The sequence below is a fragment of the Gopherus evgoodei genome, chromosome 8 (genome assembly GCF_007399415.2).
Source record: "Gopherus evgoodei ecotype Sinaloan lineage chromosome 8, rGopEvg1_v1.p, whole genome shotgun sequence".
Taxonomy (NCBI): domain Eukaryota; kingdom Metazoa; phylum Chordata; order Testudines; family Testudinidae; genus Gopherus; species Gopherus evgoodei.
This window is the reverse complement of record NC_044329.1, coordinates 98,006,130-98,078,218: the sequence shown is the minus strand read 5'-3', so window position 1 is coordinate 98,078,218 and position 72,089 is coordinate 98,006,130. Positions and strand designations below refer to the sequence as shown.

The following is a 72,089-nucleotide window of genomic DNA, read 5'->3' as shown; positions in this document are numbered from 1 at the left end:
GTTCACTAGCTCTTTCCTGTCCCGACCCCCCAGGGGCTGCTGTTCTCCTTCCACCACCCCTTCTTGACTCTGAGAGCGGGGCGGGTCGTGTGGCGTCGGTCCATCTGCTGCCACGTTGGGGATCTGCCCCCTGCCTGCCCGCCTTGGTGGGCCACGGGGCTGTGACGGGGGCCCCACTGGGGGCCAGTCCTCGATCAGTGACCCCACCCCCCCATGTGCTGAGGGAGGAGCTGCGGGAGTTCCTTGAGGACGTCCGTGGCTCCCGGAACAAAGTCCATCTTGCGCTCCAGCGGTGGGGGGATTTCCATCAGGTCCTCCGGGCCGCAAGGGCCCTCATGGGGGAGGGTAGGAGGACCGGGAAGCAGGCCGCCGTGGTCTACCGGCGGGTCCGTGCCTTCCGTGACTCCTTGCTTACCTTCGGGGTTGGTCACGGATTGCTGCGCGGCCTGCCGGAAGCCGTGGGCGTGTCTGCCAGCGAGGATCCCCCCCAGCCCTCCTCATGGCGCCGATCGTCCTTGCCACCTTGAACACCCGAGGCTGTAGGATGGGTCTCCGCAGGAGCCAGGTGCTCTCCTTCCTCCGGGAGGGGGGGTACTCTGTGGTTTTCCTGCAGGAGACCCATACGGATCCGGCCGCTGAAGCTCGCTGGCGGCTGGAGTGGGGGGATGGGGCCTACTTTAGCCATTTCTCAGTCTGCGCGGCTGGAGTGGCGACCCTGTTCTCCCCCGACCTACGGCACGAGGTGCTAGGGGTCGCCGAGGCTGTGCCGGGTCGCCTGCTGCACCTCCGGGTCCGCATGGAGGGGCTTGTGGTTCATCTCGTCAACGTTTACGCCCCGACATCGGGCCCGGAGAGACTACGTTTTTATCAGCAGGCATCCGCCTTCCTTGGCTCCCTGGACCCTCGTGAGTGCCTGGTCCTGGGAGGGGATTTTAACACCACCCTCGAGGAACGGGACCGCTCGGGGACCGAGCAGTGCCCGGCAGCTGCGGACGTCCTCCGGGAGATTGTCGACCGCCACTCCCTGGTGGACGTCTGGCGCGACCACCACCCAGACGACGTCTCGACGTTCACCTTCGTCCGGGTGGAGGCCCATCGGTCGTGCCACTCCCGGCTGGACCGTATTTACCTGTCACGTTTCCACCTTTCACGGGCCCACTCCTCCAGCGTTCGGCCGGCCCCCTTTTCGGATCACCATCTTGCCACCGTGACGGCCTCTCTCTGCGCGGAGAGGCCGGGGCCGGCCTATTGGCACTTTAATAATAGTTTGCTGGAGGATGTGGGCTTTGTGGCGTCCTTCCGGGAGTTCTGGCTGGCCTGGCGAGGGCAGAGGCGCGCCTTTTCCTCGGCGCGGCGGTGGTGGGATCTGGGGAAGGTGCGCGCCCGGCTCTTCTGCCGTGACTACACTCGGGGTGCCAGCCGACGGAGGGATGCGGCGATAGGGCAGTTGGAGCGGGAGGTCTTGGAGCTGGAGAGGCGTCTGGCCGCCAGCCCCGAGGATCCATCCCTCTGCGGAGCGTGCCGGGAGAAGCGGGAGGAGCTCCGGGCTCTCGAAGACCATCGGGCCCGGGGTGCTTTTGTTCGATCCCGCATCCACCTCCTTCGGAAGATGGATCGCGGCTCCCGCTTCTTCTACGCCCTGGAGAAAAGGAGGGGGGCCGAGAAGCACGTCACCTGCCTCCTGGCGGAGGACGGCACCCCCCTCACGGATCCGGCGGAGATGTGCCAGAGGGCCAGGGCCTTCTACGCCACTCTTTTCTCCCCGGATCCGACCGATCCTAACGCTTGCAGAGTGCTCTGGGACGGGCTCCCGACGGTCAGCACGGGCGACCGGGACCGGCTAGAGCTGCCTCTCACTCTGGCCGAGTTCTCGGAGGCCCTCCGTCGCATGCCCACCAATAAATCTCCGGGCTTGGACGGGCTGACCGTGGAGTTCTACCGCGTGTTCTGGGACGTCCTCGGCCCAGATCTGGTCACTGTCTGGGCCGAGGCTTTGCAGAGCGGGGTCCTCCCTCTCTCGTGCAGGCGAGCCGTGCTGGCCTTATTGCCGAAGAGGGGAGACCTCCGCGACTTACGGAATTGGCGTCCCGTCTCGCTCCTCAGCACGGACTACAAAATTGTTGCGAAGGCCATCTCGATGCGGCTAGGGTCCGTGCTGGCGGACGTGGTCCATCCAGACCAGACCTACACCGTCCCGGGCCGCACCATCTTTGATAACTTGTATCTAATCCGGGACCTTCTGGAATTGGGGTGTAGGGATGGTCTGTCGTTCGCCCTCCTGTCCCTGGATCAGGAGAAGGCGTTCGACCGGATGGATCACGGGTATCTCCTGGGCACTCTGCGAGCGTTCGGCTTCGGACCCCTGTTTGTGGGTTTTCTGCAGGTGCTGTACGCTTCCGCGGAGTGTCTGGTCAGGCTCAACTGGACCCTGACCGAGCCGGTCAGCTTCGGGCGGGGAGTGCGGCAGGGGTGCCCCCTCTCGGGCCAGCTGTACGCTCTGGCGATCGAGCCCTTCCTCTGTCTCCTCCGCAAGAGGTTGACGGGGTTGGTGCTTCGGGAGCTGGGGCTGCGGCTGGTCCTGTCGGCATACGCCGACGATGTGCTCCTCGTGGTCCAGGACCCGGGCGACTTGGCGCGGGTGGAGGCTTGCCAGGCTGTGTACTCGGCGGCCTCCTCTGCCCGGGTCAACTGGGTCAAGAGCTCTGGCCTGGTGGTCGGGGACGGGTGGCAGGCGAGCTCCCTCCCACCTGCGCTTCAGGCCATCAGGTGGAGCGCGGGTCCGCTGCTCTATCTCGGCGTTTACCTTTCTGCCACGCATCCGTCTCCGCCGGAGAACTGGCAGGATTTGCAGGGCAGGGTGACGGAGCGGCTCCGGAAATGGACAAGACTACTCCGGTGCCTCTCCCTTCGGGGGAGGGCACTGGTGCTTAATCAACTGGTCCTGTCCATGCTCTGGTACCGACTCAACACCCTGGTCCCGGCCCCGGGTTTCCTGGCCAACCTCCGGACTGTGATTCTGGAGTTCTTTTGGCCAGGGACGCACTGGGTCTCTGCAGGGGTCCTCCACCTGCCCCTGGAGGAGGGGGGGCAGGGCCTGAAGTGCTTACGCGCTCAGGTCCACGTCTTCCGCCTCCAGGCCCTGCAGCGGCTCCTGTTTGGTGCGGGTAGTCCGGCGTGGAGCGTATTGGCGCACGCCTTCCTCCGCCGCTTTCGAGGGCTCCGATACGACCGGCAGCTCTTTTACCTCCATCCGAGAGGTCTTCCGCGAGACCTCTCCGGGCTGCCGGTCTTCTACCAAGACCTCCTCCGGACCTGGAAGCTCTTTTCAACGACCAGGTCCGTGGCGGCCACCGTGGGGGTCGACCTCCTCGCGGAGCCCCTGCTACACAATCCCCAGCTTCGTGTGCAGGTGGCGGAGTCCCCCACGGTGTGCCAGAGGTTGGTCTCGGCGGGAGTCACCAGGGTCGGAGACCTCCTGGACTACGACCGGGGAGACTGGCTGGATCCCCTGACGCTCGCTCAGCGCATGGGGCTCTCCAGACCTCGTACTCCCCAGCGCGTACTTCAGGAGGTGAAGGCCGCTTTACTGCCCGCTGCTCGGGCTTACCTCGACCGGGTCCTGCGAGAGGGCACGCCCCGCCCACCCTCCACCCCAGGCCCCGTGGACATTTTTATCGGGCCCCTGCCCCGTGGACCCGATCGGCCCCCTCACCCTTTCACTGCCAGCCGGCTGCATGATCTGCAGCCGGTTTTGTTCCAGACCGCGCCACGGAAACATCTGTACTCGCTCGTGCTCCATACCCTTCACTACCTCACCCTCGCATCCCGCCCCGATACCAAATGGCGGGACCTCCTGCCGCCTCTCGAGGGTGAGGAGCCCCGGTGGGCCAGCTTGTACTCTGCCCTGGTCCCGAGGCCCGCCGGGGATATCAGTTGGAGGCTCCTTCACGGAGCCGTGAGCACGGGCGTGTACCTGGCGCGGTTCACATCTGTCCCTAGCACCTGCCCTTTCTGTGGTGAGAAGGAGACCTTGGCGCACGTTTATTTGGAGTGCGCCAGGTTGCAGCCCCTGTTCCGGCTCCTCCTGAATATTTTCCTGCGTTTTTGGTTGCACTTTTCCCCTCACCTTTTTATCTACACGCTCCCCATCCGTGGCCCCACGAAGTCGCGGGATCTCCTTCTCAACCTCCTCTTGGCCCTGGCCAAACTGGCCATTTACAACACCAGGGAGAGGAGGTTGGCCGACGGGATTTCCTGCGACTGTGGGGCGTATTTCCGTTCCTCCGTCTGCTCACGCATCCGGGCAGAGTTCCTCTGGGCGGCGTCCACTGGCTCCCTTGACGCCTTCGAGGAGCAGTGGGCGTTGTCCGGGGTTCTCTGCTCGGTGTCCCCATCGGGTTCCCTTCGTTTAGCCCTATGACCTCACTCCCGATCCTGTTTTTTTCATTAGTTGTCCCCCGTAATTATTTGGTGTCCCAGACCTGTGGGTCCTCCCCTTAGGCTAGGGGGAGGCCCTTTAGAAGTGGGCGGGCTTTGCCCGCCCACCCCACTGGATGCCAATAGGCCAGTAGATCTCCCTTCTATTTCTCTGCTGTAGAGGGAAGGAGAGAGAGGGCTGCTGCTGCTGTTCATGCTGAGCACTGGGCCCTTGCTGCTGCTGCTCTTCCTGCTGATCCCTTGGCTGGGCCAGACACCACCACTTCCATCCCCTCCTCCCCGCTTCTCTGCTACCCTCTAGTTGGCTGGCTGCTGATCCCCTCACCACCACCCCTCGACTGCTGCTTTTGCTCCACCTATAGCCCCGGGGGTGGGGGGAGGAAGGCTGCTGGCCTGCTTCCCAGAGAAGAAGGGGAGTGAGGGGCCCTAGCTCTTGTTGCTGAGGACACCATCTGAGCGGGGTACCTCCTGCCTCGACACCAGACCACCACCACCTGGAGCTGCTGGGACTATTGTGGCTGTTGCTAGGGAGCTGTTGGAGCCCGGAGAAGGGGGAGGAGAAGAGGACCACCCGCTGCTGGAAGACGACATGAAGACCACTGTGGAGGGGGTTTTACTGGAATGAGTCTTTTTCGAACTGTGTTCTTGTGGTGGGGGTTTGGACTGTGTCTGTTGGGACACTGGAGGTGTAGCGTGGAGCCTGCCCCCAGTCCATCCATGTTCCCCTTCGCCCCCACCACCATTGTTGCCCCCTCCACCACCCCCACTGGCTGTTTTCCTTCTGCTTCAGACTCCTGCCTCTGGGACTGAGCTGCTCGCCTGACTCACCACGCCTGCTTCCATCATTTGGGCCTGCAGCAGCGGCAGCCAAGCATTGACTTTTGCACAAGTGCCTGTGGGCGCACCACCTCCCCCCGCCCCCTGGACTGACCCCCTTTCCTTTGCTACATTTGTCCACCCCACCTGTTTCCCTCTGTGGCCCTGATAGTCCTGCCCCAGCCCTGCAGCTAGCCCCGTGATCCCTCCACCCCATTTCCAGCTCGCCCTTCCCCCCCACCCTGTGATCACCCAGCCCTGATTGGTCCCTCCCCTCATGCGCCCATGCCCCCTCCCATGCGCTTGTGCCCTTCCCCCGTTTGAGTTTGCCCTTGTTCACTGCACCCTCTTATGCCGTTATCCCCCTGATCCCCTGGTGCAGCTAGAGGAGCTGGAATTCGCCTCTGAGTCAGTGACCTGACACCATCCTGCCCTTAAGTCCTTCGTTGTTCCCCATGCCGCTTAACCTTCCCTTTCTGGCACCCTCCTCCCCTGCCTGCAGCCTAAAGGGGAGGGGTGGTCACCTCCTCTCCTTCTCCTCCCTTCGCTGTTTGTTCCCCTCCCTGCTCTCATTATGGTGAGGGATGCTGCGGGGGAGACCCCTCGCGATGCTCCTACCGCCTCTCCTCCACCTGCCTCGTATCCATTTCCCAAGCCTCTACCTCGACCGCCGTTGCCAATCCACCTACCACCACCCCTGCTGGGGCATCAGCAGCGGCGAGTACCGGGGAGACCTCCACTGCTGCCACGTCCCTTGCCCCTTCCAATTTGGGGGGAGCCCTCCCAGCCGGTGGGAAAGGTCGGGGTGGGAAGAAGGGTAAGGGCCCCGCTAAAAAGGCCAGGTCTTCCATGGCAGAAACTGCCCCCACTGCTGCAGCCCCGCTACCAGCCGCAGCGTCCCTCCCTGCTGCTCCCTCCACCAGCTCCATGGGTGTCCCTCCCCTGGCCCCCAAGGCTCCTCCGACCACTGCTTCTGCTACCATCTATAGCGGCCGGGGCCCCTTCCCCACCTCGACCAGGAAGCACGGTGTCCGTTGCCACCTGGTGTCTGCCTCGCCCCACGTGGAGACCTACGTGCAGGCGTTGGCGAGGGTGGTGGGGCCCACGGCCATCGTGACAGCCTCCAAAATGTATGGGAGGGTGGTCTTCTTCCTGGCATCGGAGGCCGCCTCCCAGGAGGAGGTAGAGACGGGCCTGGCGGTGGGGGGCGTGTTCGTTTCCCTGGAGCCGTTGGAAGACCTGGGGGTCCGCTTGATCCTGACCTCCATCCCTCCCTTCCTGCCCAATGCTGCCTTGCTGCCCGCCCTTTCTGCCCTGGGGCGCCCCATCTCTGTAATCAGCCCTCTCCCATTGGGCTGCAAGGACCCCGCCCTCTGTCACGTCCTCTCGTTCTGCCAGCAAGTGCAGCTTCAACTGCCACCGCCGGTGCGTAGCAGAGAGGCGCTTGCGGGGTCCTTTCTGGTCCCCTACCAGGGAGCCCACTGGGTGCATTATTTGACGGGGAGGCCCGGTGCTACCTCTGCCGGGTGATGGGGCACATCCGGAGGGACTGACCCTTGGCCCGGCACGGAGGAGTGTCCGGGACGCCCGAGCCCCGGCAAGGCACCGGCCCTGTCACCGCCAATACCGCTGGCTGCCTGGCACCCGAAGCTGCCCCTCCTCCTTCTCGGTCCACCACTGTGGAGGAGGGTGCAGCGGAGATACCACCAGGCATGGGAGAGAGCTTGCCCCAGGGGGAATCCTCCCTCATTCCTGCTACTCCACCATTGCCTCCCCGAGTCCCTGAGCCATTGCCCTTGCCCCCCGACCCGACCCCTGTTAGCCAGCCCCTGGATGATGCCATGGAGGTCTGGTCCTTAGTGCAGGGGAAGCGGGGCAAGTGGAAGGCTCGAGCCCTGTTATATCCTTCGGATTCGGAGACCCCCTGGAAGAGCAGGAAGGGGGGCACCAATGACGAGCCTTCCACCTTGCCCCCTGATGACTCCTGTTGTGTGGTACTGGCTGGGAACACTGTGGGAGCACCAGAAGGTGACACCACCCCTCCTCTGGGGTCCCTTCCTGTAGCCCCCGAGGGAGCCCCTCTCGCCCCCTTTCCATCTGAGACCCCTGCGAGCACCGAGGTGGGCGTCGCCTCGGGTGCTGGCAGGGAGGGCCCCGGGGTGGCGGACGGTGATCTCCCTTCCATCTGCGAGGAGAACGAGGCCCTGGGTCTGGCCCCAGTCACCCAGGGGGAGGACGACCCTCTGCCAGCTGGCCTCGATCTGGGCGACCTCACCCCAGTCCCCCTGTTCCCTTCCCCTGACCGCTGCTTCTTCTCCTGCCTCTGAGGGTCCCCTGGAATCTTCCATCAACCCGGCTGCAGGTGACACCCTGCTGACGGCTGCTGAGCCCATTGAGGTGACGGCCGGTGCCCCGCTGCTGGGACCTGGTTCCCAGGGGGTGTCCCTCTTGAGTGTGGAGCACCCAACCTCCTTCCTGGGCAGGGACCCCGTTGACGACCATTCATCTCCTGATGTCGGGGCTACCGCCCAAAACATAGTGGCTGAGCCCGGCATCGTTGGGGGTCTCCTCCTAACTCCCCAGATCTCTGAGCCTAACCAGGAGGGGTCACCTTCCGGCGGCCCAACTATTGAGGCTCAGGAGCCTACTTCTGCCCCCCTTCCCGGTTCCCTTCCTGATCCCCACCCTACTTCTGTCCCCTGCTCTATTCCTGATGCCAGCCCTGTCCTTGTCCCCTCCACCTCCCATGCTGCCAGTGCCGCCCCTGGGAATACCCCTCAGGGAGCGGCTTTAGTTGTTTTTCCCCATCCCGACCCATCGGGGGCTGCTGTTTTCCTTACGCCGCCCCCTGTTGAACCGGGGAGTGGGGCAGGTCATGTGGCGTCAGCCCATCGGACACCACGTTGGGGGTCTGCCCCCTGCCTGCCCGCCTCGGTGGGCCACAGGGCTGTGACAGGGGCCCCACTGGGGGACAGTTGTAGATCAGTGACCCTGCCCCCCATGCGCTGAAGGAGGAGCTGCAGGAGTTCCTTGAGGATGTCTGTGGCTCTCATAACAAAATCCAGCTTGCGCTGCAGCGTTGGGGAGATTTCCGTCAGGTCCTCCGGGCTGCAAGAGCCCTCATGGGGGAGGGTAAGAGGGCCGAGAAGCAGGCCGTCGCGGCCTACCAGCGGGTCCGCCTCTTCTGCGACTCTTTACTCACCTATGGAGTAGGTCACAGATTGCTGCATGGCCCGACGGAGGCCGTGGGCGTGTCTGCCGGCGGGGATCCCCCCCAACCCTCCTCATGGCACCGATCATCTTTGCCACATTAAACACACGGGGCTGTAGGATGGGTCTCCGCAGGAGCCAGGTGCTCTCCTTCCTTCGGGAGGGGGGGTACTCTGTGGTTTTCCTGCAGGAGACCCATACGGATCTGGCCACTGAAGCTAGCTGGCGGCTGGAGTGGAGGGACTTTAGCCACCTTTCAGTCCGCACGGCTGGAGTGGCGACGCTGTTCTCCCCCGACCTACAGCCCAAGGTGCTGGGGGTCGCTGAGGCTGTGCCGGGCCGCCTGCTGCACCTCCGGGTCCATATGGAGGGGCTTGTGGTTAATTTTGTCAACGTTTACCTCCCGACATCGGGCCCAGAGAGGTTGCGTCTTTATCAGCAGGTGTCCGCCTTCCTTGGCTGCCTGGATCCTCGTGAGTGCCTGGTCCTGGGCAGGGACTTTAACACCGCCCTCGAGGAATGAGACCGCTCGGGGACCAAGCAGTGCCCAGCCGCCGCGGACGTCCTCCGGGAGATCGTCAATCGCCACTCCCTGGTGTATGTCTGGTGCGACCACCACCCGGATGACGTCTCGACGTTCACCTTCATCCAGGTGGAGGCCCATCGGTCATGCCACTCCTGGCTGGACTGTATTTACTTTTCGCGTTTCCACCTTTCACAGGCCCACTCCTCCAGCATTCGGCCGGCCCCCTTTTCAGATCACCACCTTGCCACCGTGACGGCCTCTCTTGCGCGGAGAGGCCGGGGCCGGCCTATTGACACTTTAATAATAGTTTGCTGGAGGATGCGGGCTTCGTGGCATCCTTCCGGGAGTTCTGGCTGGCCTGGCGAGGGCAGAGGTGCGCCTTTTCCTCGGCGTGGCCGTGGTGGGATCTGGGGAAGGTGTGTGCCCGGCTCTTCTGCTGTGATCACACCCAGGGCGACAGCCGATGGAGGGATGTGGCAAAAAGGCAGTTGGAACGGGAGGTCTTGGAGCTGGAGAGGCATCTGTCCGCTAGCCCCGAGGATCCATCCCTCTGCGGAGCATGCTAGGAGAAGCAAGAGGAGCTCCGGGCCCTCGAAGACCATCAGGCCCGGGGTGCCTTTGTTCAATCCCGCATCCGCCTCCTTCGGGAGATGGATCGTGGCTCCCGCTTCTTCTATGCCCTGGAGAAAAGGAGGGGGGCCAAGAAGCACGTCACCTGCCTTCTGGCAGAGGACGGCACCCCCCTCACAGATCCGGTGGAAATGTGCGAGGGGGCCAGGGCCTTCTACGCAACTCTTTTCTCCCCGGATCCAACCGATCCTAACGCTTGCAGAGTGCTCTGGGATGGACTCCCGATGGTCAGCACAGGCGACCGGGACTGGCTAGAGCTGCCTCTCACTCTGGCCGAGTTCTCGGAAGCCCTCCATCGCATGCCCACCAATAAATCTCCGGGCTATATGAATCTGATTACCCTGTAAAGTATTTTCCTTCCTGATTTTACAGAGATGATTTTTACTTTTCTTTCTTTAATTAAAAGCTTTCTTTTTAAGAACCTGATTGATTTTTCCTTGTTTTAAGATCCAAGGGGATTGGATCTGGACTCACCAGGGATTGGTTGGGGGAAAGAAGGGGGGATGGTTAATTTCTCTTTGTTTTAAGATCCAAGGGATTTGGATCTGTGTTCACCAGGGAATTGGTGAAGTCCCTCAAGGCAACCCAGGGAGGGGAAAGTTTTGCGGGAACAGAGTGCTCCAGACAGTGGAATTCTGGATGGTGGCAGTGTACCAGATCTAAGCTAGTAATTAAGCTTAGAAGTGTCCATGCAGGTCCCCACATCTGTACCCTAAAGTTCAGAGTGGGGAAGGAACCTTGACAGTTGCGAAGGCCATCTCGATGCGGCTAGGGTCCGTGCTGGCAGACGTGATCCACCCAGACCAGACCTACACCGTCCCGGGCCGCACGATCTTTGATAACCTGTATCTGGTCCGGGACCTTCTGGAATTAGGGGGTAGGGATGGTCTGTCATTCACCCTCTTTTCTCTGGATCAGGAGAAGGCGTTCAACAGGGTGGACCACGGGTATCTCCTGAACACTCTGTGAGTGTTTGGCTTCGGACCCCGGTTTGTGGGTTTTCTCCAGGTGCTGTACGCTTCTGCGGAGTGTCTGGTCAGGCTCAACTGGACCCTGACCGAGCCAGTCAGCTTCGGGTGAGGAGTGCGGCAGGGGTGTCCCCTCTCAGGTCAGCTGTACGCTCTGGTGATCGAGCCCTTCCTCTGTCTCCTCCGTCTGAGACTGACGGGGTTGGTGCTTCGGGAGCCGGAGCTGTGGCTGGTCCTGTTGGTGTATGCCGACGATGTGCTCCTTGTGGTCCAGGACCTGGGCGAGTTGTTGCGGGTGCAGGCTTGCCAGGCCATCTACTCGGTGGCCTCCTCCGCCTGGGTCAACTGGGGCAAGAGCTCTGGCCTGGTTGTTGGGGACGAGTGGCAGGCGAGCTCCCTCCCACTCGCGCTTCAGGCCATCCGGTGGAGCACGGGTCCGCTGCTCTATCTCGGCGTTTACCTTTCTGCCACGCATCCATCTCCGCCGGAGGACTGGCGTGGTTTAGAGGGCAGGGTGACAGAGCGGCTTCGGAAATGCACAGGACTACTCCAGTGCCTGTCCCTTCGAGGGAGGGCACTGGTGCTCAATCAGCTAATCATGTCCATGCTATGGTACCAGCTCAACACCCTGGTCCTGGCCCTGGGTTTCCTGGCCAACCTCCGGATGACGATTCTGGAGTTCTTTTGGCCAGGGATGCACTGCGTCTCTGCAGGGGTCCTCCACCTGCCCCTGGAGGAAGGGGGGCAGGGCCTGAAGTATCTACACACTCAGGTCCATGTCTTCTGCCTCCAGGCCCTGCAGAGGCTCCTGTATGGTGCAAGTAATCCGGCGTGGAGCGTATTGGCGCACGCCTTCCTCCGCCGCTTCCGAGGGCTCCGATACAACCGGCAGCTCTTTTACCTCCATCTGAGAGGTCTTCCGCAAGACCTCTCTGGGCTGCCGGTCTTCTACCAAGACCTCCTCCAGACCTAGAATCTCTTTTCAATGACCAGGTCCGTGGCAGCCACCGTGGAGCCTGATCTCCTCGTGGAGCCCCTTCTACACAACCCCTAGCTTCGTGTGCAGGTGGCGGAGTCCCCCGCAGTGTGCCAGAGGCTGGTCTTGGCGAGAGTCACCAGGGTCAGAGACCTCCTGGACTACGGCCAGGGAGACTGGCTGGATCCCCTGACGCTCACTCAGCGCATGGGGCTCTGCAGCCCTCATACTCCCCGGCGCGTACTTCAGGAGGTGGAGGCCACTTTACTGCCCGCTGCTCGGGCCTACCTCGACCGGGTCCTGCGAGAGGGCATGCCCCACCCACCCTCCACCCCAAGCCCCATGGACCTTTTTATCAGGCCCGCGCCCCTTGGTCCCAATCGGCCCCCTCACCCTTTCACTGCGAACTGGCTGCACGATCTGCTGCCGGTTCTGTTCCAGGCCGCCCCAAGGAAACATCTGTACATGCTCATGCTCCACACTCTCCACTACCTCACCCTCACATCCCGCCCCGATACCAAATGGCGGGACCTCCTGCCACCTCTCGAGGGTGAGAGGCCCCGGTGGGCCAGTTTATACTCTGCCCTGGTCCCGAGGCCTGCCGGGAATGTCAGTTGGCGTGGGATCTCCTTGTCAACCTCCTCTTGGCCCTGGCCAAACTAGCCATTTACAAAACCAGGGAGAGGAAGTTGGCTGATGGGATTTCCTGCGACTGTGAGGCCTATTTCTGCTCCTCCGTCCGTTCACGCATCCGGGCAGAGTTCCTCTGGGCGGCGTCAGCTGGCTCCCTTGATGCCCTCGAGGAGCAGTGGGCGTTGTCCAGGGTTCTCTGCTCGGTGTCCCCATTAGGTTCCCTTCATTTAGCCCTATGATCACACTCCCGATCTTGTTTTTTTCATTAGTTGTGCCACAGAATTAGTTGGTGTCACAGACCTGTGGATCCTCCCCTTAGGCTGGGAGGAGTTCCTTTAGAAGTGGTGGGGCTTTGCCCACCCACCTCCTGGATACCAATAGGACCAGACTCCTGTACCCCACTGGCCTGGGTCTGTCACAACATGCTTAACTTTAAGTATGTGAGTTGTCAGGTGGACTTGTTTGGGATTTTTCATGTGCCTAAAGTTAAATTTGTGCTTAAATGGTTTGCTAAATCAGGGCCTTATTGCTAATGGTGTGTTGTTACTCAAATAAATCCTTTCCAAGAAGTTGAGGGCTAAGCTCTTAATAAGAGGTTTGAGTTATTTATCATATATAATTCAGTGAGACAGTGCTATTTTCAAAGTGGAAAGATAAAAAAGGCAAACAATAACTTTATTTAGAGATGTAGCTACAGCTATTGCAAGGGAATGATTTGAAAGAAAGACATACTGGCTTTGTTGCTCAGAGACATTGTCATATTATATGGGTAAAATAGCTTTGGGAGTGTCTGTTTCACTAGTTGAAAAGAAGCACCCAACAGCTGAAATCAATTTCTAGTTTTCATTTTTAGGGGGGGAACCCACACAGGTTGAATTAGTATGTTGCAGATGGCTCGAATTAAGGTCTGAGTATAATTGAAGGAAACCCAGCGCATGAAATGGCAGTTAATATTTAGGTTCAAGATTAGTATTAAACCTTTGGCCCTGGCCAGTAGACATACAACAGACACATTATATGAATAATCATTCAGAATTCTACTTTTAATTAATGCAGTGAATTCTTTCACATTGATCCACCCTTAGATCAAAATGTGATTTAATATTAGCACCTTTCATATGAAGGGTATCTCAGGGTATGTAAAGATTGATGTATGACAATGAATAGAAATGTGAGATGAGGTTAAATACTTTCATCACTTGAGAACTGTAGTTATAGCCTAACTCTTCTCATATGTTTATACAGCACCTAGCACATTTAGGGAATTAATGCAATACAAATAATAAATACTCATCAGTTGTACATGCTAGAGTGTGTTTTTTCCAGTGGAAATGTTGAATTTTTTTGTTTAGTTTGAAGCTTATCTTGAACTATTAAACACTTCATGAAGTGTAGCCCGGGCCGGCGCAACTCATTAGGCAACCTAAGCGGTCACCTAGGGCGCTAACATTTGGGGGATGGCGACCACGGAGGCCAGATCTTTGGCCGCCCTGTCGTCACTGTCATTTCAGGGGCGGGACCTTCCGCCACTTCTGTCGGGGGTGGCCTTTCAGGGGCGGGACCTTCCACCACCTAGGGCGGCAAAAATGCTGGCGGTGCTCCTGAGTGTAGCTGATAGAATAATTTAGATTAGCCTGTAGATTGAAGGGAGGCCAGACATAGCTTTGCCTTAACAAAAGAGAGGATTTTGTCCAGAATATTATTCCCTGAACAGTGCTATGGAATTTTGAATCACCACCTGGACAGGAATCAGTGATGAGCAGAAGGGAATTCAGTCTCTCATCTGAATGCTGTCCATGGGCTGTTCCCTCAATCTTGCCCTGCTCTGTCAGCAATTTATAGGATCTGAAGTCCTGCACAGAGCTGAAACATGTACCCATTACTTTCTGGCCAGAGGAAAGAGAAGTGCCAGCTGGACCCTACAATTCTACTTTTAGGAATTGAAATATGTTTTAGGACATTAAAACTTTGGGCTCAGTTGTGCTTGGTTCTGCACAGGTGTGCAAGGCAAGGAGAGGATGCAAGGATAGGGTTGCCAGGCATCTGTTTTTTGACCGGAATGGACGATCGAAAAGGGATCCTAGCAGCTCCACAGGCCATGAAAAGTCTGGTCAGTGGTGCAATAGGTCTAAGGCAGGCTCCCTGCCTGCCCTGGCTCTGCACAGCTCCTGCAAGTGGCCGTCATGTCCCTGTGGCCCCTAGGTGGAGGAGCAATCAGGGAAGCTCCTGGCGTGCCTCTGCCCCAGCACTGTCTCTGCAACTCTGATTGGCCAGGAGCTGCGGGGGCCGCGCTTGTGGGCATCGTGCAGAGCCACCAAACCCTCCACCTAGGGGCCACAAGAACATGCCAGCCGCTTCCAGGAGCTGCACAGAGCCAGGGCAAGCAGGAAGCCTGCCTTAGCCCTGCTGCACTGCTGACCGGGAGCTGCCTAACGTAAGTGCCGCCTGGCTGGAGCCCATGGCCCGATCCTCCTCCCACACCCCAACCCCCTGCTTCAGCCCTGCACCATCTCCCACACCCTAACTCCCTCCTAAGGCCCACACTCCTGCCCCAGCCCTGAGCTCCCTCCTGGAGCCTGCACCCCACACCCTTTCCTGCACCCCGACTCTCTGGCTCAGCCTGGAGCCCTCTTTGCACTCTGAACCCCTCATTTCTGGCCCCACCCCAGAGCCTGCACCTCCAGATGGAGCTCTCACCTACTTCTGCATCCCAACCCCCTGTCCCAGCCCAATGCAAGTGAGTGAAGGTGAGGGAGAGCAAGTGATGGCGGGAGGGGGGATAGAGTGAGTGGGGGTGCAGGGCAAGGCCTCAAGGAAGAAGCGGGGCAATTAGAAAGTTGGCAACCCTATGCAAGGAGCCCTCTTTCTCGTCATGCCCTTGTGTGACAAGTGCCAGCATACATGCTAGTCCCCTCCCTGAAAGATGGCGAGAAGATGAGATTGTCAGTACAATGCTTTCCACACAGACCACAGGGCTGGCCCCACTTGGTGGGAGGGCATACTGCACACTCTGAAATGGTGGTACGGTGGCTCTGCTCCCCCTGTTCCTGAAGGCATTAACTTCTGCAGCTCCTCCTCTGGTATTTTACTCCCCCTACTCCCCAGGCCAGACTGTGACCTAAGAACTGACAATTTAGCCCTTGAGATGTAGTATATGATGAAACTGCCAAAACACATAATCCTCAGTCTCGGGAGACAGGAATACCATAGTAGATAGAAATCAGGTAATGCCTTTCTGCAGCTTAAGTGTTGGTGTTGCTAGTGTGTGATGGGATCTGTGCAACTGTGTATAACACAGAAAGGGTAGCTTCAAATGAGCTTACCTTCCTTAAGCTATGAAGTCCCCTTATAATACATCTCAATTTGATCTGAAAAATAACCAGTCCTGTTAATAGTAAATAATTGCTACTTATGTGAACACTTCATCCAACCAAAATAGTAGCTAATAGCCATAACAGAAATAAAAAGTAACAGAAACATTAAAACAGTCCCTTATGACACTGTCACTTTGGTATCTCAAAAAGAAATTACACTAATTTGTTTCAAGAACTTAGCAAGGAGGAGGTTGATGGCTAAAGAGGATCAAAATGAATCCAAGCAAGTAGCGCTGTGAAAAGAGCTTTTAAACTGGATTTCTAATGCAATTACTCTATTGGGCCCTACCTGTTCATTCACCTATTTAATGAGAATCACAGCACAATATACTGACAAAAATATCTGGTTGAGCTAGGCTGGTTGCTAGCTGGTTCCTGATTGGTTCAGTGTTGGTGCTCAGAAATAAAACACACAGAGAAACAGGATTTTGTTGTTCCTAGGCTTTCCTCCCTTAAAGGATGTCAGCGCCTGTTTCAGTTTCGTTAAAGAGAGAGCTCTGAATCAACATCCTTTGGTTGAGAAATTCTATTGAAGTTAGCTGGAGTATTTATCATCTACCATTTGTATGCATTAAGGGCCTGATCCTGTTTGCAGATTTGGGCCCTAAGCCATCTAGAGCCTGATTCAAAGCCCACTGAAATCAATAAGCTTTGGATCAGACCTCAATTCACTATGGTATTTTTAGGGTTAACATGGTGATATTTGACTTCCTGTGAGTTCAGCATTCTAACATTCTTGATTTACAAAATCTAGACAAATTAGTCCCCTCTTTTGTAGTTTGGTATGGACATTTAAGAAATCATTTATAAATTGCATTTTGTGCTTCATGTGCCAAAGAGGCTGTTTCTATTGCACCTTTTTTAAACACACATCCCAGACATAGACGCATGTGATGTGCAGCGGCCTTCTGATCTTTTGCACACATTTTATCAGATAGGCACACACAGAGGAAGTGCTTCAGAACCAGGGAATGGAATAGCTGGTTGAAACACATCTCTGCAGTTCTGCACATAGGAATGAAAGCACACTTACCAGAAAACACCAAGGAAAGTTCTTGAAGATAAATGTTCTGTTTGCTGGTATATTTTGGAAGTAAATTCAAAACAAACATAAATCAGGAGTATGCACAGGGATTTCCATGTGGCAGATTTTGAATAATAAAACCCTCTCTTGCACACTGGTGCTGGAACTGGGTGTGCTGCTGCAACGCATGTCTTGAAGTAGTAATAACAAACACCAAATACATGGTTTCCATTGACCTGGTGGGTGCCTGGGGCAGTCCTCACTGAAAATGCTACAGTCAGGGCAGGCTGCAAAAGGGAGAGCAGATACTCCCGAAACTGGTGGTTAATACTGAAGTTTAAACTCACTCATCAATCACAAACTGTGCTTTTGATCCCCCACAGTGGTTATTAAGAAGCTGAAAAAAAAATCACACAGTCCCCTTTACTGCATTCCAGTTCTCTGGCACCCAGTCAGCACATAGGTCCAGTAAGAAGTTATTTAATAACTCTGCTCACTATACAAAATGTTCTTCTAGCCCCAAAAGGTCAGCTGTGTTACCAAGTCTGTATGGGTTTGGATCTTACCCAAAATACCATGCTGCCAGCCAATGCTTTAGTGTCTAAAACTAAAGGTGTATTATAAAGAAAAAAGAACAAGAAGAGAGTTGTTAAATGGTAAAGCAGTCAGATACATACAGAGACTTTAAAGTCCAGATATCAGGTTCTTAGTAGTATTGGTGAGTTTGCTGGCTTGAAAGTCCTTCTGGAACACATCCACAGCTTGAAGAGGTTATTCAGTCCTTTGTTCAGAGCTTCAGTTTGTAGAAAAGTTGCTCCACAGGTAAGAAGCAGGAATGAAGACACAATGGAGAAGATGCAGCCCCTTTTATATTCTTTTGTCATGCGGCTTGTACTTCCTTTGTCCCAGACACAAGCTTCACAGCACCTGGCATAGAAAAATGTTACTTTTGTCCATAGGCATGCCCCTACGTGTCTTGGTGACTCAAAAGTTGTATCCCCTGGCTCCTTTCCATGGCTTCATTGTACCACATAGCTTCATTGATGGACCATCGAACAGGTTAGGTAATGCTGATGCCAATCTGTCTGTGGGTTATCACCCTACATATCTATAACTCACAATTAGGGTGACCAGATGTCCCGATCTTATAGGGACAGTCCTGATTTTGGGGTCTTTTTCTTATATAGGCTCCTATTACCCTCACTCCCTGTCTCGAATTTTCATTCTTGCTGTTTGGTCACCTTACTCATAATACAAAGGTGGTGCAAACATATAAACAAGATTTTCATACTTGTTAAATCATAACATGTTTACTGACACCTTCCATGGCATATCTGGCACAAAATTCATTGTAATTTTATAATTGTGGTATTAATAATAATATAAAATGTCTCACAATTCTACAAAGCTTCACATCTGTCATCAGCACCCCACTATAAAAATTGTTCTGGCACTCCTGCTCTTGCAAGAAATACTTTTAAAGTTAGGTGCCTAAAGTTGTCACTCAAATAAAACAGCCTCTTTAACATGGACTGAGTGCCACAATTCCACTGAAGTTAATGGGAGTTGAGGGTGCTCAGTATCTGAACAATCAGACCACGGTTTTGCAGACCTCTACTTGGGAAGGTTTCACAGATTTAACCTACACCCTGAATTTAAACTGATTTATTTAAACTGATACACACCAATGTGTGGACACTCACTTCATTTTCAGAGTGACTTTTGTTCAGTTTAGCTGAAGTCAATTGGGATCAGGTTTGAAATAAGCCATTCTAAAAGCAAAATGGAAGTGTCCATACAGCAGCTTTAGCCAGTTTAAATAAATCAGTTTAAAAATCATTTTAAATGGTTGAACTGGTGTAGCTTTCTTGTGGAAAGAAAGACCTTCATTTGAGGCTGTCCAAATTCCTGTTAAGAGACAAAACTACACTCAGCAAAATATTTTGTTCTTGTTTGCATCCTTCTCCCTGCTCTTAAAATGATGTGCTCTCTGCTTCTTGACACAATCAGATGTAAGTATTTTTAAACATGTTTTCTTTCTAATACTTATCAATAGCCTGATTTCCAAAGTGCCCATTCATTTTCATAGGAACTGGAGTTGCTCAGCACCTCATGTTACCTTTATTTAGGTGCCTAATTTTAGGCACCGAGGCTTGAAAATTTGGACCTCATTTAAGGTTGACATTTTCAAAAATAATTAGCATAAAAGTAAAAGGATTCATTGCATGCCAAGTTGGGAGGATGCAGAAAAGTAGTTATGGCTTGTAATCAACCTGCTTTCCTAAATGTAGGTTTCACAAAGTAAAACTATTTCCCCATTCTTATCTTCCCACCCCTACAGTTTCTTGTATCTCCTTGTCAAGTGCTGGAAACGGGCCATTTTCATTGCCACTACAAACAGTTATTTTTCTCTCCTGCTGACAACAGCTCACCTTAACTGATCACTCTCCTTATAATGTGTATGGTAACACCCATTGTTTCATGTTCCCTGTGTATATATCTATCTTCCTACTGTATTTTCCACTACATGCATCCGATGAAGTGAGCTGTAGCCCATGAAAGCTTATGTTACAATAAATTTGTTAGTCTCTAAGGTGCCACAAGTACTCCTATTCTTTTTCCTAAATGTAGGTAACTTTAGGTATGCATTCTGTTGGTTGGGGATCATGTTATTAGAGAAACCCCAAAGTCTCTAGTGTAGCAGAGAGAATCAAACAGTTAGAAGCTGTCTCATCAACTCCCAGAGATCTCCATATCGAGGAAGGGCTCAGTTTTTAACAGGTCATAGCCCTAAAAAGCTGATGTAGTGAGAAGCTGGATATAGATTTTCTACCTCCTTCTCCTCTGATTTAGGGCAGGAAGGTGTAGTATGTAGGGAAATATAATCAACAGACACCTTCTCCAATCTCTGGTTCAGGGAGGGAGGGAACTGTCAAAGTCCACCAAACTCAGCTATATTCTTTCCTCTGAGAAATATGTATTGATTGGAAATCTAATGCTGAGTTTATTGGCTATCAATTGTTACTGACTTTGCTATTACAGACTAGCTGTGAATTCTTGTATCACAGTCATTCTTAATCTACTCTCTTACAGTGATAGTACTTTGAGCAGGGGGTTGGACTAGATGATCTTCTGATGTCCCTTCCAACACTAATAATCTATGATTGATAGTTTTGCACAGCTTTTATGCAATCTTATATGAAGAATACACTTTGATAAATATTTCTAAATATGTTTTCTTTTTACTTTCATCTGCTTGTGTCAGGAAGCAGAGGACAGACAATCAGCAGGATCAGGTGAAGGACGCAAACTAGAAAAAACAAGATATTTTGTCTTAGTTTCTCTCCTCCCCTCTCCTCATCAGCAATTTCAGTTAATTCAGGTTCTTGTTGATTAACCTGAAGTGATAGGGACTGAGTCTTGATTGGCTCCCATAGGCACTATTGAAGTATTAATAATAATTAATAAAATGGGTTTTTAATGCTTTTTTATAAAGAGATTTAAGCAGGCAGTTTGTGGTTTTTACTTCATATTTTTATACACCAGTGGAAGCCATGCTTTCTGTTCATGATTTATCAGAGTAAAATGTTGCATGAATAAATTGGCCCATAAGTAAAATTTACAACATGGCAGACTTTTGCAGGAAGCATTTCTTTTGTCCAGTTAGCTAGTCACTAGGTCAACCCCGTGAAAGTATTAAGCCTTCATTTACATAGAAGCTATTAGTAGCTTTTACTTTCTCATACTAAATATCATGGCCATATTTTCAAATTGGGTGTCTAAAGTTAAGTTCTTAAAGCCACAGTTAGACACCTAAATTGAAGTGGCATGATTTTCACAGGTCTTGAGCTGTTGGGATTTGTGAGTGCTCAGCATCTCTTAAAATCAGGCCACTTTGAGTTGGGTGAATAACATTAGGCACCGATGTTGACAGTAGTGGGACATATTTAAAAAAAAATCTCAGTAGCTTCTGAGATAGTTGGAACTTTTTTGAATCTCCCCTGTTTCTTTTTTGAGTATGTGTCTTGTGGATCCCACTTCAGGTATGCATGTGCTTCATGCACATGAGATTGCAGTCTTTTGAATGACAGTGTCCATTGTGTTCTCATGTCCCCCTTCCTGAGGCCATAAATTGCTGAGTGGCCACAAATGTCCCTCAATTCCCTTGGACATTCAGAATTCTAGATAAGGGAGACTCAGAAAAAGGAGGATTGGAGGACAGGTGGTAGGAGCCACATGAATTACAACATCTCACTGAACGTCGGTTACTATAAGATAAGTAACCAGTCTTTAAGCATTCTGTTCTATTCATTCTTTTTTGAGCTGTTCTGAAAAATGGAATTTCTGTCCCATATGAAATTCTGGTATTTCAACATTTGGTCTCATCCCAAAATAGGATAAAAAATCAAAATATTGAAGATTTTTGCTGAACAAAATTTTGAAAATATTCAGTTCATAACCTTTTGACATGAAAGCTTTGCCATTTTCAATCAAAACAATGTTTCATTTTGAATTTTCCTATTAAAAACATCAGAAAATATAGTCAAACATTTTTAAAAAATAAAACAACATATTTTTTTGGGAAAATTTTTCAGCCAAACCATTTTGAGCAGCTCTACTTACTTCACAGTATTTATGTGACTTGTTTACTTTTTTGAGTTTTAGTTTGTCCAATGAAAGCAGACCAGTTACTTCCACCTTCTGGTTCTCACAGCTTAGCAGGATATTGTTGCAACTGGACTTTCAACACTGCAGAGAACTACAGAAATAAAAATATTTGTCATGGGGTGAGGAAGAACAAATTCACAACAAATTCAGATTTAAATTTTTTAACTCTCCCTTTCCCTACTTAATTTTGTTCTTGTTGTTTGTGCATCTATACCACGGGGCCTGTCCTGGGGGAGGAAGCTTGAAATCCCAGTCCAAATTTTACATCTATTTCCCACCTCTAGTTTAAGGCATGAGTATATGAGGATAATTGGGAATGATGATCCCGATCCTGCAAATGGGTCTGTCTAGGTGAACCCTGGTGCCTGTGTGAAGACCTCTTCCAGTGAGACTTTGTAGGCATAAAGATCTAACCACACAGATCTGATTAGAGGAATGGGTCTTACATACGTAAAATTGGGGACTTAAATGGGCAGAATGAAGACTAGCTGAGAGTTTTACAAATACATCAGAGACAAAAGGAATGTCCAAGGTGGTGCAGGGCTTCTGGTAAAGAGGAGATAATGCAAATAACAGAGGAGGACACGAAAAAGGCTAAAATGCTCTATAGGTATATTGCTGTCTTTGTTACAAAAGATGAAGAAAGTAGGAGGCTCAGGAAGATGTATGATAGTTGGAATCTAGAAATATCAGGAATCAGAATTAAGAAGGGTCAGGACAAAATACTTAGTTCCTGTCAAAACTGACAGGCCCCACTTGTGAATTTGCTTCACAAGCACAGCCAGATCATTCCTTTTAAACAGAGGAGTTTTAAGTGTCAAGTTAAGACACAATTGAAACAAAATCCACTCAGGAACCTTTCAGGTACATAAAATCCTCCCCAGTTTTCCCATGTTTCAAACAGGGCTCGGTGACTAGCTTGTTGAACTTGTTCCATATAGGACTCCTGCTACTAGTCAGAATATTATTAATCTCTTAACATGGCCTAAATTTGTGTTTGTTATTTGAATTATTCACCCAACTCTTTTGAAGGCATGGAAATGTGATGCCCTTTGAAATCTCTGCAGAAACTTCCTGTCCACTGCTGTGGTTGGTTTCAGAATCACAGGGCAGCTTTTGCTTTTTTCAAAAAATATGTATATTTCTACCAGCCACGTGCATTTCCTGGAAAGAATGCTCCCATGCTCCTGATATGTGGTCCCTCCTGTAGATTGACCCTGTTCTTTCCTGACTAACACGTGATCTGAGCAAAATCTGTTTTCAAAGGCATTTATTTTCTTTTAAAACTTGCATCCTTCAATGACAGTAGCTGCTTTTTAGCGCCATCTACTGGAATTGTCTAATCTCAGTAGATACTCTCATCTTCCCTGCTGTCTGAGCATTTCAAAACCCAGGTTACCAGATTAAAGGGAGTAGCATGGCAGGTGTTCCCAGTTTGGAGAAATTTCTGGTAGGAGCAGTTACTGTGTTGTGTCACTTAGCTATGCTATGTATTGTCTGATGAATACAAGACTCAAAATACAATTTTTACAGGAAGTTTAAGAATTTTTCTCCTTCCACTTCACTTTTCTCCATTAAATTAATTTCTACTAGGTTCTTCATATATGTATGGACTACATAAATGCAGGAACTTGCCAGATCCCAACCTATTAGGCTTTGCCTGAAGACTCCAGAGAAGGTTGTAACATCCCCCTTTCTGAATTAGGTTTTTCCCTTCTTTCCTAACTAGCCACTGTTGATGTGTCACAGCTAAGGCAGAAAAAATATGAACATCTAATGTGATCTTCTCAACGGAGACTGTAGTGTATTTCAGTGAAGAAACAATAAACAATGATATGCAAAATCACAAGAGAGGATCGGCTTTGCAAAACCACTTTAAAACTGCTCATGTCTTCGTAGGCATTTAACCATAATTACACGATTACGCGCTACTAATTTTCTTTGTCATAAGCACAAGTTTTGTACACAGGAGTATTGTATAATGTTCATTTCAGCAACAGGACATGGCAAGAGGCATGAGTAGGGCTGAGATATCACCAAGTCTTTGGTGAGTTGTTGAGCACAAGGTCATGTGTTGCAAAGGGCTGCTCTGTGAACCTGCTACCATCATCACGTGTTCGACTCAACCATTAAATGTCCATCCAAGTACAGGAGATGGAATCTGTGGTCAAATCTCTCTTGCTACCCCATATTGTAGGGATCTGTGGGACTAGAACATGGGCTTGTAGTACCTGGGACAGCTGATGGTTCCACATTGCCGCTAGGAAGTCATGCAGAGCTAAATCCAAGGATCACTGGGAGATTTGGCACCATAGGAAGTACCACCCAAAAGATCCAGAGTGCCAGCTCCCAGCAGCCTTGTAATTGGACCCTTGTCAATATTTAACCCTGGAGAGTGGACGTCAGGAAGTGTTGTGTCTCCAAGGCCAGCAGTACTAGTGGCAGGAGTCCAGGGTTCCCTTTCCTAGCAATTACAGGCTGAGGGGGGCAGGGGAACAGAAACCCAGGCCAACCCTGCTCTACTGGGGTTCCAACCCAGGACCTTTCAAAGCAATAGTCCAAGCACCTGACTTAGAGACTGGCACTCTTACTCCAGTTCCCTGGGTCACTTCCTACCCTCAGCTTCTGTTTCTCCATCAGCACCATGGGTCTGCCTTGGGATCCTGCTTGACATCCTCGCAGGTCCATCTCTGGAGCACCATCCACTTCTGGCAGCCACTCATCCCCCTGGCTCCTTGCCTTTGAAGGGTCTGCAGCAGCTTGACTGTAAGACCAGGTCCTGGCTGCTTGGAGCCCTGGCAGCTTCTCTGCAGGATGCTCCTGCACCCAGCTGCTCTCCTGCTCCATTCACTGAGATTCAACTGAGCTGTTTTTTTTTTTAATGCTCCCTTCACTGGGAGTATGCCCAGCAGAGGTGAGGGGGCGTGGGTTCCTGTGTCCATTGCAGTTCCTTAACCCTCGTCTCATCAGTGCAGGTTTGGTACACCCCGTCACAGTGGACCAGGAAGTTTGGGCAATCACACAGACATCTGGCCTGCGGTGATTCTAGCATTGGCCTTGTCTTGTCTGCTGACGTCCAGTCTCTGACCCCAACCTGACTCTTGCCTGTCTATCCTGGCTCTAGTGATTGCGCTGATCCCTGCTTGCTGATTATGGCCTTGTGGCTGTCCTTGACTTTTGGACCCCAACCCAGCTGTGACCGCTAAACTAGACTGCCCATGCCCTGGTCCCTTAGACAATTGCCTAAATTTTGAAAGGCTTTTCCTATGCAGGGTGATTAGTGTCCTTCTCCCCTCCCTGTAATGTTTCTGTGATACACTTTGAGGTAGATTCTACATTGTAATATGTTGGTGTGTATGTTTAAAAAAATCTCGTTACACTGGATTTTTGTTTACTCCTTATGTTTGTAACCATTCAATTTGTGATTTAACAACTTTGGACACACTGCTGCAACTCTTCTAGTTTTTTTCAGGTGTGGGGAAATCTATCATATTATCTAGCTTTTTGGGGTAAAAATTGTAGCTGAGGCACTGAACTAGAATTTACTGATTTGAGTTGTCCTCCAAGCTTTGCCACAAACTTCCTGTGTAAGCTAGGACAAGATCACTAATCCCTCTCTGCCCATCAGTAAGAGAGATAACAATTCCCTACCTTGCAGGGCTGTTGGGAGGATAAATTCATTAATGCATGTGAAGTGCTCAGATACTACAGTGATGAGCATCATAGAAAACCCTATCGTTTTTTCTCAAAGGTAATTATAAAAGATTCTTCCCCTTTGCCCACAGGGTAGGATAGGTCCTACCCTTGCCCATAGGGCATAATAGATCACTGAACTGAAGATAGCTTGTTCTTATTTTCATGATTGCTTTCCCTAGCAAATGGAGGTGACTTGAGGCCATTGTACCTCAGTCGTGGTAGGTGTATGCTACCTAGTGGGGTATGGTGGCTTGATGGAGGAATCTGTTAGTTACTATTACTGCTGTCAGAGAATAAAAATGACAGGCAGAATTTCCTTTACAAAGCAGAATAAAATAGATATTGACTGGTTTTCCTTTTTATAGTGGCAAGCAGTTATTCTTTGGGCTGAAAATTATTCAGTGAATAATCATGATCAAAGACCTGTTGTGGCTCACTTTTCTACTCATATGGTGTGTTTTAAACTATAGACTCAAATGCTAATCAATATTTCTGTAACACAAGCACATTGTTCTGATTAGAATGCTCACTGCCTGGGCACTTCTATGTAGCCTGCTCTTTGAAACCCTGCCTTTTTTCTGACTTCACTTCCTGAATCTGCTGACACTGCTCACTGCCAAGCAAAATACATGTCCACAATGCTGTTGTTTGAAAAATATTCCCTTGCGAGTACAGCTGGGGCAACAAAGTTTCTCTGTAAACCTCAGAGAACTGACTATCTCTTATATGAGCAAGAAATAGTATGCATTAGACAATATGTAATCTCAACATTTAAGCAAATATTGAATTGCTGCATTTTTCCTTCAAGTCTTCCCTTATACTTGTGTCTAGGGATAACTGAGACCTAAAAGCATGATTAGATTAAAAGTCAGCAGAAGTGAATCAATGTAGTGACAGAATGGCAATACCAGAGACTCTTCTCAAAACAGACACTCCCTCTGCATACCCTGTAAGCTTGCCCTACCTGTAGTGGCCAGCCGTCTCAACACTGACCTCAAGACATCAGCGGGAAACTTTAATACACTGTCCATCCCCAATTCTTCCCTTGGTGCCCTGTGAGACTGCCTACTAGGATGGCAGTTAGGCCCAGATCCTTAAAGGAGTTGTGGAAATCAATGGAAATTAGGAGTCTAAATACCTGTGAGGACCTTGGCCTCTTGTGCCAATTGTGATAATGGATTTTGTGATGTGCCCACCTGTGTGTCGCAAACTGGACTGAGACAAGCAACTCATTTCATAGAAGCTAGTGAACAATTATCCAACTCTGGACATATTCCTGGTTTTGCTACTAGTAATCAAGCTTTTTCCTACGTTATCAAATGTCATTTATGAGATAGAACACACCATAACTGTAACATTAAGTGTGTGTATGATGATGAATGGGTGGGACAGTATGTCATGCAGCTGTCTCTAATTAAAATGGAATTTTTGGAAATATTTGTTCAGGGTGTGTGGGGGAACCTTACATGGGCAAGTAAAAGCCTCATTAGTAGGATCTCTTCCATAGCACAACATTGTCAAGAGTTAAACCTGTACCTTTGCAGGTAATTAATCTTACCCTGCTTATTTTGCTAGTTGGCACTTGTTAAGTCCCTGCAAAGTCACACCCAGCAATGCTGTGTATTATCCTTCTTTCTATTCCTACATATGGTCAAAATCAACTTACCTTCCGGGATGCTGACATCAGCAAAATGTACTCTTGGCAATCTACAGCATCCTCCCAGTAACCCTTTGTTCAGTAAGTGTTTGTTACAATTTTATGTATCTGATAGTAGCAAATAGAAACTCAAGCTAACTCCAGCTACCAACACATGTATAATGAGGGAAACATTTACTATAGTATTATAACTTGAAACAATCCATCATGCATATGATTTGATACCCAAGGATCTATAACATGGGCAAAGGATCCCCTTTCAAAGGAAATATATGTGTATGCTATACAGGGAAACATATCCTGAGCTCAAATAGTAGCAAAAAGTTTATGTGCGTGTCAAAGTTTCACTACCACTTAATACCAGTCTGTCTTATATAGTTTTATTCTGAGATGATGTTAAGCAAGACTGTCACCTTATTTCATGTTGTACTCACTTATTTGTATTTTAACTAATTAGACAAAACTTTCAGGCAGACTACTATAAAATATTAATCATTTATCAGAACTATAATGTCTGTAATTTGTGAATTAAACTTTCTGCCTAGCTTTTCATAGCATCTGTTATCTCTTAGATATACGGTTTTAAAATCACTCTAAGTACATTGATATAAACCAGACCATTTAATTGGATAGAGCCAGTAAGCTGAAAATCCTGAAATCATAAATTATATTATTTACCACAAAGAGGGGTTTATTTCAGATGAATTACTTTTCCTCAGCTATTGTTTATGTGCTCATTCTATTGTCAGAAGTATTCTCATACTTTCATTTTTTAAATGTAAATTGAAAATGACAGCTAAATTGTCAACTGTCTTTTTATTTACATACTAATTTTCAATTTATAGCTACCTCTGTTCCCCCATTATGTTAAATTTCCCTAATTTTCATATTGGTCAATACATTTTAGTCAGCAAAAATGTCTAAAAGGGAAAAGGAATTCAAGATATGAAAAGGGGTGATAGAATGATTTTATTGTGACTACAAATATTCATGAACAAAGACCACTTCTTATCTAGAAATAATTAAGACAGTAATGAAGGCATCCATATGAAGGATATACTTTTTGTGAAGTTGTCTACCTTAAAGATATTGTTGGGAATATTATTTTAATAAGTATTTAATATTAGACAGTTACAGTTCAGACTATTCTAGCACAGGGCAATTTGATACAATGGTAAACTCTTCCAAACTGCTTAATTTTTAAAGCTACTGTCTACATTGTGCTATTGAATTATGGTAGGCAATCCAATCGGACTTAAATCCAGAACACTTAAAATGCATAAACTACTTCTGTTTATGTTACAGGGTGTGGTTTAATCTTTCCACTTCTGACACATTGTTCAAGACATGTCTTCTTGTTACAATGTAAGTTTAACACTCTCTACCATTTAGAGTTCAATGTATATGATAAGAGTCCTGATTTAGGTACTGGCAAAAGTGGGAGAGGAAATATATTTTTAATACTTTTATATATAATAGAAAATTTCTGGACTTTTTTCAAAAACAAACATAAAAAAATTATACTTTATTACAAATGGTAAATTCAGAGTGCTCAAAAAACCCTTATTTACAAACATTACTGGACAGAAAACAAACATAAAAATAATTTACAAAGTCATGAAGTAGTTTATTGACATTAATCAGCTTTCATAAAATAAAAAAAATGTACATACACGATTTACTTGAAGGCAGGCAGTATAGTTCAGTTTTTAATCAACCTCCCACAAACCTCCCTCCCAGTTGTGTTTTCTTTAAGAGTATTACAGAAAGCAACCTACAGTCTCTATTGCATTTTAACCTTTAATACTGAATGATCATAGAATGTTAGGTCCATGCAGGTCTTGGTCAATATTAAACAAAGATCTGATGTATCATCTGAGCAGGAACAGCACTTCTTAGAGTGGTGCTGCTTTGCACTAGCTCAATTGAAGGCTCGCCAGTCTTTCCACACATGTGCTTTGTGGGGTGCAAGCAGGACTCAATGCCTCTCAGCTTTTACCATTAGCTTTATGCATCTGCCACTTGTTATGGGTTTGTTTTTTCTGTTGCTCTACTGCAACATCATAGTTTTTTTTCGAGTCAGTCTCTTCAAAATGTTTGCAACTGTTGTGTTAGCATTAGCTGGCATCCACTGTTGACATGGTTCATGACCTTCTGCTTAAGCTGTGCAACCTGTTCTCTGAGCATGTTGGCAGTGGATGCCAGTTCTGAGTTCTGGGCTTTCAAAGTTTTCACTTTTTCTTCCAATCTGGCAATCCTTTCCAACTTCCTTTTCCGGCATTTGGAGGCTGCAATTCTGTTTCTCATGCGCTTCCTCTCAGCCTTGATCCTCTCCTGTGACTCCATATCAATGGGGGACAGTGGAGGAGTCTCTCCTGGCATTTCAGGTACAGTCTGGGGCTCCTCTTTCAAAGCTTGCAGCCTGGGATGCTGCACTGGCATCGGAGGATTAATATGATGCTGAGGTGGATAGCCCATGTTATTTGCATTGTAGTTAGGTGCTGTGCTGAGTGCATTTGGGTTAAAGTTGCTGAGATTGGCATACACTGGAGGCTCGCTGTGCAAAGTGGTGTTGAAACCATTGTTGCCAGCCATAGAAGAAACAGGTGTCATACCACTGTTAACAGGCTGGGCAGCAGATGTAACACTGGGCATCGTATTCTGGTTGTGTAGCTCTGCCAGTGCCCTCACAAAGCCTTCAGCAAACCCTTCTTGTTCATCAGTAACATTTTTGGGACAGAGAAACTGTGTTGGGGTGGGAGTGGTGGTGATCAAGCCATTGCTGGACTGGATGATGAGCCTTTCCAGTTCAGGAGATGCCAGCTTGAGGAGACCAACATCTGGGGAGGTAAGAATATCAGCATTCTTGTTCCTCAGGTGGGGCTTGAGGTTGCTTGAAGGATCAGCCAGGTTTAGAGTCATATTCTGCTTCAGGACTTTAGGATTATATCCATAACCACCACTTTCTGGCTGTACAAAGGTAGCATTTAGGGCATCATCATAGAATGTAGGTTCCATCTTTGCAGTCATAGAACACAGTCCACAAAACTGTCTTTAAAGCAATAACAATTAAGCAGCGCCAAACGCGTTTGGTTTCTTAGGCCCGTTCAAAGAAAGTTCACCTTTCACTCTAAACTACTACTAGTGTAACTCTTTCAACAATGAAAAAGCTTTTTCTAACAAATCAGTAAGGATGAAGTAAAGTCTTACTTTTTTGGCCACCGTACAAGTGGCTTGAGTCTCTTTTCCCCTGTTTCTTCAGCGCATCAGGGCTGAACTTTTGCAAACCCCAGAAAGAGTCAGCCTGAGAACTGGGTCGCCGGAGTCCTGGTGTCGGGTTCTGGGATTTCGCTCTCGGGTGAGACTCGGGAACGGAGGAGAAATCCAGTCTCTCGCCTGACAGTTTCACTCCGGAGTGAGTGTCCGATGGGCAGGTTCGCCGCCTTATCGCTCGGTGGAAGGGTCAGAAATCCGGTCACTTTTCTGCCCCCTTCTCCCGCTGCGGGGCTGTGTGGGGAGCGCGCTGCGGAGCCCGGCCACTTGTCGGAGCGTTTCCCCGCCGGCTGCCAGTCCCGGGGCTCGCGGCGCCGCACCCCTGGGCGCAGAAGTTGTCCCAAGTACGTTCCCCTCCGCGCTCTGCCCGCGGCTGGACTCCCAGCTGCGGAGACGTTCCCGGCTCTCAGCCGGGGTCCGAGCTGGCCTGGTCCCTGCCGGGAGCCGGGGCGATGCGAGACGCCTGGCCGCTCTCCGTGCCTTGCCCGCCTCGCAGGAGCCGCTCGCTCTGTGCGCTGCCGGAGCGGGCCCGCCGCCGCCGCTGCCTGGAGCCTGCCGCACACTGTGAGCCCTTTCCCGGCCTGCAGCCCAACACTTATCAGCGAGCAGTAACCCACCAAAAATAGCCCATGATGTCACCCCGCGGCCTTCCCATTGGCTGCGGCAGCCTCCCAGGGGGGTGGCGGGCCGCTGGCCCGGCCTGTTGCAAATGAGCCGGTCTCCATGGTCACCCCACCCCTAGAAGCTTCTCAGCACCTCGCAGGGCACTGTGGGATGAGGTAATGCTTGTTCTCAGCGCAGGGCATTGTGGGCTGACGTATTGTTTTTGAATATCTGGTTACCCGCTGAAGCGCTCTGGTGGGGTTGGAGGATCTGGGCTGGAAGGGGGAGCCTCCTTAATAGGCAGGCACCAAGTGGTGGACCGAAGGGAGGGTGGGGGCAGGCCCATAGAGGGAGACGCTGCTTTGGACACTGGGTGACTAATGGGGTTTTAGTCAATCCTGCGGCTTGAGCCTTCACGGTTAAATCTGTTAGCAGGGGATTTTTGTTAATCCGGGGCTGCTTGCTCGGGATCCCTTTAGGCCGCTTTCTGAGCGCCCCCCTTCTGGGGTGGTACGGCCCTTAAGGTGGCACTATCGTCAGTGCGTGCAGCAGACGGAAGGCAGAAAACAGCTACGGGGAAGGGCAGGGGAGGAACCTGAGTCGCACGTGATGCCTCCCCCGCCCCGCCTCCACTGCTGCCGCCGGGCGGGCTGCTGGGGGGTGCGCGGCGCGTGCACACGTGCTGCGTGACCCCTGCGCGCTCAGGGGCCGGGGGCGGCGGGGAAGCCGCCGCTGTCCCGGCCGATCTCGGGGAGGGGAGGCCACCCCCGGCTGGGGGTTAGCGGGAAGGCAGCTCCCGATGCTCCGTGGGTTTCACTGCGGGCCCGGTTCGGGGCGGTGCTCTCACTCCTCCGACTTGTTCCCGCCTGGGACCTGCGGCGCCCGGCCGGGACTGAATCCACGTGATTCCCTCTCCCTGTGCAAACCAGAGACGTGCCTCGCTGGCAGGCGTGAGCCCCGGGGGTGTGGGGGGGACGTGCCAGTGCCTCCCCCCACCTTCCTGCCCCGCTGGGCCCTGCGAGGTGCGCCCTTGTCTCGCCTCCCTGGTGCACCAGCTCTCCGAGAAAGAGCAGTTCACACTGAGCTTTCCCAGCCCCAAGGATCTGCCGCCCTATGCAGGTGCTGACATTGCCGTTAAAACATGGCTCGATGCGCTCTGCCAAGCTCACCGGTGTGTGGGGAGGGTTCATTTGTTAATATGTCTAAAGCTCTTGGGAAATAAAAGTGCCAAGTATTATAGAGGCCTCACTGGCGTGCCATCACCTCCGAGGTGGAAGGGAACAGCTGCTTAGCAACACACAGCCACTAGTCAAGGACAGATTTCAGAGTAGCAGCCCTGTGAGTCTCTATCCGCAAAAAGAACAGGAGTACTTGTGGCACCTTAGAGACTAACAAATTTATTTGAAGTTTTTTTTGTTGTAATAGTGCGACACTTAGGTCTATAATCGAGTGACCAGGGAGATTGAAGTGTTCTCCAACTGGTTTTTGAATGTTATAATTCTTGACGTCTGATTTGTGTTCATTTATTCTTTTACATAGAGACTGGCCAGTTTGGCCAATGTACGTGGCAGAGAGACATTGCTGGCACATGATGGCATATATCACATTGGTAGATGTACAGGTGAACAAGGCTCTGAGAGAGTGACTAATGTGATTGGGTCCTATGATCGGGACACAGGTACTCCTTTTAGTCTAGGACAGGAAGTGAAGAAGACTAGTATATTATACTGTGCATAACAGATCCACATTGCTTAGGCTCCTAACAAGTAAAACAGTTATAAAAGTTACGTAGCCAAATTACCTGTTAGTGTAAATTGCAACAGCTCTATGGAACTTTGCAAATGTACTCCACAAGCGAATGTTGATTCACCTCTTATTATATGTAAAACTGCAAGTTATTCATGGATTTGAACAAGTACTTTAAAAAGTGAAGCATTCCAGTAATATTTTTTTGTTTTAGACATAAGAACTCCTTCCATTTCCAGATGGGATTTAAAAAAAAAATAATACAAATCCAAAGCGGAAGTAAATGTCATATCCCACTATTTTTCTAAATGATCTCCCAGGTTCTTTTTTCAGTTTGAAAATTCTTTTTTCTAGCACCGTCTACTTGAATTTGAGCAGTATATTAATTTGCAAAAGAGCCAGTACTACTGTTTTTGGAAAGTAACTGGTATACAAATAACATGTGCAATCTTTGTAGCATTTGGAGTAATAGTTTATAGTGTGAAATTCTAAATCACTTCTGAACATATTGCCTACTATGTAAAGATTCTCAACGTATTGCCACAGTACATGTAACCAAAATATGTCTCTGATCCAGAAAACTTAAATTCTGTGTAGCACATAACTAGAACTCCAATTGTTAAATAGTTAAAAAAAATCAGCAATATCATTGCATATAAATTAGTCTCTAAATCTATGATAAGCCTGTTCAATGGTAGATACATTCATTTTTAACTTACTTTTTAGCCTTTCCCTGCGTCATCAAAACTACACTCAAGATGTTACAAATAAAATTGTATCAGGGCTGCCCAGAGGACCCCGCTGCCCAATTGCTGCCAAAGACCCGGCACTTTGGCGGCAGGTCCTGGGGTGGAAGGACCTCCCGCCACGGGTCTTCAAGGCACTTCGGCAGCGGGTCCTGGAGTGGAAGGACCCCCTGCAACTGAACTGCCGCTGAAGACCCGGAGCGGAAGAAGCTCTGGGGGCCCGGGCTCTGTGAGAGTTTTCTGGGGTCCCCAGAGCGAGTGAAGGACCTCACTCCAGGGGCCTTGAAAAACTCTCATGGGAGCCCCTGTGGGGCCTGGGCAAATTGCCCCACTTCCCCCCCCCCCACCCCCAGGCAGCCCTGAATTGTATTCCATAAAGATATATTTCAGTTTCTCATTTGTCTGTTCAACAATGGGAAATTTAAATTTTACTTACTACCATCTCTTGTGCCATCTTTATATTCTGTAGTGTCAATGTGCAGTTATCAAGTTCTTTAAAGGTTTGTATACTGTGGGAAATTATTCTGGAAAAAGGGAGAGTGAATTTAAAGTGCTGTAGCTATTCTGAAATAATTCCCTCTGTGGACACTCTTATTCCAGAATAAGAACACCTTTTCTGGGTTAGCTTAATCCATTATTAAACTAAACCAGAGAGAGGCCCAGATCCACAAAGGTTTTTAGGTGTCTAATTCCCATTGAAATTAATGGGAGTTAGGCACCTAAATACTGATAAGCATTTGGGCTGAAGGCACTTCTACTCTGGAATAAGAGTGTCTACATGGGGAGCTATTGCACAATAGCTGTTCCAGTCAATTTCCTCATGTAGATAAACTCTAAATCTTAGTAGAGTTAAATACGATTGCAATGATCTTTAATTTGTCCAGGAGCACTATTTTTATCTACCTAACTCTATTTTTGCTGCTAACATTACAAAGCCAAGTTAAGATGTAATGCAAGAATATGGTTAGTGTACTGTTCAGGACTCTGTTTAGCCAACTTTATCTGTACGAACTGAAGAACAGGTTACTGCTCCATTGGGGTCTGATCCAACTGCCCTGTTATCAATATGAGTTTTCCATTGACTTCAGAGAGTGGAAGTGTGGGTTGTTAGTATACTGTTGTGTAGGGTGTTTTTTTTTCTGTTTTTTTTCACCCACTTTGCTGCCAGGCAGGCTTTGACTTCCTTCTGTTCACAAAGGTGGAGTTTCAGAACCAGGCAGGGTCAAAGTAGGTCATTCCAGTTTTGCTGGGAACAAGTTGTTACCATGGCCTGTTGCGAGGGCGGACACCCATCAAACACTAATTATGTTAACTGATACTCATTTAGAGGCTATTGGATCAGTTGAGCAACACAGTTAAACTGGTCATAAAATGCTTAGTATACTTGGACAGCGTTGAAACCAAAGAAAAATTGACTTTGTTTCTTTTTCCACTTGTTTCCTCCTGCTTGTTGCCTGTATATCATCATCTGAAATGAGTGGTGGCTATCTGCTCAGTGGGAGATTGGGAATCTTGGCTCAGTACCCAGCTGACCAACTGAGATTCATTCAGTACCACGGAACGCAGAGTCTGTCTGCACTGCAGCTCCCTGCCCAGTAGACAGATACATACTAGCTCTGCTCAAACTAGCGTACTAAAAATAGCAGTGTGAATGGTATGGCACAAATGGTAGCACAGATTAGCCACACAAATAAAAGTCCATTCATTCTTGTGGGTCCATACTTGAGTGGCTAGCCCAGCCCTCTGCCTGCGCCACAACATCCACACTTATTTTTAGGGCACTAGCTTGAGCAGAGCTTGCACATGTCTATTTACCTGGGCTGGGAGGCAATCTCCCTGTTGCAGGGTACACATACCCTCAGAAAATCTGAATCAGAATTAGGCCCCATTGGTGCAGAGATTTTGAGTCTTCATGGCCAGAAGCCACAGAGCTGGGAATTTTGGGTGAATAGATCCCTCAATCAGCTATTACTTTAGGCCTCCTCCTCTCTTCCTGCTCTCCTAAAGCAAATAGTGCAGTGAGATGAAAAAACGCTTACTGAGCCATTTGTAGATGAGATCCATTTACATGCCTGAGTAAACTTACTTGTGGGTAGGAACTGGAAATTAACTATATATTCCCATTGATGTGACAGGCAGCTGCTTTGACCAATGGTAATACAGATTTTGATTTATAGAGTTTTCTAATCAATCAATACAGGGCTGCATGAAGCAATCAGATGATCTGAATAATTAAATGGCCTTTTCAGGCACACAATATCCATTTTTCAGACACACAATGGGTCAGTTACTGTGTTTTCACTTTTACAGTGAGCACTTTTTTTTTTGGCAACACTCGCAGAAGGAGTCAGGCACTTTGAAAACTTAAATATAAAGCATAGATTTAAACATTTAGAATTCAGTTGACATACTGTGTGATTTCATCAATAATTGCCAGCCACCTTCTGAGCTTTGGGTTTATTTTGTTGACCATCTGAAAAGGCATAAATAGTAGTCTGAACTCCAGTTGCAAAGGAAACAATACTTGTGGAAATAAAGTAGCTCCTTATAACATGCCTAAAATAAGAAACCTACATTCAAAGTGTCTCTTATTTTTCACCACCTCTTTCCACATTTCTATAGGAGCTTTGAGAATACTTTTCCCCCCATGCCTCATATATCTTTAACCTTGAAGCTTTGTTCACCACTAACATCCTTCAGGAAGAGTAAAACTGGGAAACACTGGAGCTTCTCAAGCTGTACCTCAGCTTGAAGAGTGAGAGACTGGGGCCTGGTCTACACTATGTGTTTAAACCAATTTTAGCAGCGTTAAACCGATTTAACGCTGTACCCGTCCACACTATGAGGCCCTTTATATCGATATAAAGGGCTCTTTATATCGGTTTCTGTACTCCTCCCCAAAGAGAGGAGTAGCGCTAAAATCGGTATTACCATATCGGATTAGGGTTAGTGTGGCCGCAAATGGACGGTATTGGCCTCCGGGCGGTATCCCACAGTGCACCACTGTGGCCACTCTGGACAGCAATCTCAGCTCAGATGCAGTGGCCAGGTAAACAGGAAAAGCCCCGCGAAATTTTGATTTTCATTTCCTGTTTGCCCAGCGTGGAGCTCTGATCAGCACGGGTGGCGATGCAGTCCCAAATCCAAAAAGAGCTCCAGCGTGGACCGTATGGGAGATACTGAATCTGATCGCTATATGGGGAAACAAATCTGTTCTATCAGAGCTCCATTACAGAAGACGAAATGCCAAAGCGTTTGAAAAAAAAATCTACAGGCTACACAGTGCTGCGTGACAAGCGTAACGGGAAGCCAGCGACTCAAACAGATGCTCATGGAGGGAGGGAGGGGGTACTGAGGACTCCAGCTATCCCACAGTCCACAGCAGTCTCCAAAAAGTATTTGCATTCTTGGCTGAGCTCCCAATGCCTGTAGGGTCAAACACATTGTCCAGCGTGGTTCAGGGAATAGCTCGTCAATTTACTCCCTCCCCTCCCACACGTGAAAGAAAAGGGAAAGAAATCGTTTCTTGACTTTTTTTAATGTCACCCTATGTCTACTGAATGCTGCTGGTAGACGCGATGCTGCAGCAGTGAAGTGCGGTATCTGCTCCTCTCCCCTCCCTGGTGGCAGACGGTACGATATGACTGATATCCGTCGTCACCATCAGTCCATGAGTGCTCCTGGCTGGCCTCAGGTGAGGTCGGCTGGGGGCGCCTGGGTAAAAATAGGAAGGATTCCTGGTCATTCCCAGTAGATGGGACAGAACGGCTGGTAACCGTCCTCATCATAGCAACTGGGGACTGAGCTCTATCAGCCCCCTCCCTTTCCTATGTAAATAAAAGATTCTGTACTGCCTGGACTATCATAGCAGTGGGAGGCTGCCTCCCCCTCATTTTATCTCACTAAAAAGTCAGTGTTTCTTATTCCTGCATTCTTTATAACTTCATGACACAAATGGGGGGGACACTGCCACGGTAGCCCAGGAAGGTTGGGGGAGGAGGGAAGCAACGGGTGGGGTTGTTGCAGGAGCACCCCCCGTGAATGGCATGTAGCTCATCATTTCTGCGGGATCTGACACAGAGCAGCTGTACTCTCTGATACACTGCTTCTCTAGTACACTTGCCCCAAATTCTAGGCAGGACTGACTCTATTTTTAGAAACCATAAAGGAGGGATTGACTCGGGGAGTTTTGCTTTTGTGCCCCCGGCCGACCTCAGCCAGAGGCACCCATGATAGCAGCAGACAGCACAGAAGGACAGATAACCGTCATCTCATTGCCAAATTACCCTGGCAGCAGACAGTACTGAACCACTGGTAACCATCTCTGCTATCATGCAAAAGCAAATGAATGCTGCTGTGTAGCGCTGGAGTATCGCCTCTGTCCGCGGCACACATACGGTGACTGTAAAAAAAAACAACTGAACGGGCTCCATGGTTGCCATGCTATGGCATCTGCCAGGACAATCCAGGGAAAAAGGGCACGAAATGATTGTCTGCCGTTGCTTTCCCGGAGGAAGGAATGACTGACGACATTTACCCACAACCACCCGCAACAATGATTTTTGTCCCATCAGGCACTGGGATCTCAACCCAGAATTCTAAGGGGCGGGGGAGACTACGGGAACTATGGGATAGCTATGGAATAGCTACCCACAGTGCAACGCTCTGGAAATCGACGCTAGCCTCGGACCATGGACGCACACCGCCAAATTAATGTGCTTAGTGTGGCCGCGTGCACTCGACTTTATACAATCTGTTTTATAAAACCGGTTTATGTAAAATCGGAATTAGCCCGTACTGTAGACGTACTCTGGGGCTGATGGCTGAAATCAGGTTTCCTGTAAAGTAGGACAGAATGCTATTCCTGGTCTTTGCATTTGAAGTGGGCCTATAAAATTGTAGTTTATCAAAATTACAAACACTTGTAGATTAGAGAGACAAGAGTGAGGTAATATCTTTTATTGGACCAACTTCTGTTGGTGAGAGAGACAATCTCTCTTGGTAAGACAGAAGAAGAGCTCTGTAAGCTCAAAAGCTTTTCTCTCTCTCACCAACAATTGGTCCAATAAAAGATGTTACTTCACCCACCTTGTCTCTCTAATATCCTGGGACCAACATATTTACAACACTGCAAACACTTGAAAATAGTTATCATGTCTTTCTCCTCCATCCCCTATTAGTCATCACTTATTTATCCCTTTTAATCTTGCTTCTTATCAATCTCTTTAGTCTGTCTCTCCACCCCATCATTTGAATGAATCACCGAATTTCCTCCAAATTATGTATTGATGGAATGGAGGGAAATGATGGGTGAGAGAGACAAGGCTGTGAATGGCAAAGCTGGGAGACTTTGCAAGACCTACTGAGTTACCCCTTGGCCAGGACAGCAACACTAGGCACCAATCATGATAAGGCAAGTGACATAAACTGTACTGAGGGGAGGTGCAGAAGTTCAGGAAAAAACATTGAAAACAATGTTTATTTGCTCATTTGGACTTCAGGTTTTTTTTTCCCAAGTATTTTGTACAAGTAATTGGAACCTGTAGTATTTATATTTAACAATTAGAAGAAGAGGATTGCCATGGTCATCTCTAGAGTTGATCAAATAATAGTATTCACAAACAACTGATGATTTTCCCATCAGCTGTTACATAACATTATTCACTAATATTTCCCCCCCTTCCAATCTAGCTCTATAAATGATTGAATAATCACCAGATACATGTTAAGGGATATTTTTGTCAATCAATTTATTATTAATATTATTATTATTTATTATTCAACCAGCTGTAGTTATTGCACAATATCCCTTCATTGATATACTGGCTAGGTGAAAGTTAACGGCTATTGTGAATTATTAGAGATGGGTATGAGTCAAAATCCTGGCTCTTAACTCCCCCAAACATGTAGGGTATTCCAGATCTGAATCTCATGGCTGTAGTCTCTTTCTTGTTTATTATTTCTGTAGCACCAGAGGTGTGCACAGTAGTTTATGAAACACACAGCTGGATGAAGTCGCTGGCCTGTACTGCTTACAGTGGGGGATAGATGCACTACAGAAAGTAAGGCTGGCAGAATAGCAGTTGATCAGCAATGAGAGTCCAGAGAAAGAAGGGGTTTAAAGGTGAGATATAAAGGAAGAGTGGGAGGATATGTGACATATGGGAAACAGAAGGCTGTTTCCAGCCTGGCGGGCAGGCAGCATGCAGAAAAAATCTATTATTTATAACATACAAATAGAAATACACAAATACAGTTGGAGTGGGGGGCAGATGAATACACAGCCTTGAAAGATATTTAACTGGCTTGAGGAAAAAGAGCAACTCTGGAAACTTCATTCAGGCTTGACGGAATTCCATTTCCATTGTGGAGCACCAAGCTTCATAAGTGCCATTGTGTTTCAAAGTCTGGCTTGTTAACATTTCCAAAAAGTGTGTTTCAGTGGCACATTTTCTCCATAAGTAATGTCAACAAACACTATTGGTTTTATTTATTTGATATGACTGAAAATTTCTGATTAACGAGGTTTAACAATTCAGAACCCTTGATAAGATAGCCTTCCTTTTCAAAGCCATTTGATTATGACCCCAGAAAGGTTCTGGAATGCTTGTATTTTTAATTAATAAACAACCTGGCTTCCTATCAAAGCTGAAGCCTCACACTATATCAGCAGCTGTTGGAGCAGCAGGGCTCCTGGCAAAGAGGAAAGACAGCACAGGAAAGGAAGTGACTCTGTGTGAGACCAGAAAGGCACAAATGTAAAGGACAGCACAGGGAATTTGTAATGAGTTTTGGAGCCTTTCATCAGTAGGTTAGGGGTTCAAATCAGGACTCAAGTTATTAGTGAAAATCATTAGTCATTACCATCTGACAGTTGTAAAGTGTCCTGTATGAAATGGTTTGGTGGTATCAATCTAGCTTTTAAAGAATTGGTGTCCACACCACAGCACTCTTACTCACAGCTGGCACTGTTGTTGGCCATCAGTAGTAAGTAAGCCTTTTAAAATGGCCCTGGAGATGGAGCAAATTGGCAGAGCTCTGTAGGGAGCCTTACATGGTAGCTACCCATGCAGTACGTATGGGAAATTTCAGTCTTTGTGGCAGAGTAATTTTTTTTTCTGAGGTCAGTTTGTAGGAGATATAGGAGTTACTGAATGGCTAAGAAAGAGGAGGGCATGGAGTGGCTAGGATGTTTTTTCAAAGAAGATGCAGGGACAGACAATACTGTAGACTGAGAATTGGTATTGGCATCACCCTGGGATCTTATGGATTGTACAGCAGGTACAAAATGATGGGCAGGGAGAAGTGGGCAGTGCACTTAGATGTTAGAGGAAGTGCAGCACAAACGACTAGCAGTACCTTTGGCCAATGCATTAGTTAGGTTGAGAGGACACTTTGTTTACCCAGTCCTTTGGGAATGCACAAAATATATTAAAAAATACATGTTTAGTACATTGGGAACATTATGGTGAGATCGTGTACTTTAGGATGAAAGAAGAAAGCTAACGGTGCACAAGTCGAAGGCTGTGATAGATGCTATTTGAGATTCAGCTGTTCTATATTTTAGGGACTATAACTGGAAAGAAACATTCTGAACAAGGTTGCACAGTATGCAGAGATCTGGGTACCATCTGCAATGTGCACATATTTGGTGAGACTTCGATTCAGCCAGAAGTTGGCCATAGACCCAGCTAAGCCATATGAGAGAGCGTAAACATGAATGTGGTAAGAGCTAATGATGTGACCTAGCTTTGTTCCCTTTGGCACGTGTTGAGCTAATGTTTTTCCCTTCTCCAAAGCCATTGCAGTATAGGAAAAGGTGCGTAGCTGGCAAGTTAGCAAGCCCAGGCGTAAATGTTCAGGGTGTGGATGTTTACAACTTGTTGCCAGAAGCTTCAAGTAGCCATCTAGGTCAAAGATCCAGGGTCCCTTCAATGGAAGCAACAAATTCAGCCACAGCCAATGATGATGATAATAATAATAATAGAAAATCTTATCTTTTATTTATTGTATTTATTATAGAGCATCTATCACTGTATCAGTTGGGGGATGTGAAGATGTATATCTATATCTAACCTTTCAAAACAGCTATGAAAATTCAGAAGGCCAGGCAAAAATCTGTTCACCTTCCTACTTATTCCAAAGTGATGGTAATGAATAAAGTAATTTTATTTTGTCTAAAAATAAGTTCTTACCCCACTAAAGTGGGTGAGTAGAATTGAGGCTAGAGTTAGGGACAGAACTTAGAAGCTCTGGGTTGTTTTCTCAGTTCTGTCAATGACTTGCTGGGTGACCTTGGTCAAGTCACTTCCTAACTCCATGCCTCAATTTCCTCATCTATGCAATGGGGCTAGTGTTACTGACCTCATTTGTGAAGCGCTCTGAGAGCTATGGATAAAAAGTGCTATAAAGCAGCTAGATATTATTAGAAGTATAGAAATGCCTAAAGATTGACTCCAGTTGCCACAGGGAAGGTATGGAGTTCAGACTAGAGGAAGGGGGTTCACATTATTAAAAAGCTTGAGAATCACTGCTCTTTACCACTATGGGAATGGCATACCTGGCTTCGCAGTCATATAAAACCTTTGCTTCTAGCCTCATTGGATTGCAGGATATCATAAAGTGTTTATTTATCCTTCGGTCTTGCATTCCTTTTTTTTTTTTTTTTTGGCTCTTATTCAGGACTGAATACAGCAAGTGCTGGATCTCAGACCAGTGTCATTTACAATTGTCGATCCTCCAGTGGAATCCTCATCATTGGAGATTTTTAAGAATAGGTTAGATAAAGACCTGTCAGGAATGGTCTAGGAATATGTGGTCCTGCCTCAGCACAGGGTCCTGCCTCAGCACAGGGGGCTTGAGGTCCCGTCCCTTCCAGGCCTACATTTCTATGATTCTATGATGGTTCCTTGTGACAGAGTTCTGAGAACCAGAAATTGGACCAGCACTCTGGTCACTGTACATCTAATTACCCTCCCTCCCAGGAGGAAAGGAATGACTAGTTACTGGATCAGCCTGGACAGGGGAGAGCTAAGGGATTAATGAGCTTGTTAACTGCAAGAGTAGCAGCAGAGAACAGGAAGGAAAGGCAAATCTCAATCTCTTTTTTCTTTCTTATGATTGTATGACACTAAATAAGAATTGCGGCATGGGACTGTGACACAGTGGAGGAGGATGAAACACAAATAAAGTACATAGGAGTGATCACAGAGTGGAGGCCTCAGAGCCATTTACAGGAGAAGACAGGAGTGGTGGGCTGTGCTATCACTTCCTGCAATGTAATTCCCAGAAATTTGCCTACTACCGTGGGCAGCTTTATTATTTTGAGCATTTCTATTTGTAGTAATTTGTGTTGCAGAATAATAATCCTTTGCACTCATATAGCATCTTCCATGAGAGGATTGCAAGATGCTTTGCAGAGGTTAATGAATTTCTCTTGGCAAAAGAGATAGGTAAGTATTCTCTCAGGTTCACAGATGGGGAAACCCATGCATAGAGAAGCAGAATCCGGATCAAGGTCACACGCAGCCAGTCTCTTGGCAACTATTAAAAGAATTCAATAATCATAATGCCAACTCCCATGCCTTAACCACAAGATACCATGAGAAATACAGCAACTGAAGTGTAAGCTGCAGGGCAGAGGCCATGTTTCCCATCTGTACAGCGAAGGGAGTCTTGTGTTCCTCATGTCAGCCTCTGGATGCTCCCCAAAACACATATAATAATAACGTTTTAACAAGCCATGGGGCAGATCCGCAGCTGGTGTAAATCAGCAGCGCTCAGTGGCAGTCATTGAAGTGCCCCTGAAATCAATGGCGCGACTCCAGTTTCCCCCAACAGAGGATCTGGCCCCAAAGTGAATTATTCAGCCACTGGACAGCCCATGGAGCGAATTTCAATACTTCTCATTCAGCCGCGCTTTGAAGTTGCTTCTAACACACCTTGACCGTCGGCAGCAGCAAATCGGTCCGCGTTTCAGCCGAACAAAGGCCCTTGTCAGGGCGGCGTGTTGTGTAAACAAAGCTGCAGCCCTTCCCTTTGCAGGGATAGGGTGCCACTGGGGTCATGTGGAGCCTGAAAAGCGCAGGGCGTGGGAGCCGCCTGCCAGCGTTCACGTTCTGTCCTGCCGCGCCGGATTGCGACAGCCCAGCCTGGCTGCACCACTGCACGTTCTGTAAACACGGCTCGGCGCTGGCAGAACAATGCCCGCCCCTGGGAAAGGGTAACCGAGGGGGTGTTCTTTAACGGCCAGAGAGTCTGAAAAACAAGACCTCTTCCCCTTAGAATGGTGCCGCTTTCCAGGCTCCCTCCAAACACCCCGGCGCCAGAGGAGATCTGTGTATCAACAGACACCAGAGGGTTAAAGTTGGAGGGGGGAGACCAGAGAGGAAAAGCCCATGGAACTCTGTGTCCATGTAGCATCCATCAATACCCATCATCGAGATCTTCAGGGCAGCTCCGGTTTTGCCCTAACCCGGGGCTGTGGTGACCTGTGTGAACACACTTTGGGAAACATATAATAATCTTTGAAGTGAACAGTGTCCCGTCTGAAAGCGAGCCTTTTGGTGACCTGTGCATAGTGGTTTTTTGTAGAATTAGGTGGGGGAATCTAGTCAGGGGCAACACACCTTTAAAAGTATTTACCATGCAAGTGAAAGTAAAATGTATTTCCGTGAGTACCAAAATCCCCTGTGGCTTTTTGTTGAGTGTTGTCCCCACAAGAGGTGGTATAAAAACAACAGAAACGTTGTCATCAAAGTTTAACCTTTTCCCCTCAGGTTAAGCTGTTCTCAGACATATTTTAGGTCCTGCAGATTAAAAACAATGTATTTAATTTGTTTGTTTTGTAACATTTTTTATTTTCTCTGCTGCCTCCTCCCTGTACTGGCTGTATATATTTGCGCTTCCTCTAGGGTTGTTTTTATACACACTGAGCACTTTCTTAGGCGGGTGTCTTCCAAGCCAAATGAGGGTGTTTCCAATTCTTATGGGAGTTCCCCCTTCCTCCATGCACAGCAGCTGGGCAGTCCGCTGCTGGGAACAATAGAGAGGAACATCAACAGCCTTAGTAAAGCTTAATTGATAGATGTACATTAACTCTAAAACTGTGTGACACCAATAGCTGCCCAAATACAGGACAGCTGTTTGTGTTTTCTTGGTGTGCCAGTTACACAGGTTTAGACATAGTGTGCACTTAAAATTTAGGCATTTTGGCCCAGGTCCACCAAAGTACTTAAGCTCCAACTTCCACTGCATTCAGTGGAAGTTTGTAGCCTAAATACTTTTGGGGATCTGGGCCTTTATTGACAGTGGACCTGAAAAAGACTAGAACTGTAGTTAATGTCTTAGAGAACATTCACAAAAATCACACATTTACAAAAAGTAACCTGCCTCTGTGTAAACAAGTATTTGAGTAACAGGGACACCTAGAGAATATATACCGTTGAAATGTAGAGATGAATAATTGTTCCTAAAATCTTAAAATGAAAAATTGAAAATAAATAAATCAGACAGACAGAAGGTTTTAATTAATTATATACAGAACCTATATATACGATGCCTACCTACTAGTGGTGAAATATTGGCTCCATTGAAGTCAAGGGCAAAACTGCTATTCACTTCACTACGTCCAGGATTTCATCCAATTGAAAACATATAGATACAATCAAATTTTCAAAAGCATCCAAGATACCTAAATAAATGGTCAGATTTTCAAAAGAGCTCATTTGCAAGAAACACTTTCATTTTCAATATCTGCATTAGAATTTCTTTTCACAAGACTCAGGGTATTAACTCTTGTATCTTGGCCAAAATTCCAACCCAGAAAGAATGTATCATCTAAATTCCGCTTTTGGTTTCGTTTGTATCAGGTATCCTTTGGTGTAGTGTTGCTGTGTTCTATTAGAACAATCACTGTGTTAAAGACCTTGGGAATCATCTGGATGGAAGAGATTGTGTACAACGTAGACAATCATACCATCCTGGGGAAAACCCAGAGCACAATAATTAGAAACAATTAGGAACAAGACATCAAAGGGTCTCAGTGGGAGTCCCAAGGGGAAAAATACATCTTAGGTTTGTTTTGATGTTGTCTTACATAAAGTTAAAGATGTGGGGTGTGTTCTAGGTCACCACCTCAAGAGGTGTGCACTTAAGACAACACAGTCACAGACTCCAAGACTTCCCTGTGGTTTATTTTGGTTGTAGGGCCGTGAAGATAAGACACATAACTGTACCACATACACGGTGGTGCTATCCATCTGATAAATTGCACTAACCATGCACCTTTGACCACCTTGCCTACATTCTGTCTGCTAATCTATTTCCACCAAGACTACTCCTAGCATTCCAAACCCTTGAGAAGCTTTAAAAAAACACTCACAAAAATGTTTTTCTTTCTCCAAATGTGGAATTCTCCCCCCAGATCATTCTGGTCTGAGGCACAGGATGGGTAACTTTCATTCCTGAATTAGTGACAAGTTTGGAGGGCCAATATCTTGTGACCCTTCAGGGCTAAGTATGGGGGATTTATCCCATTGGGAATCTGAGAATCTCCTTCCTTTTCAATGGACACATTTATTTATAATTCTGATAGCTCACAATCCATTGGTCCTTTAATTTGTAATATTGTTTTAGATAAGAGTAATACTAGGTAATTTTTAGAAGCTTTTACTGTGTTTTAGGCCTTGGCTATATTGGGAAAATGCAGCATGTTATCAAAGGATTTAAACATGATTATATAAAAATGTGTTAGCTGATTATGACTAATCCACCTTTGCCACCACTGGCTAAATCATTGTTTAACATCACTTATTAGAATCTACACAAGCTGCTAAATCATGTTTGGTTAACTAATGTGTTTTAAACAATATGTTTGCTAATATAATACATTTTCCCAATACTGTAGAGAGTTTCAAGGAAGTGGAACCCATCCCTGCACTCTACTAGGCAGGGAGCATTAGCCAGGAATGTGGCTCTTGCAAGAGGCCTTTTAATTTTTCAGATGTGATCTTAGCTTAGCAGCTACAGTGCTTTCCCTGCTGGAAGGCCTACACGGCTGATCTCAAGATTCGAAAGAAGTATGAGTAAGAGAGTAGTACAGTGGTGATGGAGGGATACAAGGTATAATACCAGTAGATTTTTAGAGTTTTGGTAGCAGATGGGAACAGATCCTCAAAGGTATTTAGGCTCCACCTAACTTCTAGTGATTTCAGTGGAAGTTAGGAGCCTAAATAACTTTGAGGATCTGAGCCATTGTATCTAAAATGGTTTTCCTGTAATAACATTTCTTACACGGTGGTGACTCCATCATGGTGTGGTATAAGGATGTTTTAGACAGTTGTTTGGTATGGGCTACATAACTCACTTGTTGCCTTGACCCTTTTGAGTAATGCACTCATCATAAGAAAATACAAGCTAGAAAACCTTTACACTGCCCCATTAAGTTCCTACTTTCTCTTCTTTTCCAAGTTCTGATAGTGCTTGTGTACACAACAACAAAAATGAAACACACATAGGGTGACCAGATGTTCCAATTTTATAGGGACAGTCCCGATTTTTGGGTCTTTTTCTTATATAGGCTCCTATTACTCCCCACCCCGTGTCCCAATTTTTCACACTTGCTATCTGGTCACCCTAAACACACACCTTGCAACTAATGGATCTAACTGAAAATGAAAGAAAAATAGCATGAAGACAGAGTAGCTTCCACTTTGCAGCTCCCCACCGGCCCCAGCTATGCTACTTTGGGCAATGTATTCAGGAGGGGGACTGAAACATGGGTCTCCTACAGTGGTGCCCTAACAACCAGATTCCAGAGTTATTTACACGCTATCTCTCTCTGGCCCAAAGACTGCTCCACTGTGGAGAAATACTTTGGGAGAAATAGTCATTGGGCCAGAGAGAGAGAATCCCTCTGAAGTCTGGTTGTTAGGCCATGCACAGGGGACATCCAGGGTCCAGTTCCCCTCCTCCAGTCACTCTTGTGTTATTTATTCACAGTGGAACAGCTTCATCAGGAGAGACTGCCCCACTTCAGCATATCCCATAACTCAGCAGTAAGAGCATCCTCCCGAGGGGTGGGACACCCTGTGTTCAAATCTTTTCTCCGCTTCTAGCAGAAAGAAGGGAATTGAACCACATCTTAGACAAATGCTGCCACATCTCAGACAAGTGCTCTAACCACTGGGACAAAAACTATAAGGTCAGCAGTGCGCCCCCTACCCCTAGGCTGCCAGATTTTGAACAGCACCTGGTCTGATAGGTGGTCTCTGAGCACACCTGTCAGATTGGGCCCTACTTAGACAGCCGAGTGCCTGTCTTCTCTGTTTGTGACTTGCTGTGGGACTTGGACAGGAGATAGGCATCTGGATGCCTAGAATGAGGCAACAGTGCCTCTGCCCAGAGGCAGAAACTTACAGAGAGAAACGTACAGAGGCAGAACAGGGCTCAACAGAAGTCTTGTGACTCACCCTGGAGCTGAAAACTGAGACTCTAGGTGCCTAAACCCAAGATTAGGATGCCTGAGTCTAGGGTTTAGATACCTAGGTACCTTGGTGGATCAGAGCTGAAGTGTTTTGAAACTGTGTCATAATACTCAATTTTGAAATATTTCATCAACAATTTCATGAAAAAGGTGAACAAAGGGAAAACATTCCCCTCCCGCCCCCATAATTATCTTTAACCTGCTCTAATTTTAAGGCAGTTAGGACAAGATTTTCATATTTGCTAAAGCTAGATGCTGAAATAAATGGCCTGCTTTTCTGATTGGATGAGGATCTTGCAGCTCCTGTTAAAATCAATGGAAACTACAGTTGCTCAATGCCCTGGAAATCTGGGTGGCTAAATATAGCACCCACTCTTGAAAAATTTGGCTTGACTGCCTTAAAATGTAGCATTAAAATGACATGCTGTTCTCCCACCAGTCATCTGCTTTCCCAAATTTGAAAATGATCTTTTAATTAAACTTCCTTGCTTTCTAAAGGTGGTGAGCGCCTAATTCACTAATATTGTAAAGTGCTTTGAGAGTCTCAGATGAAAGGAGCCAGAGAGATGCAAATTGCATTAGCATTGATATTATGCAACAGTCTCCCCTTTGAAACTGTGGAGTGCATGTGATCCTGACGTTGTTTCGGGAGATGTTCCTTTACCTTGATAGTATGTTTTCCTGCAGTACCAAATATGGTCTTGAGGAAATACCTGTCTTTCTCCTTATAAGGGTAGGGAGCCACTTCCCGGGTTCGCTGTCAGTTTTATTGCTAGTAGTAGTTAAACAGCTCTGCTTAGCCTCCTGCCTAAAAAGGCAGTTCCTGAGCTCTCTGATCTCCAGGAGTAGAATTCCACAGAGCGTACAACCCTCTAAGGTCAGTCATTTACTTACAAGGACGGCAGCAATAATTCTGGATCTTACCATCACTTTCCAAGGAAGCCAGTCAGTTTACATGGGCAGTTTTGATGATCCTCTACTGTAGTGATTAAGCAATCAGTGAACAAAGTGAAGGTGCGGGGCCCCATCCTGCAAGCTGCTTCATGCTGCTATTTCCTTCACCAGCACAGATCCCCATAGGACCCTGAACAGCCACAGGGGTGCACCCAGGGGGAGCAGCTGCCAGGTTGAGAGGCCTTAATTTGAAAAGCACCTTGGTGCGTCCCAACTCAAAGGATCTCATATAAATGTAAGGAATATTTTAGCTATTAATGGTTTTTCAACATTTTTGAAGAAATCCCCGTTTCTGAATATTCACTTGCCTCTTTCCCAGTCACTCACATTCTTTTTTAGGGCCAGATTCTTACACCTTTACTCAAGAGCAGCAGTGTCTTTCCATTGATTTCCCTAAGCCTAAACGTGACAATTCTGGGAGGGATTTTCAAAAGCACATCTGGTTTAGCTTACACACAGCTTTTATATCAGTGTCACTTAGGGGTATGGTACAACCCCTAGTGTAGACGATTATACCAGTATAAAATTGCTTATACTGGTATAGCTTATTCCCCTTCCCTTACCAGAATAATCTGTACTGGTATAATTATATTTTTACTGGTATAAACTATCCACACTAAGGGATTTTACTGCTGTAATGCCAATATAGTTAAAGCAATACAACTTTTGCATGTAAACAAGGATAATAAGACTTAGGAGCACAAGTCCCACAGGAGAAGTTGTAGTCCTTAAGTCACTTAGGAGCTTTTGAAAATTTCACTCCCTAACGCAAACCCTTGCTAGCTCCCCTCCCCCATATTAATTCTCTGTGTTTTCCTATCAACACCTCCATTTGATTTCAATGGGATCTGCTGTGGAATAAGGTAAATAAAGGTATTGAAACCTGGCCCTTACTGTTTAAGGGGCAAACAGATTCAACTACCTTTTTTTGTGATAACACCACGATAAGGTAGGCTCCATGACAGATCAGTTTAATAGGCTACTACTGTGAAAACAATGCATATGCACATAGTCTTTGAAGTATTTATTTGTAAATGGGATTTTTATGGAAAGTGGTACTACAAAAGGCTAGAAAGCCTTTACCGAATTGCTCGCCTGACTGGCTCTGGTGCATGTCTGGTCTTGAGTTATATGAAACTAATTTTTTTTGAAAGTGGAAAAAATAGTTTACTTATTTGGATTTAAATAAGTAACATAAAAGAGCGCTTATCCTGGGCTCCAGGTGCCCAGGCCATTAATTAAACTATACAATGCAAAACTATTACAAAATCTGTATTTCTAGAACCTGAGATCAACAAACAGTCCCCGGTGGTATTTTTGTTTTGGGAGAGTTTTTTATATGGTAGGTGGGGAATTGGAACTGATAGAATTAGTAATGGGGAAACATTTATTATTGGTTGAGTTCTGGTAACCTATAGAGAATATTAACTGATATTTCCACAGGAGTTGTTTCATGAGGTGAAAGTCCCTCCTTTTGAATACATAAAACATCCCATCTAGCCCTGAAGAGAATTATCCTATAAGGAATATTAGCAGAAATGGATAATAAACATTAAGGCTAAGATTTACTTAAGCGACTAGTGATTATTAGTGCCTCAATTTTTGGGTGTCCAAATTTAGTCACCTTAAAAAGGTCTGATCTTTAGTAAGCAGGGGTCAGCCTTGTGTCTGTGGTCAAAATGTTGAAGTCCGTGGAGAGTGCTTATGGTCCACTCAGGTGGCTCTCTGCAAGCGGTTCCCCGTCCCTGCTGTTGCTGGCAGAAGTGCGGCCAGGTGGCTCTGCTGGAACAAGGGAGAAAGAGCCACCCTCACTTCCTTGTGCTGCCACACGAGTCGGGCCATAATCTGATCCAATGATAGTGAGAAGAAAAACAGAGCAGTAAAGCGGTTCGGAGATTCTTTTATTAGTGTCAGAAACCCCAATTCTGACACAACATGCTACATGAGGCCAGGGTTCTCTTTTAAAGAGCAACCCTGTATGCTGTAGGTGGGAGAGACGTAGAATTTAGTCACGAAGTGTTTATGAATCACAACAAGGGGATTCAGTGGTTACATTGTTGAGAACAATCCAGTTTCTTGCCCCATCAATGGCTGATGTTCCCATTAGGCAGAATCCAGGAAGAGATTATGGAGTTGGCACTGCTTGTTCATAAGAACATGCTAGTTACATTGACAAAGAAAGTCTACCTATATTATAATGCCCCATCTACACTAGGCAAATAATCTGTCGCTGACCACAGTTATCACCACTGGTTTCCCCTCAACACACATCATGTAATATTTAAAAAAATGGAATTCAACTAGGCCTCTACAGTGCTTCTTGTAACAACATTAGAAATGGCATTGTCCCAGCTACACTAGTAGCTTAATTATTGTAAACACCACTTGAGGGGAGGCCAAGGAGTTCGGGTGAATGATGGAGACTTGTCCTCACGCCAACATTTCTTCCTCACTGTGCAATGGTGTTTTCCTCCATATTCTGGTGAAGGGGAGGCAGAAATCTCTACTATGGCTTGCTGGCTGGTGATTAGATTATTCTGAGGTCTCCTGACTGAACCATGACGGGGAATACTGGTGTCAGAATTCCCAAGGTTTCTGATGACATTGTGGCTCACCAAGAATATATTTCTTGTAAGCCCCTATTCCCCAGCTAGTAACCCAGCCTCTTGGTCATGGAACAGGAGATTGGCAGTACAATCTAAGTCAGGGGTGAGCAAACTTTTTGGCCTGAGGGCCACATCGGGGTTCTTCCTTACCCAGGTGTAGTGTATTAAATTGTTCCCTGTAGGAATGTGCTACTAACAGTGTATTGCTTATGGCTGCCAGTCCTGGTGTTCTGAGAGGCATGTTAAGGGGGCGGGGAGCAGAGGGGTTGGATAAAGGCAGGGAGTCCCAGGGGGCAGTCAGGGGATGGGGAACGGGGGGGTTGGATAAGTGTGGGAGTCTGAGGGGGCCTGTCAGGGAGCGGGGGTGTGAATAGGGGTCAAGGCAGTCAGGGGACAGGGAGTGGGGATGGCGTGGGGTCCCGGGGGAGCGGTTAGGGGTGGGGGATCCTGGGAGGGGGCAGTCAGGGAACAAGGAGCAGGGGGGTTGGATGGGTCAGGGCTTCTGAGGGAGGCAGTCAGGGGGCAGGAAGTGGGAGGGGGTGGATACGGGGCGGGAGCCAGGCTACTTGGGGAGGCACAGCCTTCCCTACTTGGGAATGTGCTACTTACGGGGTACTACTTACAGCTGCCTGTCCCGGTGCTCCATAAATAGCACATTCCCATGGGGAGCAATTTAATACATTACACCCCGGCAGCTCCTGCACAGCAAACTGAGGCTGCAGGGGAGGGGGAACAGCAGGGGAGGGGCCGGGAGCTAGCCTCCCCCACTGGATGTGGTCCACGGGCCATAGTTTGCCCACCTCTTATCTAAGTATTTGCCACCACTCGTCTTCTTCCAGACGGCAAGAGCCTAGAGACAGAGCTCACAGCTTTCTCCACCCAGGAGGCCAATGTTACTTCCGATGATTCCCTCACCTGTCCAGTCCAACTACTAAAAGACAGGTAAAGATCGGTAAGGGGCAAGGGTTCTTTAAGAAGGGAGTCATGTGGCATTGGGGAGGGTGGGAGGAAATGCTGTTAGAGGAATGTTTTGCTTCCAGGTCCTGGGCCAGATTGAACTGGTTCTTTCAGAGCAGATGAGATTGATCTAATATCACTTGCCTGGGCTGGTAAGTCTGTCCTTATATAAAGGAGAGGAAGCAGAGGCTTCTACTCAAGGTAAATCAAAGGGAAAAAGCCAGAGCATAATGAGAACACCTCAGGAGGTGCCTTTCTCTTAGGGATCTAGAACATCTTGCATGTTTGTCCTTCATGAACATCTAATTTCCATAAGGCACACACACACCTGCATATTTAAACCAGATCTGCCATGATAAAATCAGGTTAGAATTGCACAATAGGGTCGACTAAACTACCTGCCTAAACACAAAAATCCCTACAAAACCTATTTTTAATTTTTATATTAACTATAAACTACAAATTATCTAGCTAGCAAATTCAGAGGAAAAAGAGAAGTGGCAAGCTTCTCGTGCCTGGTCAGTTTAATCCTTTCTAATATCCCCAGTAACTGCAAAGACGAGTAAAGTGCTCAGATAGAAGAGTTGATCCACTGAAAGCTGTACCCTGGAAATGAACTCCACTAATCAACTGTTCATGACTTCAACAGATGTTTCTGGTTTTCAGACAATTAGAACCTCATGCTCCTTTCTGCTTTCTTGCTCTGTTTTTTTCTTTTTCTTTTTCCAGCCAGGAGCAAATGCCACTACACATCTGAAGCTTCAGAACTTGCCATGTGATATGGGAGACAAATGAAGCCAGTCAGCAATGTCAAGGTTTGAAGTGGTGGTCCATTGAAAGCACTGGGTCTTACAAGTCTGAGAAGTAGCACGTAAAGCGACTATGCTGTGGTTTTGTTGCAGATGCCAGTACTCTTGTGTGAAGTTTTGAAGCGTCAGATGAACTTGGATCAAAACTTCTTCTTTTCAAAGGCTGAATCATTTTAGGATGTGGAGCTAAAGTTAAATGATATTTTTGAGGATATGAGTATTATACTATGCAAACCACAGACACAGGATAAGAATTGTTTACACAATATTATTATACAGTTACATATCTATTGAGATAGGTCTCAGTCATGATTTTTCAGAGGCAGCAGAAATATAAAGGGAAAGGAAATGTTTTACTTTGATTTATTTAGTTCTTTAAATTTGGATTGTCCCTTTCAGTTTCTTCTTATTGATGAGTGACTGATGGATACCTGATCAACCAATATTGTAAGAAAATCTGGGCAGGAAGAATGAAATGTAACCTCCCCAAAAAGATGTGGTACAATCTCAGGCCACCAAAATCAAAACCAGAGAGTGGAAATGAAACACCTGTTGTAACAGTACAATGAAACAATATAAACCTTGTAGCCACTGGAGACATATTTCTCTGGGAATGTACCAGTCATTTGCAAACTATCTTTCTGTTAGCAATGAGCAATTCCCCAAATACTCTCTCCTACCCACAACTGACACACAGTCATTTGAAGCAGGAGCCATAGTTTATCAGGGATGAATGGGCCAGACCAGGAAGTTTATCAGTATTCACAACTCAATAAGCAAACAGCGGGGGAGTCTCACAACCAAATGTGGGACTTAATAACTAGTGCTTGTTGTTTCAGACATCCCAAACAGAGGATATTAACCTACTGCTGTGGCTGGGCTTGTTTGCTGTGATAAAGGCAAGTACAAACAGCAGATTGAGTTGGAAATGGTTTCATTGGATGCATGGTGAGAAAAGTGAACTGGCTTTCTCTCCTGGCAGTCTTAGAATTTTAGGTGATGTTACCAAAGGCCGAGCAATGCCAACAGCACTGTAAGAAGAGGGCATTCCAGCCCAATGTATGATTTCTACAGTGCCCAGCTACACTGCTATCCTTAAAGTATGTCAGTATTTCTGCTGTAAATTGTAAATTGACCAGAACCTCAGCTGCTGTAAATTAGAGCCGGGTGAAGATCTGGCCCAGAGTGTGTGCTGTACAGTTTCCCTACAGAAGGCCTTTTCACAGCTGCAGCCAAGCTGCTGGAATGCCCTTTTCTTTGAGCTTTGCACTCTTCACTCCTCTGGGGCCAAATTTGCCCCCCTTGGTGCTGCTTGCATGTATTTGAGAGCAGAATTTGCCCTTTGATATTTTTAAAGAGAGAATGAAATTATTTCTAATTGTTTCTAATTAGATATTATATGTGGGGTTTAGGTTGTGCACTGCCCTTAAACACTGGCTGGGTGCCATATACAGTGGAGGGTTACCCACTAGGCCAACTGGGCCATGGCCAAGGGCCCTGGCCAATTGGGGCCCCCCAGAAAAATGGGCACCCTGTGTCCCAACCCACTCTGCCTACCTGCCTGGTGCTCCTGCCAGAAAGCCAGGGAAGACCCAATGCCCTGATCCCACTCCCCAGCAGGAACAGCAGGTGGGCGGAGCAGAGCAAACCCCTCCACCGTGACTCCACTTTCCTGGCAGGAGCGGCTTGGGGAGGGAGGGTGAATGGGGGTGGTGGACTGGAGGCAGAAGGTGGGGGCCACTTGCTCTGGTCCAGGGCCCCACAAAACAGTAATCCTCCTCTGGACATATAGTGCAATCAATAACCCCTAACAATTCTTCTCTTGGGCAAATGGAACATCTTCAGGCCCAACCCAGTTTCCTCACCCTGCACTTACCAACTCAGTTCTCTTGTTTGTCTCCACTGCTTTTAAAGTTGGTGCCACCTTTAACCCTGAATTCCTTCTTCATCTGCCCACATCTGCAAATCTGTCTATTGCATTCCCCACAACACTGCCTGGGTGAATGCCATTGATTTCAAGGGAGTCAATGCCGCTTGCATGTCAGTGCTTCAGCATTGCCTCTACTAAACCTGCCACCCTTGCCTTCATCTCCTCTCACGTTCATTATTGTGATTCCCTTCTCCATAGGGTGACCAGACGTCCCAATTTTATCAGGACTTCCCAATATTTACTTGTTTGTCCCGCGTCCCGACCAATGTTCGGTCGGGATGCCAATTGTCTTGATATTTTGCACTCCAGCACACAAGCGGAGGGGGCTCATGCCGCCAAGTCAGCCCCGGCCCCAGCCCGACTCCGCCCCCTCCCTGCCCCATTGGATCCATCCCCAAATCCCCACCCTGGCCCCACCTCTTCCCCAAGTACGCCACATTCCTCCTCCTCCTCCCCCCTCCCTTCCAGGCTTGCGCAAATCAGCCGTATGGCAGCACAAGCGCTGGGAGGGAGGGGTGAGAAGCAGGATGTGGCATCCTGCTCAGGGGAGGTGGAGGTGAGCTGATGCGGTGGGGTGCGGGGCAGGGAGCTGCCAGTGGTTGCTCAGCCCCCACCAATTTTTCCTATGCTCCGGGGCTCTTTTTTTTTTTTCTCTGCTGGCAACCTCCTCCCCCCCGTGTCCCGATACTTCATGTCTCTCATCTGGTCGCCCTACTTCTCTATAGCGATGCGTGTCAATCTTGTGAACACCACTGCCTTCATTCTAGCCAATCAGGGATGCAGGCCTGCATCAACATGATCATCAACCTCAGCATCTGATTCAAAACTGACTTTCCTTTGTCAAGGTCATTTTGAATTCTAATCCTGTCCTTCAAAGTGCTTCAACTTCTCCCAGTTTGGAGTCATCCGCAAATTTTATAATGGAGTGGAGGGGATGCTTATAAAGGAGGACACCAAAGTAGCAATCCTTTGAAGGACAGGATTAGAATTCAGAACAACTTTGATGAATTAGAGAATTGGTCTGAAACCAACAAGATGAAATTCAATAGCGACAAGTGCATAGTACTTACACTTTGGATGGGAAAAAAAATCAAATGGACGACTACAAAATGGGGACTAGCTGGCTAGGTGGTAATACTGCTGAAAAGGATCAGGGGGTTATAGTGGATCACACACTGAATATGAGTCAACAATCTGATGTAGTTGCAAAAAAGGCTAATATCATTCTAGGGGTTATTAACAGAAATGTCATATGTAAGACATGGGAGGTAATTGTCCCACTCTGCTTGGCACTGGTGAGACTTCAGCAGGAGTACTGCATCCTTTGAAAAGAGGTGGACAAATCAAAGAGAGTCCAGGGGAGAGTTACAAAAATGATAAAAGGTTTAGAAAACCTGACCTGGGAGGAAAGGTTAATTTTTTTTGGCATGTTTAGTCTTGAGAAAAGAAGAGTGAGAGGGAACCCGATAACAGTCTCCTTTCTGTTAAGGGCTATTATAAACAGTGATCAGTTGTTCTTCATGGCCACTGAAGACAGGACAAGAAGTAGTCAGTTTAATCTGCAGCAGTGGAGATTTCGGTTCGATATTAGGAAAGACTTTCTAATGCTAAAGAAAGCTTTGCTCTGGACTAGGCTTCACAGGGAAGATGTGGAATCCTCATGAGAGGCTTTAAAGAAGAGATGAGACCATAGGGGCTGGAACTGGTGGTGCTGTCGCACCCACTGGCTTGAAGTGGTTTCCATCATGTACAGGATTTACAGTTTGGCTCTCAGAACCCCCACTATACAAACTGTTCCAGCACCCCTGGTATAGCCAAATGTCTGCCAGGGATAGTCAAGGTATATGTGATCCTGCCTCAGAGCATGGGGCTGGAATAGGTGACTGCACAAGGTTCCTTCCAGCCCTACATTTCTATGATTCCTGTTTTTAATACACTCCATGGACTTGCTGATAAAAACTTCACAGACATTGTCCCTTCTGCTTCTGCTGCTCTAGGGCCAGCCTCATCTCTACTACCCTGACACATAATCCTGTCAACCGTCATGTGAGAAGCTTCTCTTCTGCAGCTCCTATTGTCTGGAGCAGCCTTGCCTGACTGATTATGGGTACGGCTACACTGCAGCTGGAGCATGGGTAGACAGATTAGCACTAGCTCTGCTTGAGCTAGCAAGCTAAAAGTAACAGTGTAGGGAGGTAGCACAGTTGGTGGTCCGGGCAGGTTTGTATTGATGCCCGTGCTACCCCTGGCTACACCGCTATTTTTAGTGCACTAACTCGAGCTAGTGGGTTTCTGGCTACCCACTCCGGGGAGCACATTCCCAGCTGCAGGGTAGATGCACCATATGAATCTGATCCAAACTGAGAAAGTCAATGGAAAGACTCCTGTTGATTTCAATGGTATTGGATCAGATCCTATCTCATTATACATTTCTTGTCCCTTGGTTACACTTGTAATCTCTCGCTCTTTACTATTGTAGCACTCCAAAGCACTTTGGGAGAGAGCTGTTGTGAACAACACTGCACAAAATGTGTTCCTTCCCTGGTGTACTTTCTTAGGGGATGTGCTAAGACTCTCGGGGACAAGAGCAGGTTCAGGACTCTTTAGCTCAACTAAAGTGTGAGTGGCCATTTTGTCTGCACACATCCCCATGCTTGTTCTGCTCTACGTGGGAGTCTGTAAGCCAGGGTTTGGCTTTCAGAGTAATTACTGAAGTTGGTAATGTGCAGTCAGTTGAGCCTTTCCTATTAAAAACGTCTGGTCTGGAGAACTAGTCACTCTCTGAAGAAGGGCCAAGGTCTGACTAGGGAATGAAACTAAATCGTCCTCTTGTCCCCTATTCAGGTGGTCTCTCTAGGTCTGCATTTAAACACATGGGGCCAGATGCAGTCCTGGGCTGCAATGGTAGGAGTTCCACTCTCCATTCGGGGACCGGGGAAGCCAATGCTGCCCTAGCACAGATGAGGGCTGCCCTCACTTGCACCCCTAAAGTAGTGGCCCCTGTTGGGCTTTGCAGGGATGTAAGAACACCAGGGCCATGCCTGGTCTCTGACTCCACCCCACCCTGCCACAGACGCTGCATCTGGGCTTGCTGCAGGAGTGGCACACAGCTGGTTATGTGCCTGGGCATAGAGCCTCCATGCTCTGGCGATATACCCTAGGGGGATTTGAGCCTGCTCGGTGGCTCCTTTGCATGAGTCTAGCTGGCACAAAGGCACTGGAGGGCGGTGATGAATCAGTCCCATAGGCAGGGCAAAAGTGGGAAATTTGCTCTGCCACCAGTTGCTTTCAGGGGCTTTCAGTCTGACACCTCTCTCACTAACATTGTATTCGTGCCCTCCCTCACATATGCACCATGCAATCAATGGATAGTCATCTGCCTGTCACCCGCCCACAAAACACACCAGGAAGAAAACTACTGCTTTCTAAAAGTCGAGGATATTATTTAAAAAAAAAAGAAGACGACGACTCTGTAGGCAGCCCCCGGTATTGTACCAATTCCTCTGGGACTGAAGGAATCCTTTGCCCCTATGATTCATACTGTGCTGTACAGTCCATCCGGCAGTAGCTGTGTCAGGCAGCCACTCGCTGATAAATGGGTGCTGGCTTCTGGCTGCTGCTGGCACAAGAAGCTGCAGTGTTTTCAGTCTCTTTGATTACTCAGGGCACTGATACTTCCTCTGGCATTTGTTTGTCTGCAGGAAGGTGTGTGTGTGTGTGTGTGTGTGTGTGTGTGTGTGTGTGTGTGTGTGTGTGTGTGTGTGTGTGTGTGTGTGTGTGTGTGTGTGTGTGTGTGTTCTTTTTTTTCTTTTACACATGTGGAGTCTGAACGTTTGATTCAGACTTTCTCCCTTTTTTCCATTTCCTGTAGGTTTGTCGCTCTGTTTTCTGGTGATTAGCCAATACCAGCTGTTCTGGAGATGAAGATGTCTCAAATCAATTCTATCCTGTCTGGCTTTCCAGGAAGAGGGTCCCCCCGCATCTCAGATTGAAATTATCAGAGTCACTGCAGGCAGGAAATTTGCTCCTTTACAAACTCGCACTCTCCTGCTTATTTTTATTGTTTTAACATTTTCCAGAAAAACAAGTCAGAAAACAAACCTACTTCCTCTTTAGAAAGTGCTGTTATTAACCTCTGAAATGCTGATTCCACTGGTAGGTCATTTTTATCATAGATCACTTTAAAGTAACTGCAGGATCACAAATTTAAAAATCACAGTCAATGCTGAATCAGCATAAAGAACAAAACACTAAGAGCAACATTTTCAATCCTCAGTGCTTTCAAAGGAGCTCTTGAATACTACTTCTAGGCTTCAATGATCTCCAGAAGGAAGGACAACATGATTTGGCTCTTTAGCACCAAAAAGAGTACCTTTATTTTCAAAGGTGCTGAGCACCTACAGTTCCCATAGACTCCAGGGGGTGCTCAGCACTTATGCCTAAAAAGTGAGCTCTTTATAAGGGAGTTCAGATGAGGAAAAGTTTTCTTTACTCAACTTTAAATTTGGTGCATTAGTGCTTTCCACATTTTTTTTTTCAAAAACCAGTATTAAGGGAGGATTTTTTGAGACATACAAGCTGAAGATACTCTCCTGATTAATTTCAGACATTTTTGGTGTTCTTCTTTGCCTTTAACAGAATGAAATTTGGCAAATACATATTTCCCACTGCAAGAAAACAATGTGTCTTTTCATAGCTGGGAATCAAGTTTTGGCAATTAAATTAGGACCAATGTCCATTGATCTCAGTGGAAAACCCTATTATCAGAGAGAGCTCCTAGACCACATCCTGCCATCATTCTGCGCTGAGACCCCCTTCTAAGGTCAGCAGGAGTTTTATACAAAAATATATAGCAGGATGTGGTCCACTTAAGGGCACTCTAAAGGTTGAAGCTCTAAACTGTACCTTTCCTTTTTCATTCTGTTGCTATTGGTCCTCTAAAATCAGGTCTTCAGATGAAACAAAATCCCAGCTTCTCAGCTGGGTGACCAAGCACAACTAACACAGACATTAGGGTCATCTGTAAGTATGGACACAAGTATGAGGCAAGCCTGTGACATTGCCCATTGTCCCCACTTTGCTTTCTCTATCCTAGTAAGCATGGGATTGGCTGCATCCCTTTAACTTCTGAGGAGAATAACAAAAAGGAAAGAATTTCTGCCTTAGATTGACCAGTGACTTTGGCAGGTGAAAAATGTTGCTAATTATTAGTTCAAGGGCATAGCTGGATGAATGGCTCAGCCTTCATTACTACATGCCTCTCACCTGTGACCAGCACAAATGATTTCCTTGGTCACAAATCAGCTTCTAGCTTGAGGGGTGATTGGAAGGTCAAGTATCAAATCTGTAAAATCTCTAAACTTCTTAGAACCCCTGATTCAAAGAGTGAGAGAGAAAAGAAAAACTATTTTCCTTCAGTTTACTGTGTATATGCCTTTAAACAGAGATCTTAAAGATTGAGGTGTTACAGAGTGGCAGTAGCATAGGCTGCTAGCTAGAATTCTTGACTGGGAGTTGGATGGAAGAGGTTTGACACACAGTTCTGTCACTGAGTCACTACTTGATTTCGGGTAAGTCACATAACTTCTGTTTCCCTATTGGCATAAAAAGGACAATGATTCTCAGCTGCCTTTGTAAAGTCCTTGGTGATCTGTGAATTAGTGCCTCATATATACTTAGTAAAGGGCCGGTTGCATTTTCGGTGAATGTGGAAAAGGGGTTTGCATTGGAGTCTTGGCAAAAGTGTTTCCCACTCCTGCTTGGCTGCTGCCTTCTGCCCCAGAGGCAGTGTTAAAATGGTGTATGCTGAATAATTATTCTGTGCCAGTACTTACTGTTGTTCGTGAATGGTCTACAAAAATAAGTGTTTTAGTAGAAGTAAATTTTTCTGGATGCTTATAAGAGCTGGCCTTAAGTTCTATGAACCCAATACTGTAGAAACTGCCTGATAAAACAGTCACCTGGTTGTCAAGCTGTCTGGAGTGATTTATGAACATAGGTGCCAATCTCAGGGGAGATTGCTACAAACCAGGGCACAAACCCCAAACTGTCTGTGTGATCTATAAATAAATGTCACCAACTAAATATCAAGTGTGAACATCTCAAACAGTATAACAGCCTTGGAGTCAGACAGTCCCCTTGTGTACTCTGGTCTATCTTGCCATGCAGGCTAGCCTGCCTTTGTGATAGATGGTCCCTTACACCAAAAATCACAATAATAGTCAGGTTACTCCTTGTTCCACAGGACCAATCACATATCAGTCATTTGTACCTTAGATGGCTCACCAAAGACAACACCTGTAGCTAATCCTGTCTTAAGCTAATTAAAGGTTTATTAACTCAGGAAAAGAAATGAGTTTTTTACAAGGTAAAAGCAGGTAAACATACATGCACAAATGAGTTACAGTCTTAGGTTTCAAAAAGTAATAGAAGCTACTGTAATGTGTAAGCTTTCTATATCCTTTAGGGCTGACCGAAGCTAAGCAGCTTGGGGATCCCTTGCTTATGCTTAGAAATATTGCCATATCCAAATTCCAAGCAGCATAGTCATACAGATATGTCTGATCAGGGATTTTCATTCTCTTTCCCCCCAGAGTTCAAACTATGATGGGATGAGGGTTTAAGCACATACTCTCTTCATGGGTGTTTTGCAGGGGGGATACAGACGATATAAGTGAGATTAATACATAAAGCATTTCATAAAGTCCAAACACTAAACAGCTGTCTATAATGCTAATACCTAAATACTAACATACAAGTGAGCCAGACTGACTAATGCATAGTTGGAAACTAGTGTTCAGTGAGGCCTAGGAACCTTAGCATGAGCTGCCACCTCGTCTGTCCGTGTCACAGTGGTAACTTCAGAATTAATGGTAGTATAGTTTTGTAATTGGCACCTTGGGCCCTACACCCCTTTGTGGTGAGGGGAAATCCTGGGGCCAGAAGCAGTAGAGACCAATTAGATTGGCTTCCAGAGTCTTGGCAAACTGTGTGTTTTGTTTGGTTTGAGGGTATTACCTTGTGCTTCCAAAGCTAAAGTTGCCCTGAAAAAGTCTAGTTCTCTTATTTACAAAAACGACCTTCAAAATGACCTGTGAAGCAAGCCTAGCTGATGAAGTGATGTCTGCGTGGGTCTGGGGTGTGACATGCCCCATTCCTGTCAATGGTGTGTTAACTGTGAACCCAAACATAAAGCACAAATCAACATAAATTACTTCAGGGCTGATCAAAGCATGTAAGAAAAGAAAGGAGATAAGGATTCATAAGCCACTTCACCATAACAAACCTGCAAGACCTGTTCAGGCAAATGCTTGCTGAATCTTGGGCCTTGCAGACATGGTGTGGGTCATTTTCCTATAGCTCTGCTACGTGAACTATTCTTTCCTCTTGCTTCTAATATGGTAAGGGATGTGTGTGGCTGTGGGCACTAGGTGGAATAACTAATGACCAAAATGGGGGAGTTAAAGGTGAAAGTTTCCTCTTAAACAGGAAGCAGGTGAACTTGCCATCCTACCCCAGCCAAAGGAGGAGACCTGTAGAGTTCTTAATGATCACGAAGCAGCTTTTATTCAATGCCACGAGGCAACTGGAACGTGAAAAGCAAGAAAGTTAATGGAGTGGGAGGAGAGCTTTGTAGTTATTGCACTGAACTGTGATTCAAAGCTCTGAGTTTGGGTCCTGGCTATGCCATAGACTTTCTGTTTAATCTTGGGTGAGTTCTTAATCTCTCTGCCTCAGTTCCCTATCCGGAAGGCTTTGTCTGCATGAGAAAGTTGCACTGTTTTAACGTAAAGTGTGATGTTAACTAGTGCAAATCCCTATGTGTTCAAACCATGTTTATTTCAGTTTCACTTAAGTCAAGTAGGAATTGGTTTACATTCAGCTGAAATAACCCACTTTTCACTGAAAGACAGTGTGTCTGCACAAGAATCTGCACTAGTTTTAACTAAAACAAGATTTCAGTTAAACCAGTTCAACTTTCCCATGAAGATGAGAAAGCATTCCTCTCAGCCAGATCTTTTACTATGTGCGTGTACAGCACCGAGGACAATGATCTCAGTAGGGCCTCTATGCAGCGCAAGAGTGCTGCTGTGGATAATAACCATAACAGGTGGGGCCCTTATGCTCTCGATCCCCTGGGGTTGCAAGTTTAGCTGCACAGTCTGAAGGGGCCCTGTGTGCACATGTACTTCCTGGAAGAAAATGCCCTTCAGACCGACACAGATGTCCCTTCCAAGCTTTCATTGAGTCGCAGTAGAGAAACCATGAACAAAACGCAGTGAGAAATACCTTGATACTGGCCTCTTTAACAGTGGGGACTAAAACAAATAGGAGCTTGAATAATTTATGAGCTTCATTGCCATCCTTGAGTTACATTCCCTTTGAATGAAAAATGTGCAAGTTCGGCCTGCCCTACGAAGCCGCATCACTGACATGAAAGGGAATCTTTTAACGGCTTCCTGCTATTGTCTTCGCTTACTATCTGCTTTGCCATGAATGTTCTCGGTGGTAGGAATTCTTTAACACTATGTTCTTGTTTTGATTCCCAGGAACAATAAAAAAGAATACTGTTTGGAAAGGACATATGGAAATCTTCAGGGCTGAAAAATAGCTCTAAAGGGTAGTAGCGTGGTAGTCACTACTGGCAATACAAATATTTGGTTTAGATATAAAAGAAACTTGTACTAAACATACTGATATTCTCTCTGCGTAGAAATGCATAGACTTAATGCCTGATCTCGTCAGACAGCAGTAGGATAAAGAAAAGCTTTATCACAGTCTTTGTAACGTTCTCTCCACCATAGACACTAAGTGATCTTTAATATAAGTCAAATACTCCAAATGAGGAAAGAAAGAGAAATTAGTCAGAACAGGAAGCTTCAAATACTGTGAGACTAATTGAGTTTGGATAATTAAGGGGTTTGGGAGAAGTAATTCAGAGGAGAATGGGAAGGGAGGACAACTTAATTGAGATTGCCTGTCGGTCAGTGATTTCTCTGTGCAGCCTTCTGTGGCATGTCTTGGTTGCCCTTCATCCTGACCTAACGGAGTTGATGTCATTTTTATGAACTTTATTAATTAGCACATTGCAGACTTGCATTTATGCTTTAAAGATGTTTCTACACTGTAAAAAGCTCAGAGATGATCTTGTGTGTCTTCACTTAGTGAAGAAAACAGTACCTCATAATGCATGCCAACTCAGGGACCTGGCTGGTAGCACTTGTAGGGTTCAGGCCAGTGGCTGGGAGATGAGGAGCAATTGCTAGATGCAGTTCCATGCTTCACTAGGAGTTGTGAATTATGCAGAGATGAGTCTAGTAGCCAAATCCTGATCTCTGTTGCATAAGGTAACCCAAGAGCAGAATCTAACCTCCTTTGAGGGGAAAAAAAAATGTGGTAGCAGGGTGTTACAGACTGGACTGTTGAGGGGAGATAGCAGGCCAGTTCCATAGTTTAGAGTGGAAATGGATCCTTTACAGTTTGGCACTGATTATAAATAGTTAGGAGGTGCAGCTTAGGAAGCCAGGTTTTAGGAATGTGCTGCTGTCTCGATGATGCTTGCACTTATTGGTGGTAGTCACGCCAGCTCGGGGTGTGATCTCTGCTGATCTCAGAAGGAAAACAGGGCTGGGCCTGGCCACTAGTCAAAGGGAGGCTGCTAAACACAACCCAGGGTGCAGCAGGAGGTGGTGCTAGGGATTCAGTAGGCAGCACTCTTCCCTCGAAGTCTGTACTGGGCAAATGCAGAAGCATGTTAATGCTGCCCTGCTAGAGGGGCCCTCTTTTAGATCTATCTAAAACAGGACCTTGCCATGAGTGGTCACAGATTCACAGATTTTAAGGCCAGAAGGAATCATTATGATCATCTGTTCATTAGATCATTAAAGAGCTCCTGGTGCTTTTGGCAAGAATTAGGATATTAGCCCCAGAGCACTGCTAGATTATGACGTAGGTATTAAAGTCATCTTGCATATTCGTAGTGTTAACTGGATATGATACTCTTCTCTCCCCTCCCTACGTTTTTTGCATAAAGTTTACTGTAGGCTATTCATCAGCTGCTAAGTTCTACCCCAGAGGTGGCTGCACTTCAGTGGCTGGTGAAGTGATTCTGGTGTGTGTGTGTGTAGATTGTATCATGTACAGTAAATATAAATGATCATAGATACTGTTTTGAAATAATGTATTTAAGTAGTAAACATAGTACAAGTAACTTAGATTTCATTATATATTTGCATATTAACTCGTTTACAGCACTTAGTAAAGCATCAGTCACCATAAAACAAAAAACATTGTAATTCTGGGCATAAACGAAAAGTGCTTATGATCTTGAAAATAAGTTTTCAGTCTATACGATTTCCTTTAGAATGCATTTTGAATAGAAGGTTTGCCTTCAAAATTACTGCATACTTCCATTTAGCACTCAGGTGTGTTCTGATCAAGGAGGTAGTTTCAGTAAACTTTGGTAATGGAAATGTAAACACCAGAAGATTTCAGAAAATATATATTACAAAACTTTTATATAGTGCCATATATTTCCTTGGAGCTTTACCTCTTCCCAAGACTTTACAGTCTGAGGCCCTGTTCCAAAGCTGAATGAAGTCGATCAGCAGATACTTGTTGACTTCAATCAGTTTTGAATGAGACCCTGACGTAACTTACAGGGATGCCAATGTGGAGCAAGTCTGCTGAGACACCCATGAGGATGTGGGGACTCACTATCTAAAGCAAACTCCTCTTCTTTCTTCTCCTTGCTTAGTGAGTCATATGACCATACCACCCCGAACAGTCTTAATCATATCTGATTTGTGAAGCTAAGCAGGGTCAGGCCAGGCCTATTCAGCACTGGATGGAAGACTTTGTAGGAATACTTGGTGTGGCAAGCTTAGTGAGGAGTCCAGTGTCTAGGCCACTAGCCTGGGATTTGGGAGACACAACTTCCTGTGTGACCTTTGACAAGCCATATAAGTCTCTCTATGTCTCAGTTCCCCATCTGTAAATCGGGGGTAATAGCACTTACCTACCTCACGGGGGTGTTACAAGGATAAATACATGAAAGGCTGAGGTGTATAGGGCCGCATAAGTAATTAAATTATGTAACTTAAGTAATCTAGATAGGCTTGAAGGAAGAAGGCGGTGGGAGAAGGCACAGCATAAAGCACTGGCAATGCAGACATTGTGAGCAGGAGTATGAGATGCACAAAGGGCAGGATAATATTGGGTCTTTGATAAGAAGTTCGAATGTGGGGCAATAGGGAACAGGAAGCCAATGGATGGAATCAACGGGTGTGGTGATGATAATGTGTCTGGCTTCAAACAAAAGTGGAAAAAGCTGAGCGGCAGTAAGGCTAGCCAAAAGAAGGTTATAGTCCTTATGACACGATAAGATTTTCAGGGTGAAATGCTGGTTGCATTGAAGCCAATGGGAGTCTAACTGCTGACTTCAGTAGAACCAAGATTTCCCCTACAGGTTGAATCTTGATCAGCTCCCATATTGCTTGACACAAGTGTAGGATGGGCACTTAAAAATGATGCTGTCTCCCTGTAACTAGCCACTGTCATAATTACGCTGTATCATACTTTTAAAAATAAAAGAATCTTAAATTGGTTTGAGCAGGCAAAAACCTCTGGCAATGTGTCCCGTGTCATAAATAACTATCAAGCTGGGACTATGCCTCAAAATCTCATCTTGCTTCCACTTTACCTAAGAGTAAAATCTGTGATTATTTGCACACAATGTCTTGTTTCTATTAGTACTTTTAAAACTCATTATCCGGAGGCTATCTGTTTAATCTAAGCTAATTAGGGCAATAGCAGCCGAATGTTATTTTTACACACTAGTCAGCAAGCAATCTGATTGACTGTATGCCAGTAATGTTTTGTGAACAGACCCTGATATGGGCTTGTGGCACACTTAGTGAAATTTCCCACTTAAAGACAAAAGAATATGGCTCAAATTCTCCCTACACTTATACTGGTGTGCAGCTTTATTGACTGCACTGGGGTTACACCCGTGACAGAGAATATAAAGTGACTCTCTCTGAAGCAGGCAGCATGCCATTACCTTGGAGTAATGGGAGGTAAGGTATTGCACATTTAAGCCACAGTCCTGCTTTGTTTGTGAGACTGACTGATGCTTATTCATGTCATGCTTATACCTATTAATATACAACTTTTCTATGTTGGCTCATCTTTTAAAAAGGATAGTTACAGTAATGAGTATACTAGTCATGTCTCACTTTCTTTAAAGCTTTCTTAGGGACTATCCTTTTTGGTCCGTGTTTGTACAGCACCTAGCACAATGGGTCCCTGGTCTGTGATGGGAGCTACTAGGTACAGCAATAATACAATGTGACAGACCCAGACCAGTGGGGTAGAGCAGTCTGGTAGAGGGCAAATATACTGGTCACTGGATGAGTAGTTTTCTGTACCCTGAGTGACCAGAGCAGGGGCTGCACTAGAGTAATCAGGAACCTGCTAGAACCAATTAAGGCAGACAGGCTGATTAGATCACCTGCAGCTAATCAAGGCAGGCTAATCAGGGCACCTGGGTTTAAAAAGGAGCTCACTCCAGTCAGGCGGGGAGGAGCCAGAGGAGAGGAAGTGGGTGTGAGGAGCTGGGAGCAAGAGGCACAAGGAGCTGAAAGTGAGAGGGTGTGCTGCTGGAGGACTAAGGAGTACAAGCATTATCAGACACCAGGAGGAAGGTCCTGTGGTGAGGAGAATGAAGGTGTTTGGAGGAGGCCATGGGGAAGTAGCCCAGGGAGTTGTAGCTGTCATGCAGCTGTTACAGGAGGCACTATAGACAACTGCAATCCACAGGGCCCTGGGCTGGAACCCGGAGTAGAGGGCGGGCCCGGGTTCCCCCAAACCTCCCAACTCCTGATCAGACAGAGGAGAAGCTGACCAACACTGTGGGGAAGATCACTGAGGTGAGCAAATCTGCCAATAAGCGCAGGCCTCACCAAGGTAGAGGAGGAACTTTGTCACAACAAATAAAACATTGTTGCTCATCCCAAAGTCCATCAGCATTTAAACTCGTATGCTATTCTTTTATGTTTATAACCACACTTTACATGTAAATCTCCAAGTACATCTGTGAACAATAGACCCCAAAGATCTCCATTGTAATCTGAGATACACAAACCAATTTATCTAGAAATGCCTCCGGGGAAGTTGTGCACCTTTGGGGAATATGTCAATGTTTGAAGATACATGGGGTCCGATTCTGATCTTGCTTATGCTGGTTGGTTCCAGAAGTGATGTCATTGACCTAAATGGAGCTGCCCCAAGTTACACTGTCGAACTCAACTCCAGCCAGCATGATAGCAGAGCATTTGTCTCAAATCAGAAAGGCACTTTTAATTTGAGGAGAGGGCTTGAAGTCTTCAAGAGAGCCGAGCTTACAGTTGGTAACAGGCTTCTTCTGCATTGTTTGTATACACTATTAACTTGATTCCAACAGTGACCAGAGAGGGTACGTCTACACTACAGGATAAATTCGAATTAGCTTAAACTGATTTTATAAAACAGATATTATAAAGTCGATTGTGCGCGTCCACACTAGGCACATTAATTCGATGGTGTGCGTCCGTGGTCCGAGGCTAGCGTCGATTTCTGGAGCGGTGCACTGTGGGTAAGTACTGTAAAATGAGGCCAATAACGTCAATTTGCGTCCACACTAACCCTAAATCGATATAGTAATATCAATTTTAGCGTTACTCCTCCCGTTTTGTAGGAGTACAGAAATCGATTTAAAGAGCCCTTTAAATTGATATAAAGAGCAGTGTAATGTGGACGGGTGCAGTGTTAAATCAATTTAACGCTGTTAAAATCGATTTAACAGCGTAGTGTGGACCAGGCCAGAGTTTTCTCACCTTGAGGATCTCTGAGGAAATAATAAAGGAATCACCTATTTCCTTTGGCCTTCTGCTCCTCCTTCAAATGTTTCCATGCAGAAGTGGTGACTTAACACAAGAGGCTCTTTTTTCTAATGAACAGAGACTTGCTTGTGCCCAGAATTTGTATATCAGAAAATCGGGGACAAACTCCTGGATGCTCTCAGAGTAGAACAAATCCTGTGCGGTAACCTGCTGCTATCATATGTTTTCACAGTGAACGTCATCCTTGCAACTCCTCTGGGGCTACCTAGGCGTGGGGAAGTGGAGTAAATAATCAGAAGATGTCTCTAGCTGATATTTTCAGCCAAATTGATATTGGTCCAAGATTTAACACTTCCTTTCTCTGCCAGCCACAGAATAAGAATAACATGTTTTCAGGATATCAGAAACCACTAGAAATCTGTCATGCTTTGCACTTGAATACTGCCTTCCATCTGAGGATCTCAAAGCAACGCATTATTGGAGCCTCACAGTATGCCATGGCGGGGGGGTGGCGGAAGAGATTATTATTAATTATTTAGCATTTATTTATTACTATATCTGTCTGACAAATGAGGGGACTGGAGCAGAGATCTTGCTACGAGGATCTGAGGGCAGAACTTCCATGCAAGTGTGACGTGTATGAAACACTTCAAATGCACTTCTTTCCCTGACCATCTGTTGGTGTGTGGTCCTCTCATGTATGCAGTTGTACCCCCAGAATTTTTTTCTGATGGTACATACCTCCAATCCCTGTGGAGCCATCCCTGCTGCTGGCTTCAGCTCCTCACCTGCTGAGTGTGTGCCTTGCTCTGCTCCTGCCTTCCAGCCTGGCCTGCTCACTCCCCATCTCTAAGAGAGGACACAGGCTGCTGGAAGTGGGGTGAGGCCAGGCAGGTCTCTGGTGCAGGAGCTGGCCCTCAGCAGTAGCTAGGTGGAACAGTGCTGGCGGTGCCAGTCCCCACTCAGGCTTGGCCCCTGCAGCTCCTCTATCATGATGGAGGGGCCATGAAACCAAAATTAAGTGAGTAGCACTATGACCACCACACCCTTCCACATTCATGGACGTTGCAACATTCCTCACTCAATTTTGGCTCTGTGGCTCCTCTGTCATGACAGATGGTCATCGGGGCCAAACCAGAGTGGGAAGTGGGGCAGACAGTGCTGCTCCTTCTCAATCCCGGCAATGGAACGCACCATGCACGCAGCTGTGTGCACCACTGCATGCACGTCTTACTGCAGTACTCTCATCTCATCTCCCCTGAAGAGAAGAAAGGTTAATGACTTGCTGTGTGACCTTGACAAAGTCCGTGACGGAGCATGACTCCTAACTATCTGCTCTGACCCCCTAAGCCTATATGTGAAGAAGCCTCTTTTGCAGGTCTCTTCCTTTCTAAACAAAACTATCTTTGTCATTGGGTGCCACTCCATTTGATGTGTTTTGTCTTCGTGGCTATAGATGTTCTACTTCTAGAAACTTATAAACGGTATGCTAAAATTCCATATTTTCAGGGCTGTATCTTGAATCTGAATAATATGGCTCTGTTATTCCCAGAAACTTTGGAGTAAGGCTCGTCCTGATCTAGAATACCATTACACGTTTGCTGTGACTGTTAAAAATAAAGGTGCACTCGATGGATCTTTACTCCAGTGTTCTACTCTAATTGCATGTATGAAGGTCAGGATAGTGGAATAGTATCTTGTGGCCCTGTGAGTAAAACTTCCCCATGAATGTGAAATCCCTGAAAAATTGCAAAAGCCATTCTTACCCTGACAGTCAGAGGCATTTCCACCTTTGTGTCATGCTGGTCTGCAGCATTATTTACTCACGGGCTGCATATATTAAGTGTAATAAGAGTTGCACCCCTTAGTGAAGAGGGCAATTAACCCCACATATGTAAATATCTTGGATTTCATAAGCAGTAAATGGTGGGGAGGGGGTCTAACAGTGTGTTTTGGAGGCAGATCTTTAATCTCAGTCTTTCAGTAAACAGACCTTTAATTAAACTGAACTTGTGGCTTGAGAAATGCACTTTGGGAATGGTTTTCCCCACATATCTCTCTATACCTTATCTTCCTCTTTGGTCTAATCATTGGTAACACAAGAGAAAATAATAATAAAAAAAATTTGCTTCTAGCAGTCAAGTAGAGATTTCATTCTATTTGCAGGTGTATTGTAATGTCACTAAGAGTCCTGGCTGGAGAGTAGGCAGTGTCTGCTCACCAGGCTGCCTGTTCCCCATTGAATGCTGTGGTAGCAGAGTGTGCAGCTGAGCCAGAGAAGCTACTCCAAGAAATGACCAGGAGTACAAAGGGTTGTGCTGGGAGCTGCTGTGTCTCACCATCCCTTGTTGGTGTCTGTGTGTGCCACTGCAGAAGTACATCCATCAGTCCTGTTTTCATGCTCTATTCCCCAGTGGGAGGAGGTAGACACCTGCAGTACTCAGATGCATTGCTTGGCAACCCCCATGCTGGGCCTAGACCCAGCCTCCCACTCCAAATACAGCCATCATTTCTGTGCCCTCAGTACCCCCACGGTGATGAGAACAGTATATCGGACATCGCCCAGATACCCTGGCCTGACCAGGTCTTTATAAAAACACCCAGTCTCCGTGATAGGCTTCCTGTCTGCACTGGCAAACCTGAGTGCTCAGAGTGCCAAATATCTGACACACGTCACCTTAGCATAATGTACTTTCCATCACTTATGCCCATAGTGCCCCGCTGTTCTTTGCATGGAGATTTTCTGATGAGCTGTCACCTGCGCCTACCTCTGGATCACATAGTGTAGAAGTTTGGCCCATGCTACCAGAAAAAGCTGCCCCCATTCTGACCCAGATAGCCCAAACGTCTCTTCCTCATTGCTGAGAGCTAAAGACCAGCCCCTGGAGACTAGCGAAAGCTGTAGATGATGTGCTGGGTATTTATAGGGCACTGGACTACGCAGTAAAATTTAATCCTAGGCTCCTGCACATGCACTGTATTGAGTTCTGTGGGTTTGACCCAACTCCCGTCCAAGTTCATGGGAGTCTCTTCATTGACCGCAGCAGGAGCTAGATCAGGCCCTGCATCACCGCACACAGTTAAGTATTTAAGTTCAAGAAATGTGGGTTACTTCCTGGGTTTTTCACGTTTGGTGATAAGGTGCTGCACACATAATAAGGGAAAGGATAATACACGGATAATACAAAATATGCAAGGGTCCATTAGTCAAGATTCAATGTAAAGGACATACAAGTTCCTAGTTTAGTTAAAGATGCTCATGCTTCATGTCTGGTCACGCGGGCTTGAGGCAGAGATCACTGTACTCTTGCCAGAGAATTTGTGACTTACACAGCTGCCAGTGGAGAGGTTCTGTGGTGAGGACCAAATTACCATTTTGATTAATCTGTGCTGGAGAGTAAAACATTCCTGAGCAAGAGGCAAAATTTGCCATCCTCTCTGATTGCAGAATGAGTCTCTATTTCAGAAAGTGAAGGATTTCATTT

General features: G+C 46.9%; 1 protein-coding gene and 1 long non-coding RNA gene across 2 annotated transcripts; one reads left to right on the top strand and one right to left on the bottom strand.

Moving 5' to 3' along the window:
* Positions 1-27,511: 27,511 nt before the first annotated feature.
* LOC115656382 lies at positions 27,512-53,706 on the top strand. The gene is made up of 4 exons (XR_004001647.1): positions 27,512-27,980; positions 51,868-51,980; positions 52,069-52,137; positions 52,715-53,706. It is a non-coding gene; the product is annotated as an uncharacterized LOC115656382 (long non-coding RNA).
* Positions 27,978-30,436, bottom strand: JUN (Jun proto-oncogene, AP-1 transcription factor subunit). Its single transcript, XM_030573023.1, has one exon. The coding sequence runs from the start codon at positions 29,643-29,645 to the stop codon at positions 28,704-28,706; it is 942 nt and encodes a 313-aa protein (XP_030428883.1). The 5' UTR covers positions 29,646-30,436; the 3' UTR covers positions 27,978-28,703.
* Positions 53,707-72,089: the final 18,383 nt, after the last annotated feature.

Coding starts and splice junctions, on each gene's coding strand:
- JUN (XM_030573023.1), bottom strand. CDS start 29,645: ATGACTGCAAAGATGGAACCTACATTCTATGATGATGCCCTAAATGCT.